This window comes from Lolium perenne, chromosome 3 (assembly GCF_019359855.2).
Source record: "Lolium perenne isolate Kyuss_39 chromosome 3, Kyuss_2.0, whole genome shotgun sequence".
Taxonomy (NCBI): Eukaryota; Viridiplantae; Streptophyta; class Magnoliopsida; order Poales; family Poaceae; genus Lolium; species Lolium perenne.
Genome location: NC_067246.2, coordinates 103851521 through 103923609, shown reverse-complemented (window position 1 = coordinate 103923609; position 72089 = coordinate 103851521). Strand labels below are relative to the sequence as shown.

General features: G+C 43.5%; 2 protein-coding genes and 2 long non-coding RNA genes across 4 annotated transcripts; 3 read left to right on the top strand and 1 right to left on the bottom strand.

The window, feature by feature from the left end:
• The first annotated feature begins 32971 nt into the window (after window positions 1-32971).
• On the top strand, window positions 32972-34815 carry LOC127342049 (uncharacterized). Its single transcript, XR_007876172.1, has 3 exons — window positions 32972-33131; window positions 33242-33947; window positions 34237-34815. It is a non-coding gene; the product is annotated as an uncharacterized lncRNA (long non-coding RNA).
• A 4294-nt stretch (window positions 34816-39109) lies between these two features.
• LOC127342048 (uncharacterized) lies at window positions 39110-39899 on the top strand. Its single transcript, XR_007876171.2, has 3 exons — window positions 39110-39145; window positions 39257-39340; window positions 39427-39899. It is a non-coding gene; the product is annotated as an uncharacterized lncRNA (long non-coding RNA).
• Window positions 39900-39912: 13 nt separating this feature from the next.
• Window positions 39913-41957, top strand: LOC139838462 (protein FAR1-RELATED SEQUENCE 5-like). Its single transcript, XM_071828082.1, has 2 exons — window positions 39913-41624; window positions 41714-41957. Exons 1-2 carry the CDS (start codon window positions 39931-39933, stop codon window positions 41751-41753), a joined length of 1734 nt encoding a protein of 577 aa, XP_071684183.1. The 5' UTR covers window positions 39913-39930; the 3' UTR covers window positions 41754-41957.
• A 1726-nt stretch (window positions 41958-43683) lies between these two features.
• On the bottom strand, window positions 43684-46821 carry LOC139837956 (uncharacterized). The gene is made up of 10 exons (XM_071827286.1): window positions 46345-46821; window positions 46118-46270; window positions 45759-46016; window positions 45483-45671; window positions 45020-45374; window positions 44837-44943; window positions 44226-44354; window positions 44038-44150; window positions 43880-43955; window positions 43684-43800 (listed from the first exon to the last, which is right to left on the bottom strand). The coding sequence occupies exons 1-10, from the start codon at window positions 46819-46821 to the stop codon at window positions 43684-43686; spliced, it is 1974 nt and encodes a 657-aa protein (XP_071683387.1).
• Window positions 46822-72089: the final 25268 nt, after the last annotated feature.

Here is a 72089-nt window from a genome sequence, read left to right as displayed (position 1 = left end):
TCAGCCAAAGGAATTATCAATGAGATATGACCTCATGTTTATTTTCTATAGGATTATTTCCTATAGGATATGTTCTCATGAATCAAACAACAAGCTGGTGTAGGAAAAAATCCCGTAGAATCAAACAACTAGCAATCAAAAATAATTTATCTCTCATTCCTCTGTCGTGCATGTGGGTACACCAATAGCATATACATGTTGGTCCCATCTTAATGCTAAGGTTCAGTTCATCATACATAGTGGGAAACTTCACAAGATAAATGGGACCCAAGTTATGGCGAAAGTTAATATTATTACTATATATATACACACATAGTTTCATTCGATTTGAATTATAGGTTTGTGAGCAAATATATATTTAGTTTGAACTAGTGCTCGAGTACATAAGAAGCTATTTAATCACAAGCTTCATAGATTTTAAAACAAGGCATCTACATATTACTGGATTTTTTCAAAATTTTCAGAATAGTTTTTTTTAGCTTCGAAATAAGAGATAGGTTGGAACGTTGGATCTCAAATGGATGGTAGATGGTGGCACATAGTCACAATGTATCTTGGAAGCATCAAGTCACTGAAGCTCTGTCCGGTTTCCAAACCAAGCTAAGAAAGGCATTGAAAATGAAGTTCTGCTCTAAAACATCTCTCATTCCATTTTGGTGCTCGCGCAGTTGCATACTGCCCACGTGTTAAGGTACGTGTCTCTGGCATGTAGAGAACTACGATTATTGGCGAAAAATATATCGAAATGGAAACTGTAAAAAAAACCCTCTCTGGTCAACCTGATGTGACGAGACATCACTGCACCAAACGTCGTCGCAAATTTATAGATGGGTGGCATGCTAGTATACCAACAGTCAAATCGGCGCCCAGTCGCAACAGCAGCCTAGAGTACTACCTAGTTTTTGCCCCTTGCATGTCTATCATCTCCTTCTTCACCCTCCCAGAATCACGCGCACGCGCATTATCTCGATCCCCACCACGCCGCATCGTTCCTTCCATAGCGCTCGCCCTCTCCTCCGAAATCCCCAAGCGCGGTTGCATCCGCCATCCACCTAAATCCATCTCCACGTGATGAATTATTCTAGGCTTTGCCGGGGCGGCGGGGAAGGCCACTGGGAGGCTCTCACCGGCGACAAAACCGACCTCATCGCTGCGCATCTGGACGTTACCTACACCGTCCGACTTGCCGCATGTTCCAGGGAGCTCTACGACCGGATCAACAAGGATGAAGGTAAGATGCACCATTGGGGTGAACCCTGCCTGCTGATGCCTCCGCCTGCTTATTGGTTCGATGAACACTGGGATTGGGCGACAGCATCTCGTCTGCATGATACCGTGTACGACCTGGTGCCCCTCGACCATCCTCGCCGTTCTGTCGCCCTGCCGTTCATGCCCGACAGAAAATGGCTTCACGCGAACGACGACTGGATCGCCGCCGCCGATCATCATGGGTACCAGTGGTGCCTCGTGAACGTCTACACCGAGCGACATATCCCCCTTCCATCCCTACCTGCTTCGAAGATCGATCATAGTAGTTTTTCATATCAACCTGCATACTCTTTTAACTGGGGTCCAGCAATTGATTTGTTGAAGATTGTAATCTGCCAAGTGCCCACAAAAGGTGGGAGGTACGCAGATTACAAGCTCGTCGCCTTGTTCGACAAAACGATTTTCTACCTTGAAGGGGGTGGCGACTGGAGAATGCTGGAGGCCCTTACACCTGCACCTGATTATCCATTACTGTGATGCCATTGAACTCGGTGGCCACGTTTTTGCGGTGGACGAAACTGACGGCTCCACGTACTTCTGGGACACCGCAAATGGTATTTTTTCAGTCCTTTTGCATTGCATGATAGACTGCCTTAACCAATGAAGTTATTAATGAACTACCTTGTTTATATTTTACCTTTCTTAAATGACTTAATGATCACACCCCCTTTTGCTGAATATGAATGAACCGTTGCTTGCAATGAATTAGTAGTACTAATTAGCCACCAACAAACATAGTATGCTCAATATGTGATTGCATTCCTGAATTAGTAACTCTACGCCAATGCAGAATATGGATGTAATTAACCAGTATCTCAAAAGATAACGTAGCACTATGAAGGCACCCTTTTTGATAACCTTTTACACCCATTGTTTCATATATAACTAATTGATTTTGCCTCCAAAAGGAGGACGAGAGACCCCCGCCATCTGCATCAGAGAGATGCATCAGGACTTTCATAAGTATATGACTTAACGATCACATCCTTTATCTGAATATGAATGAACCGTTGCTTGCAATGAATTAGTACTAGTCAGTCATCAACAAACATAGTATACTCCGTATGTGAATGCATTCCTGAATCAGTAACTCTATGCAACTGCAGAATATGGATGTAATTAACAAGTATCTCAAATGTTAACGTAGAAACAGAAAAATAGAAGAAAATCGTTTGTAATTACATGCGTAGCTTATATTTTCTAGAGATCGGGGAAAAAGCATTGATTGGATGTACCTACATGCAGATCAAACAGTTCTTTGTTTATATCGGTGAACAATCTGCAAAATGGTATAATTAATTTTGTTTTTGATACATTATTTCTCCCATTTTCTTGAATAGATTTCAGTTTCCCATAATTATCTTTGATTAGTGATTGTGACGTCCCCTCATTCAAAATAACTCAGGTTATCTTTTTCCTAATTCAGTGTTATTTAAGTTTGAGTAAGTTTACAACTAATATCTACAATCTCATATATATATAAGATTTAGCACCTGCAGGCCTAGCAAAGTTAGCTGCCTGTAGTCCCCTATATAGTTCTTTCTTTTTGCTTTCTCAGTTTTTCGTAGCCTTGCTACAACCCTGTATGCTCTAATATATAATGATGCACGACTAGGCATGTGTTCGAGAAAAGAAAATCTAAATATCTTTTGTAATATATGAACCTATATTGATGTTTTAGATGTTGGTAGTATAACTTTCGATAAACTTGAACAGACTTAAATCAGTTTAACTTAGCACAACCATATGGCGTACCTTTTTTAGAACGCGAAAATGAGGTAAATAAATACCATGTGTACCCTTTACTATCAATAGTAGAGAAGAGATTATGAACCTTCAACTCTAAAATGCAAATTCTTCTACTGAATGGATAGCTGCATCTGATACCTATTTTGCAAATGTTACCAGACTTGGGGTTAGCTATAAAAAGGCATTTCTTTCTTGTGAAGCTTAATGCACTACCAACACAACCAAAAGTCCGAACTGATCGCAAGGGCGGCAATTTTAGGATAAATTGCGAAAGCCAGGACTCGAACTCGAGACCCTGGCTCTGACACCATGTCAAGCTTCATCGACTAGCCAACGCAACCAAAAGTCCGAACTGATGGAAAGGTCTAGGCAATCCACTTATACAGTTAAACATTTCTTACCCTTCGGGTGGTCACAGGGAAGCTCTCTAATAGATCACTTAAGACAAAGGGAATTAACTACAGCACAGGACTTAAACTTAAGATGATATATATTTGTCAAAATTTGAATGTATCTATATGCTTTCACTGTCTAGATACATCTGAATTTGGACAAATCTCAGACACTTTCGGTGGGACAGAGGTAGTATATAACTGTGTATACACTAACTAGTGTCTAGTTTTTGCGAAGTTAAGACTAGTTTCGTGGAATGGATGCAGTATAACTGATATATTGGACACTCGATTTGAACACATGAATGACCAATGTCCTTAGCTTACATAGTCGTATTTATACTGTGAGCATGAACGATGAACAATGCTGCTGTTTGAATATGGTTGCCAGTAACACCCTATTCGTCTCCATTTCTAATATTGCAGAAAACCTGATGCTCCCGTTTGTAATCCCGCCACCGGTGGTGGATGATCAGCAGTACGCATGGTTCCTCGCTCCATCTGCTGATGGCAAGCGATTGATGATCATCCTTAAAATAAACAACATTGGGATTGCCAATGCTGAAGTACCTCCTGACATTCCCTATGCTGCTAATGGGCTTCAGCTACGGCAGTATCCTCCTGTTGCTACCTACGTCTTTGAGCAGGATCCCTTATCTACTGCACGTGCAGGAGACTCTCTTTGGAGGCAGGTTAACAGCCTCGGCGACCACTCTCTGTTCCTCGGACTCAATTACCCGATCATTGCCAATCTAAAGAAGCGTGAATCCAAAGCTCCTGATGGCACATTGGTTCCATTCATGAGGAAAAATTGCATCTACACAGCATACCGGAAGTTTCTTCATAATCAATACCATAAAATTTTGCGCTGCAACCTCCAGCCAGATGAAGGTGAGACTGTGGGAGTTATCAGCCTTCCCAGAGATGGTTGGGGTAGTGTCCGACAAGCGGCTATGTGGTTTAAGCCTGCTTTAAATATTGCCCGTTCGGTGTTACCTTTAAAAAAACACTAACGCACTTTTTTATTATGCTTGAAGTGTTGAGAAGTAGTACACTGTTTTTAGTACGTACTAGTTTGAATCAGTTTATTTGAACACTGCCCTGCTTTTGTATTTCGTGTTGCCTTCATATTATAACCCATGCATGGCTGTTTTAGGATTGACTTTATTTCAGCACTATAATTACAATGTGTGTACGTCCTTTATAATATAGCCACCTCTTGTTGTGCCAAAAAGAAGGCACATACCAACACATGACTTTGGTTGTGCATGTGCGGTCCGCACAATGTAGCTACCCAGTTGAAAACGTCAAATTAAGCTGGTCCGCACAATGTAGCTACCCAGTTGAAAACGTCAAAAAAATAGCCACCTCTTGTTGATCATACTCATGAGAGGACCATTCCTATTTTTTTCGCCGCTAAAGGGTAAAGTACATGCCCGGGGGCAGTGATTCTTGCTGCAGGCCACTAAACATGCATCAACTACGAGCAAGGAAGTAGATGAGCGACCTAGGTGACTGTGCGGACCCCACTTGTGGACCAAAGAAAAAACATGTCAATACGGAACAGATGTACATACGACAACTCCTATATGATATGTGTATGTACGATTGAGCATCTGGAGGTGTCTTTGCCACTGCTACCTCACACGAAGGGTTTGGATCTTGTGTTTCGTACACGGATCGGACTGAAATTGTCGTGTGCATAGCAAGGTTCATGTCAATAAGGCTGAGTTTGGCATCTAAGTCTAGGCAACAAATACTTTTGGGTTCCAACGGCCATCTACATGGTATTTGCTATTGGCCTACTTGCTCCGGCTGTCGAAGCCCAATAACTAGAAATGGGCCTTTCTGCTCATGCAATGTCGGCCCTTTTCTAAAGAACCACAGATCCTATGATTGGAAAAAAACAAAAACACGGAGATTCTACATAAAAGTTGTTTGTATTTATTTTGAATTATTGGGTTGCAATTTTTGAAACTGCTCATGGCCAATATGAAAATCCTTGATCGCTCCATACCCACATGGATCATGGTATTTTTAAAAATTCATAAAGTGGATTTGAAATTTAAAACATATCCTAATAATTCCATGATATATATATATATTCTATTAACTTGCAAGATCTTGGAGCGAAAGAGCTTGTATTAGTCTGCAAAAATAATACAGATAAACCTGTCATTAACAAGAAATGAAGGTTTATCGTCCAAAGAGGATGCCATGTGGGACCCATGAGCCAGCAGCGTCCTCAACATTTCAAATGCGGTAGGATATCCAAAAAAGAAGAAGCAAGTATCCCGAAAATAGGGGTCAAAAATAAATCATAGAAAGGAAACATTTATAGTTCAGAGAGTCTGACATGTGGGACAGATCTGCCAGCAGCATCCTCATCATTTCAAAGTCGGCAGAGGATCAAAAGAAAAAAAGGCAAATAGCTAGAAATTAGGGGTCAAAAGTAAATCCAACAAAGGAAACTTTTATTCTTCATAGAAGATGACATGTGGGACCGACCTGCCAGCATCGTCCTCATCGTTTCAAAGGCCGCATGGGATCAAAAGAAAAAAGGCAAATATACAGAAATTAGGGGTAAAAAATAAATCCAACAAAGGAAAGGTTTATTGTTCATAGAGGCTGACATGTGGGACCCATGAGCCAGCAGCCTCCTCAATTTCAAAGGCGGCATAGGATCGAAAGAAAAAGGCAAGTGACCAAAAATCAGGGGGTAAAAAAAATCCAAGAAAAGAAACTTTATTGTACATAGATGATGAAATGCGGGTCCCATGAGGCAGCTACTTACTCAACATTTCAGAGCCGGCATGAGATCGAAAGAAAAAGGAAAGTGACCAAATATCAGGAGCAAAAAATAATCCAAGAAAAGAAACTTTTATTGTACATAGAGGATGACATATGGGTCCCATTTTGCAGCAGCGGTCTCAACGTTTCAAAGGCGGCATGAGATCGAAAGAAAAATGCAAGTGCCAAAACATCAGTAGCAAAAAATAAACGAAGAAAAGAAACTTTATTGTACATAGAGTATGACATGCGGGTCCCATTTTTCAGCAGTGGTCTTAATGTTTCCAAGGGGCACGGGATCGAAAGAAAAAGGAAGTGACCAAATATCAGGAGCCAAAAATAATCCAAGAAAAGAAACTTTATTGTACATAGAGGATGACATGCGGGTCCCATTTTGCAGCAGCGGTCTCAACGTTTCCAAGGCGGCATGGGATCAAAAGAAAAAGGAAGTAACCAGAAATCAGGGGTAAAAATAATTCCAAGAAAGGAAACTTTTATTCTACATAGAGGATGACTTGCGGGACCCACGAGCCAGCAGCTTCCTCAATGTTTCAGAAGCGGCATGATACCGAAAGAAAAAGGCAAGTGACAAATATCAGGTCCCAAAAATAATCCAAGAAAAAACGTTTATTGTACATAGAGGATGACATGCGGGTCCCATTTTGCAGCAGCGTTCTCAACGTTTCAAATTTGGCATGAGATCGAAAGAAAAAGGCAAGTGACAAATATCAGGAGCCAAAAATAATCCACGAAAGAAACTTTTATTGTGCATAGAGGATGACATGCGGGTCCCATCATGCAGCAGCGGTCTCGACGTTGCCAAGGCGGCATAGGACCAAAAGAAAAAGGAAGTAGGCAGAAATTAGGGGGTCAAAAATAAACTCCAAAAAAGAAAGTTGATTGTACATAGAGGATGACATGCGGGTCCCATGAGTCAGCAGCTTACTCAACGTTTCCAAGGCAGCAGGGGATCAAAAGAAAATCAGAGGGTGAAAAAAATCCAAGAAAAGAAAGTTTTATAGTACATAGAGGATGACATGCGGGTCCCATGAGCCAGCAGGTTCCTCAACGTTTCAAAGGTGGCATGAGATCGAAAGAAAAAGGCAAGTGACCAAATATCAGGAGCCAAAAATAATAATCCAAGAAAAGTAAATTTTATTGTACATAGAGGATGACATGTGAGTCCCATTTTGCCGCAGCGGTCTCAGCGTTTCGAAGTCGGCATAAGATGGAAAGAAAAAGGCAAGTGACAAATATCAGGAGCCAAAAATAATCCAAGAAAAGAAATTATTGTACATAGAGGATGACATGCGGGTCCCATTTAGCAGTAGAGTTCTCAATGTTTCCAATGCGGCACAGGACCAAAAAAAAGGAAGTAGCCAGAAATCAGAGGGTCAAAAAAATCCAAGAAAAGAAAGGTTTCAATTGGGCTGCATCTGGCCGTCTGGGCCTTCGAACTATCCTGATGACGCCTTTGGACTCGTACAATTTCAGCCCACTCCAAAACAGGAAAGTCCTATGCTTCACAAAAACAAAAAACAAGGAGATTCAACATATAAGTTTGTTTATTTAAAAATAAAGATTTATTTTTTCCGTTTGCAATAGCTCAGAGCGAAATACACTGTTTATTGTCTGCAAAATAATCAAGATATCACATGTTTTTGTACGGGGAGGCTGACATCGGGGACCCATGAGCCAGCAGCGTCGTCAACGTTTTAAAGACGGCAGAGGATCGAAAGAAAAAATAAACCAAAAATCAGTTGGTAAAAAAAATAAAAATAAACATTTATCGTTCTGAGAGGATGACATGCGGGACCCATGAGGCAGCAGCATCCTCAACGGTTCCAAGGCGGCAGGGGATCAAAAGAAAAAAAAGGAAATATCCAGAAATTAATTAGGGGTTCAAAATAAATCCATCAAAGGAAAGTTTTATTGTTCATAGAGGATGACATGTGGGACCAACCTGCCAACAGCGTTCTCATCGTTTCAAAGGGGGCAGGAGATCAAAAGAAAAAGGCAAGTAGCCAGAAATTAGGGGTAAAAAATAACTCCAAGAAAGGAAACTTTTATTGTTCGTAGAGGATGACATGCGGGACCCATGAGCCAGCAGCTTACTTAAAGTTTCAAAGGCGGCATGAGATCGAAAGAAAAAGGCAAGTGACAAAATATCAGGAGCCAAAGATAATCCAAGAAAAGAAACTTTATTTACATAGAGGATGACATGCGGGTCCCATTTTGCAGCAGCGGTCCCAACGTTTCAAATGCGGCTTGAGATCAAAAGAAAAAGAAAGTAGCCAGAAATTAGGGGGTCAAAAAAATCCAAGAAAATAAAGTTGATGGACATAGAGGATGACATGCGGGTCCCATGAGCTAGCAGGTTCCTCAACGTTTCAAACGTGGCATGAGATCGAAAGAAAAAGGCAAGTGACCAAATATGAGGAGCCAAAAATAATTCAAGAAAAGAAACTTGATTGTACATAGAGGATGACATGCGGGTCCCATTTAGCAGCAGCGGTCTCACCGTTTGAGAGGCTGCGCGGGATCGAAAGAAAAAGGCAAGTGACCAAATATCAGGAGCCAAAAATAATCCAAGAAAAGAAATTTTGTTGTACATAGAGGATGACATGCGGGTCCCATTTTACAGCAGCGGTCTCAACATTTCCAAGGCGGCACAGGACCAAAAGAAAAATGAAGTAGCCAGAAATCAGGGGGTAAAAAAAATCCAAGAAAAGAAAGATTTCAATTGGGCTGCATCTGGACATCTGGGCCTTCGAACTATCCTGCTGGGCCTTTTGACTCGTACAATTTCAGCCCATTCCAAAACAGGAAAGTTCGGATTTTTCTAAAAAAAATAGGAAAGTCCTATGCTTCGCAAAAACACAAAACAAGGAGATTTAACATATAAGTTTGTTTATGTAAAAATAAAGATTTAATTTATCCGTTTGCAATAGCTCAGAGCGAAATACAATGTTTATTGTCTGCAAAATAATAAAGATATCACATGTTTCTTGTACAGGGAGGCTGACATCGGGGACCCATGAGCCAGCAGCGTCGTCAACGTTTTAAAGGCGGCAGGGGATGGAAAGAAAAAATAAACCAAAAATCTGTTGGTAGAAAATCCAAGAAAAGAAACATTTTCTTTTCTGAGAGGATGACATGCGGGACCCATGAGGCAGCAGCATCCTCAGCATTTATTGTTCATAGAGGTTGACATGTGGGACCCGTGAGCCAGCAGCGCCCTGAACGTTTTAAAGGCTGCAGGAGATCGAAAGAAAAAATAAGCCAAAAATCGTTTGGTCAACAAAATCCAAGAAAAGAAACATTTACCGTTTTGAGAGGATGACATGCGGGACCCATGAGGCAGCAGCATCCTCAACGATTCCAAGGCGGCAGGGGATCAAAGGGAAAAAGGAAATATCCCGAAATTAATTAGGGGTTCAAAATAAATCCATCAAAGGAAACTTTTATTGTTCACAGAGGATGACATGTGGTTCCGACCTGCCAACAGCGTCCTCATCGTTTCAAAGGGGGCAGGAGATCAAAAGAAAAAGGCAAATAGCCAGAAATTAGGGGTCAAAAATAACTCCAAGAAAAAGGAAACTTTTATTGTTCGTAGAGGATGACATGCGGGACCCATGAGCCAGCAGCTTACTCAACATTTTAAAGGCGGCATGAGATCGAAAGAAAAAGGCAAGTGACAAAATATCAGGAGCCAAAGATAATCCAAGAAAAAAACTTTATTGTACATAGAGGATGACATGCGGGTCCCAATTAGCAGCAGCGGTCTCAATGTTTCAAATGCGGCTTGAGATCAAAAGAAAAAGAAAGTTGATTGTACATAGAGGATGACATGCGGGTCCCATGAGTCAGCAGCTTACTCAACGTTTCCAAGGCGGCAGGGAATCAAAAGAAAAAGGAAATAGCCAACAATCAGAGGGTGAAAAAAAAACCCAAGAAAATAAACTTTTATAGCACATAGAGGATGACATGCGGGTCCCATGAGCCAGCAGGGTCCTCAACGTGGCATGAGATCGAAAGAAAAAGGCAAGTGACCAAATACCAGGAGCCAAAAATAATTCAAGAAAAGAAACTTCAGTGTACATAGAGGATGACATGCGGGTCCCATTTAGCAGCAGCGATATCACCGTTTGAGAGGCTGCACGGGATCGAAAGAAAAAGGCAAGTGACCAAATATCAGGAGCCAAAAATAATCCAAGAAAAGAAATTTTATTGTACATAGAGGATGACATGCGGGTCCCATGAGCCTGCAGGGTCCTCAACGTGGCATGAGATCGAAAGAAAAATGCAAGTGACAAAATATCAGGAGCCAAAAATAATTCAAGAAAAGAAACTTGATTGTACATAGAGGATGACATGCGGGTCCCATTTAGCAGCAGCGGTATCACCGTTTGAGAGGCTGCACGAGATCGAAAGAAAAAGGCAAGTGACCAAATATGAGGTTCCAAAAAAAATCGTAGAAAAGAAAGTTTTATAGTACATAGAGGATGACATGCGGGTCCCATTTAGCAGCAGCGGTCTCACCGTTTGAGAAGCGGCAGGGGATCGAAAGAAAAAGGTAAGTGACCAAATATGAGGTGCCAAAAAAATCCAAGAAAAGAAAGTTTTATAGTACATAGAGGATGACATGCGGGTCCCATTTAGCAGCAGCGGTATCACCGTTTGAGAGGTGGCAGGGGATCGAAAGAAAAAGGCAAGTGACCAAATTTGAGGTGCCAAAAAAACTCCAAGAAAAGAAAGTTGATTGCTCATAGAGGATGACATGCGGGTCGCAATTAGCAGCAGCGGTGTCAACGTTTCCAAGGCGGCAAGGGATCAAAAGAAAAAGGAAGTAGCCAGAAATCAGGGGGTCAAAAAATCCAAGAATAGAAAGAATTTTGGTTCATAGAGGATGACATGTGGGACCCATGATCCTGCATCGTAAACGGCTCGATCGGAGAGCGTTGAACGAGATGGCGCGATCGAGAAAAAAAACAATGCCAGAGAGGCTGCCATCTGGGCCCTACATCCCTCGGCGGTGCGGATTTGCGTTGACTCGGCCGGCGAACCCGAGAATTCGAGATGCACCACGTCCCGGGCCACCATAAGCAACGTTTTGGCCATTTTCGTCGGGTTAGGTGGCCTCAAAAACGAGAAAAAAATACGTTTTGACATGCACAATGGATAGACCCAAAATCGTTGGCCATGGTACACCAGCAACCACGGCGCGACTTCAACTTCGTCGGCCATGGCAACTTTTCTTGTAGTGACACTTAGCCAATTTTTGCAAATCTTCAACCAAGGCCACTTTGGCTTGTGCCATTGTTCGTAAAACACTTATATATCAATAACAAACTCAAATGCATCAAAGAAACCAGAATCAAATAAAAAATAATGCAATTTCCAACTTACATATGATAATGGTCATATGACCCTTTTATATTATCTTCACCACTTTGCACCCCTGGTTTTGACTTTTCCTAAACTAAACTTGACCAACTCTCTCCATGTCATCCAAGACCATGTCAAGGTGAACCATTTTGCTGTTGACCACCAGAGCTGACTTTGACTAGGTTGACCAGAAATGATTTGACAAGTAGAGACATTGAAACAAAGAGAAGATCAACCCCAATTTGAAAACTTGCAAATCAACACCAAATTGACCACCACCACCATTCTACCTCTCTGATTATATGAATGCTTTCCACCAAAAATCTTTCCAAAATTTGACAAAATTTCTCTTGCGGCCGTTTTCACAAGCACCTTGCAGGCAGGGTAGAATCTCATGCCCATGCTGGATTTTTGGTTGGACCAAGTCCACCTCTGGCCACTCCTGCTGCTCTGGAGCATCCCTGCACCTCTCCTCTACCTCACCATCCATTGTCACCTCAGTCAAAGCAAAGACTGGACCAGAACAACACCATGCCGGCCACCATGTCACCCACCATGCCATCACTTCCTCCTCTCACCTCAGCTGAGCCACATCATGTCCTGGAGCTTGCCCTCACCTCGCTGACCACGACCATGCACGCCATTGACCAAGATGGCAACGACACTGGCCAGTACCAGCGCGCCCAGACACGCCCAGAGACGTGCAGTACCTCGCCAGGACGCGCACGATGACGTCCCTGGACGCGACACGACGCCGCCGTGCCCCGTCACCTCACGCCTCCCCTCGCTCTCCCCATGCACCCATCGCTTCGCCGTGGATCCTGCAACCTCCCAGACAACTCCATTTGGACGCGCTCGTCCTGTAGCCGTCGTCATGGACGACGATCATCCACCACCGTACTGCCATGATGCGCTGACGTTGACGACGCGACCATTCCTTCCCCTGCCTCGCCATGACGCTCGTCAGTGCTGCCTAGACGTCGCCAACGCTCAGCGACCATCCCTTGCCCCTTCGCTACCCTGGAACGGTGATCTCGTCGACGCCCTGCCCGCTCCGCCACGGCCACCCCCTTGAACCTATAAAAGGAGACCACTCCGCGAAGGATTTCTCACGCCATTCTACTCCTCTCCTCTCTCTGATCCTCCACCGCTCCTCTCCCAACCACATCGTCGCCGGCAGCCGCCCAATTGCGAGCTGAAGACCCGCAGCACCGCCACCAAGCAAGCCGTCGATTGCGGCCACCATCCGAGCCGCCGTCTGCTCCATCTACTTCCCCTGCCTCAACAACGTCACCGCCGCACTTTACCACCCCTCGCCGGAGCTCTGGTAGGCCGCCGACCCCCTACCTCCACCGCTCCAACAAGCTCTTCCCCCCGACGAAGATGACGCCTCTTCACCGCTCGATCCCCTTCTGATCCAACGGCTCGCGTTGCAACATACCATTTTGGGTGAGTTAAGTCACTGACCCGTGGGACCCTTTGTCAGCTGGCCCGCGTCGTTAGTTGGGCTGGCCATTTTGAGATTCAAATCTTTCGGCCCAATAGTTTTCCCGCCTAGCCCATCTGCTTTAATTCAAATATTTTGTTTCAGCAAATTTCAATACTGGTCCCCTATTAAAAATTGAATAGTTTAAAATCTACAAACCCAAATTTAGCAAATCGAAAAATGTTCCAGAATCCCTATGAAATCCTCTAACTCATTCCACTGGATTCAACCCCATAGTTTTTGTAGATTTTGAATGGTAAAAATAACAAGACAGATACTTTTCAGTATTCAAATAAATCTAGAAAATCAACCTATTTGAATTTTTAAGTGAATCCAATTGCTATAGTTCACATTTCACAAACTCTAATTTACTATGTAAAAATATGATATGGGTTCTGTACATTCTCATGGCCTAGTTTAATTAAAGGACTATATGGCTATTTCTAGTAAATGATATTGTCCAAAACTATTTAAAATTCACATGGGAGTTTCTCTCTCATTTAAATCTTGTCATGAACATTTCAAAATGAGATAGAGACCCTGGTCTATAGGTTCTCATATGATTTGTTGGATGATATTAAATCATTACCATGTTAGGATTAAATTGTATGAGGTGCTTCACCCCATTTAAATCTTTTTATTAAATGATAAGTATGAAGAGGTTGACTTTGGTCAACCTAGGTCATATATTATTCATGAGAGAAATTAAATCTTAATAAGATAATGAGAGGAAATTATTTTCTCTAAGTAATTAAAAGTAACACCTAAGTTAGTATGAGAGGAAATTATTTTTCTTAAATAAGAAAAAACACCTCCACCAACTTAATAAGTAGTGTGTGATGCTAGCTTAAGTTGTGTGATTCATGTGTGTGCTTAGTCTAGTACTTAAGTGTGGTATGATGATGGTATACCTCGTATTCGTATTTTAGACGCTAGTACCAAGGAGTATCCAGAGGAGGAGGAGGCCTACAACCAAGGAGAAGAAGACCACTTTGAACAATTCCCCAACCAAGGCAAGATAATACTCTTGCAAAGTGCAAAGCTCACCATGAGCAAGGCATCACCCCTTTTTTATGTTCATGATCCTACTTCCCAGTTTTACTTTACAAGCTTTAATTACCTTTGTTTTATCAAAGTACTTTTTTGATTTATGATTCACTTGGTTAGTATTGGATTAGTACAAGAGTATAAATGTTAGCCTTGAAGCAAGCAAATTACTTAGCACCCCTCATACTTAGATGCTAGTGCTAAATTAAAATGACTACTCTAGTTGGGAACTTGTGAAATGAAATGACTTTGAAAACTTTGGAATGATGAGTCATTCTATTGAAAGATTTTGAAGGTGGATATGACTGGTGAATGAATTGGTGAATTTTACCAAAACTGATGGTTGGGTTCGGATGCGATACCATTCCAATTTTACAAGTACCCCCACAATACCTGAATTTGGGTAAGGCTTAGCTGGAAACTTATGTATTTTATTATGGGTTCCCTCTGAACAAGCGTCATCGGGGTTATGCCGAGGCTGCCTCCATCGAAAGTGAATTGACGTGAAATGAGGTGAATGTCCTACCCAAGCCCTGTGCAGTTCCCGGGTTGACGGTTTGTTTTCACCGGGAGGCCAAGCTCATAGGGAGAGGTGCCTATACTAGAGTATGTAAATGAAAGGTTAGGATTGGTAGTTCGCGTACTGCGTACGATAAATCAGGGCCAGTTACCCCTGACGAACTATTGCAATTGTTGTGGCACAAGTGTACAACCTCTGCAGAGTTTAACCTATTCGAATAGCCGCGTCCGTGGCCATGGACAGTTGGAAAAGGCCATACTGTTCCGTCATCGGAACCTTGCTAAAAATATGAATGGTGACTTGTGGATTTGAATTTGAAAGGTGACTTTGACTTTGAATCACAACAGAGTTGTGGGAATGACACTAATGTTCCCACTTGAGTTAGTTAGCACTTGGATAAGTCTTTTCTCAAATACTTGTGAACTAAAATTGGCTTTATGCAAAATAAACTAGAGCTTAGCACCCCTTAATAGCAATGTTAGTACTTACATTAGTATTAGTTTGCGAGTACTTTAAAGTACTCACGGCTGTGTCCCTGGCTATTCAAATGGCCAGACTATGAAGAGGAGCAGAACTATCAAGATGACGACCAGCAGGACGCCTACGACAACTAGGGAATCTTCTGACGTCAGACGTTGGCCTGTGGACTAGAGAGTCCCTTCTATCTTACGCTTCCGCTATGAACTTGTGTTTGTTCGTTGATCGATAGATCAACTATTTGTGTAATATGGATCAGGTGATCTGAATTTGTAAGACGACTATGGTATGTAATGAATGATGACTTATGATATTCAACTGTTATGTCTTGCAACAACAATATTCCTGGGATTGCGATGTATGACATAACAGGCATCTGGACTTAAAAATCCGGGTGTTGATAAGTTGGTATCAGAGCCATTGTTTGACCTTAGGAGACCCTAGTTAGAATGGATGTCTGCAAAAATTAGTTTCAAAACCAAAGAAGTGAATATTTGTGAAAAACATATTCTCACTCTTATCCTGGAGATCTTTTTCAAAATGAGAAATTCATGCCCTACTTTTCCTTGCCATTCCTACATAAAATTCTGCACACTGGACTACTTCTCTAACTTACTCCTCCTCTTTGTTCTTAGATGGAGTACAAATGGGAGTGCTATCAGCTAGGTCACGGATGAGAACTGATGTTCGAAAGGGATTTGAAGCAACTAGTGGAATATCTAGGACGCCCGTATCCCGAGTTCTTCGGAACACCCCTCAAAAATCAGTTGGGAGGACCACTTCGGTGGGAAGTTTCGGCAGATCTACGAAGAAATCTTGGAGCCCCAATATGGGAAACCATATGGTTTTCTGTAACGGGAAACACCTGGAAAGAAGGACTAGTCAGAGCCATGCAAGAAGTAATTGCCCGTCTGTGTGGACAGAATATGAACAAGCTCAGGAATACCCGCTTCACTTACTACCCAAGACATGATCCCATGGGAAGACCAATAACCATGCCCCCGCACCCGGAGATGAACCATTATGTAGCACACCTGGACTACATGCTTTACAAGACCCGCAAGGAGTTGGACAACGCCCTCGCCTTTCGCCAAGCACATTACCCGTGAAGATGAAGAATTCCCCCCGGAAGAGTAGTATCATTTAAGCACTTTCGTAGGTGTGAGTTGTATCAGGATTCCCCTTGTATCGTAGAGCGAATGAATGGTTCTTCAAACCAACGGTGTGTTAGATTTGTAATATGTGATGCTTGGTATGAATGAAAAAGTGTTGTTGGTTTTTACCCCCGCAGCACTACTCAATTTTTTTTAAGTTATGAACTTTTTAAAACTTTAACAAAACAAACCCTAGAAATTTCCCTCTTATCTTATCATCTACCTCACTGTTCAGATGGCCCCTCCCACTCGTAACGCAAGTCAAGAGGCCATGATGCAGATGTTGCAAACCATGCTGGAAGATAGGGAAGTTGAACGAGCTGAGCGCCAAGCCAACATCGCTGCACTACAGCAGATCGCTCAGAACAACAATCAGGGCCATCATGATCACCCAGGATCAAAGCTAAAGAACTTTCAGAACACGAACCCACCTATTTTCAACAAGACTGAAGAGCCCCTCGATGCTGATGACTGGCTCCAGACAATGGAGAACAACCTCGAAGTTGCGGGAGTTGAAGCCGCAGAGAAAGTGCTGTTTGCCACGCACTACTTAGCAGGACCAGCAAGAGCTTGGTGGACCAGCACCCGCACCATGAATGCAGGACAGATGATGACCTGGGAAGACTTCAAGCTGAAGTTTAGCAAGTACCATGTGCCCCAAGGACTGATCAAGAAGATGAGAGACGAGTTCCGCGAACTCAAGCAAGGAAGAATGTCCGTGGTGGAATACCGCGACAGGTTTCTTACTCTGTCAAGGTACGCCCCGGATGAGACCGACACCAACGAGGAAAGGAAGGAGAGATTTCTGAACGAATTGCATGATGAAATGCAAACTGTGTTAGTGAACATTCCGTTCGCTGACCTCGAAGCCCTGGTGGACTCAGCCATCCAGATGGAAGGGAAGCTGCACCAATCCAACGAGAACCGCAAGAGAAGAATGATGAACTAGAATGGACCCAACAACGCCCAAAAGTACCGCAACAACTCAACTAGAGGATTTGCCTCAAGATACAACAAGCCCCCAACTCAGATTTACCGCCCAAGCAACAACAACAAAAACAACCGCAACACCAACAACAACCGCAGCAACAACAACAACAACAACACCAACCACAACAACAACAACCACCCCAATGGCAACAACAACCACCCCAATACTGCCCCCGTGACTGGGAGTAACGCTGTTCCCGTCAACCCCAAAGACAAGTCCACCGTCAACTGCTATGAATGTGGAGTTCTGGGTCACTACTCCAATGAGTGCCCCAAGAAGCTTGCCAAGATTGCCGCCAATACCGCTGCACCTACTCAGCAACAACGCTGCTTTGCAGGAAGAAGGAACCGGAACAACAACAACGGCCGTTTCTACCATATGAATGCCACTGAAGCCCAGGAAGCCCCTCAGGCCATGCCAAGTATGTTCCCCTGTAAATCTCACTGCTCAATCTTTCTTAGGAACCTAACTTTTCTTAAAATCTCGGGACGAGATTTGTTTAAGGGGGAAGGGTTTGTAACATCCCAAAAATTTCAAAACAAACAAAATGAATTTCCCTAGTTCCAAATTTTGGAACCAACAAAAACTTTTATTAAATTAAGTTTGATACATAGAGATCTTGTTTAATTCTTGTGCTATTGCCATGATTGCTTGTTTAATTAGTATTTGAAATACTCTTAAACCCTAAACCTCACATTCCCTTTTTACCATCCAAGTTAAAATAAAATAAAAAGAATTTAAATAAGAAAAGGCATATGTGCCTATGGCTATTCTTATAAAACTTTACCCTAGGCCTTTCCACTTTATTTAGAGGATTGGAAAACCTTCATAAACCTTATCTAGTACTTCTCAAACCCAATCCAAGTTGAAACAAAAGAAAATAAAAAGAAACTAAAAATGCCATAGAGGCATATGAGAGTAAAATAGCAAATTTGTGAAATTGAGGATCTTGACCCTAAGACTTGTGGTGAATGGTTGGATCAGTCCTATATACCATTTCAACACTCAACAACATCAAATGGGCCAAGAACAATCAAATTAGAAATCAAATGCAACATATGCATAGAGGCATATGTGACACATAGCCATAATACCCAATTCTTGTCCTATGCCTTTATACCTTGACCAAATAGTGTGAAACCATATCTAAACCTAACCTAACACTAATGTGACCCTCAACCTTGCCCAAGTAAAGCAAGGGGAGCAAATTACAAGAATAAGAAAATTTGACATGTCACCTCTTATGTGTTATGGCCATTTTTGCAAATCTTTGAGCTAGACCTTTTGGAATGGTTTCAATGGTTTGGAAATGTTCCTAAACTAATAAGAATCACTTTGGAGTCAAGAAAAATTAAATCAAAAAGAGAGAAATCAAATAGGGAGAAAATCCCATTTTTCACTCACATACACACTTAGCCAATTTTTGCAAATCTTCAACCAAGGCCACTTTGGCTTGTGCCATTCTTTGTAAAACACTTATATATCAATAACAAACACAAATGCATCAAAGAAACCAGAATCAAATCAAAGAAAAATGCAATTTCCATCTTACATATGATAATGGTCGTATGACCCTTTTATATTATCTTCACCACTTTGCACCCCTGGTTTTGACTTTTCCTAAACTAAACTTGACCAACTCTCTCCATGTCATCCAAGACCATGTCAAGGTGAACCATTTTGCTGTTGACCACCAGAGCTGACTTTGAACAGGTTGACCAGAAATGATTTGACAAGTAGAGACATTGAAACAAGGAGAAGATCAACCCCAATTTGAAAACTTGCAAATCAACACCAAATTGACCACCACCACCACCACCATTCTACCTCTCTGATTATATGAATGCTTTCCACCAAAAATCTTTCCAAAATTTGACAAAATTTCTCTTGCGGCCATTTTCACAAGCACCTTGCAGGCAGGGTAGAATCTCATGCCCATGCTGGATTTTTGGTTGGACCAAGTCCACCTCTGGCCACTCCTGCTGCTCTGGAGCATCCCTGCACCTCTCCTCTACCTCACCATCCATTGTCACCTCAGTCAAAGCAAAGACTTGACCAGAACAACACCATGCCGGCCACCATGTCACCCACCATGCCATCACTTCCTCCTCTCACCTCAGCTGAGCCACATCATGTCCTGGAGCTTGCCCTCACCTCACTGACCATGACCATGGACGCCATTGACCGAGATGACGATGACACTGGCCAGTACCAGCGCGCCCAGACACGCCCAGAGACGTCCAGTACCTCGCCAGGACACGCACGATGACGTCCCTGGACGCGACTGGACGCCACCGTGCCCCGTCGCCTCACGCCTCCCCTCGCTCTCCCCATGCACCCATCGCTTCGCCGTGGATCCTGCAACCTCCCAGACAACTCCATTTGGACGCGCTCGCCCTGTAGCCATCGTCACGGATGACGATCATCCGCCACCGTACTGCCATGATGCGCTGACGTTGACGACGCGACCATTCCTTCCCCTGCCTCGCCATGACGCTCGTCAGCGCTGCCTGGACGTCGCCAACGCTCAGCGACCATCCCTTGCCCCTTCGCTACCCTGCAACGGCGATCTCGTCGATGCCCTGCCCGCTCCGCCACGGCCACCCCCTTGAACCTATAAAAGGAGACCCCTCCGCGAAGGATTTCTCACGCCATTCTACTCCTCTCCTCTCTCTGATCCTCCACCGCTCCTCTCCCAACCACATCGTCGCTGGCAGCCGCCCAATTGCGAGCTGAAGACCCGCAGCACCGCCACCAAGCAAGCCGTCGATTGCGGCCACCATCCGAGCCGCCGTCTGCTCCATCTACTTCCCCTGCCTCGACAACGTCGCCGCCGCACTTCGCCACCCCTCGCCGGAGCTCCGGTAGGCCGCCGACCCCCTACCTCCGCCGCTCCAGCAAGCTCTTCCCCCGACGAAGACGACGCCTCTGCACCGCTCGATCCCCTTCTGATCCAACGGCTCGCGTTGCAACATACCGTTTCGGGTGAGTTAAGTCACTGACCCGTGGGACCCTTTGTCAGTTGGCCCGCGTCGTTAGTTGGGCTGGCCATTCAGAGATTCAAATCTTTCGGCCCAATAGTTTTCCCGCCTAGCCCATCTGCTTTAATTCAAATATTTTGTTTCAGCAAATTTCAATACTGGTCCCCTATTAAAAATTGAATAGTTTAAAATCTACAAACCCAAATTTAGCAAATCAAAATGTTCCAGAATCCTTATGAAATCCTCTAACTCATCACACTGGATTCAAACCCATAGTTTTTGTAGATTTTGAATGGTAAAAATAACAAGACAGATACTTTTCAGTATTCAAATAAATCTAGAAAATCAACCTATTTGAATTTTTAAGTGAATCCAATTGCTATAATTCACATTTCACAAACTCTAATTTACTATGTAAAAATATGATATGGGTTCTGTACATTCTCATGGCCTAGTTTAATTAAAGGACTATATGGCTATTTCTAGTAAATGATATTGTCCAAAACTATTTAAAATTCACATGGGAGTTTCTCTCTCATTTAAATCTTGTCATGAACATTTCAAAGTGAGATAGAGACCCTGGTCTATAGGTTCTCATATGATTTGTTGGATGATATTAAATCATTACCATGTTAGGATTAAATTGTATGAGGTGCTTCACCCCATTTAAATCTTTTTCTTAAATGATAAGTATGAAGAGGTTGACTTTGGTCAACCTAGGTCATATATTATTCATGAGAGAAATTAAATCTTAATAAGATAATGAGAGGAAATTATTTTCTCTAAGTAATTAAAAGTAACACCTAAGTTAGTATGAGAGGAAATTATTTTTCTTAAATAAGAAAAAAACACCTCCACCAACTTAATAAGTAGTGTGTGATGCTAGCTTAAGTTGTGTGATTCATGTGTGTGCTTAGTCTTGTACTTAAGTGTGGTATGATGATGGTATACCTCGTATTCGTATTTTAGACGCTAATACCAAGGAGTATCCAGAGGAGGAGGAGGCCTACTTCCAAGGAGAAGAAGACCACTTTGACCAATTCCCCAACCAAGGAAAGATAATACTCTTGCAAAGTGCAAAGCTCACCATGAGCAAGGCATCACCCCTTTTTTATGTTCATGATCCTACTTCCCAGTTTTACTTTACAAGCTTTAATTACCTTTGTTTTATCAAAGTACTTTTTTGATTTATGATTCACTTGGTTAGTATTGGATTAGTACAAGAGTATCAATGTTAGCCTTGAAGCAAGCAAATTACTTAGCACCCCTCATACTTAGATGCTAGTGCTAAATTAAAAATGACTACTCTAGTCGGGAACTTGTGAAATGAAATGACTTTGAAAACTTTGGAATGATAAGTCATTCTATTGAAAGATTTTGAAGGTGAATATGACTGGTGAATGAATTGGTGAATTTTACCAAAACTGATGGTTGGGTTCGGATGCGATACCATTCCTGAACTTGGGTAAGGCTTAGCTGGAAACTCAAGTACCCCCACAATACCTGAACTTGGGTAAGGCTTAGCTGGAAACTTATGTATTTTAGTATGGGTTCCCTCTGAACAAGCGTCATCGGGGTTATGCCGAGGCTACCTCCATCGAAAGTGAATTGACGTGAAATGAGGTGAATGTCCTACCCAAGCCCTGTGCAGTTCCCGGGTTGACGGTTTGTTTTCACCGGGAGGCCAAGCTCATAGGGAGAGGTGCCTATACTAGAGTATGTAAATGAAAGGTTAGGATTGGTAGTTCGCGTACTGCGTACGATAAATCAGGGCCAGTTACCCCTGACGAACTATTGCAATTGTTGTGGCACAAGTGTACAATCTCTGGAGAGTTTAACCTATTCGAATAGCCGCGTCCGCGGTCATGGACAGTTGGAAAAGGCCATACTGTTCCGTCATCAGAACCTTGCTAAAAATATGAATGGTGACTTGTGGATTTGAATTTGAAAGGTGACTTTGATTTTGAATCACAACAGAGTTGTGGGAATGACACTAATGTTCCCACTTGAGTTAGTTAGCACTTGGATAAGTCTTTTCTCAAATACTTGTGAACTAAAATTGGCTTTATGCAAAATAAACTAGAGCTTAGCACCCCTTAATAGCAATGTTAGTACTTACATTAGTATTAGTTTGCGAGTACTTTAAAGTACTCACGGCTGTGTCCCTGGCTATTCAAATGGCCAGACTATGAAGAGGAGCAGAACTATCAAGATGACGACCAGCAGGACGCCTACGACAACTAGGGAATCTTCTGACGTCAGACGTTGGCCTGTGGACTAGAGAGTCCCTTCTATCTTACGCTTCCGCTATGAACTTGTGTTTGTTCGTTGATCGATAGATCAAATATTTGTGTAATATGGATCAGGTGATCTGAATTTGTAAGACGACTATGGTATGTAATGAATGATGACTTATGATATTCAACTGTTAGGTCTCGCAACAACAATATTCCTGGGATTGCGATGTATGACATAACAGGCATCTGGACTTAAAAATCCGGGTGTTGACATTCATCCTAACATCATCGTGTCTAATTGATGCTTTTAATCGGGTGCTGGGGTTTTTTGGTTCTGTCTGAATATTTCTGTACCCTAGGATTAAATGAAACTAAAAGCTGAAAATTGCTATGATTAAACAATTTACCTTAGTTGTTAGAGTTGGCTTGCTTCTATGCATTTCAACCATCAATCTAATGGTTACATATTTCTCCCATACATGTAAAGAAGCGCCCCTCACCGAGATAGAGAAGGACAGGGCTAGGAAAATGATGCGGAACAACCGTGTCTTGCAGTCCCTGGGTATTCCTGCCGTAGTGTCAATATTTAGGAAGTCACGTGGTGGTCGAGGTGGAGGTGGTTCCACACTTTCAAATGATGAGTCATCTGCAATAACACAAGGCGAGAGCTCAGATTATCATCCGAGCAATGACCAATTGGTTGACCAGGAGGATGGGGAGGTTGAAGGGAGTATAGGGGAGCACATTGAGAAGGTGCATTCTGCTTATCATCTTTGGAGGGATGGCATTACTTGTATCTGTTTTCTTATTTCTGTCTTGCTATAACCTGTGATGTAATGCCATTTTTGTTTTGCTATTTTTGCGAGGCATTGAAGGATCCCAAGAGTAGAAAGAAAAAGGCATCTGTTGGAAAGACAAGCCCAGGGAGGAGGAGTAAGAGGTTGCAAAAGGAACAAAGTTCAATGCCTCCTGGTAGAGTGTTTGCTGATGCTCCAGGAGGGAGAAAGAGGCATCTGGAACCTGTTGCTGAGGCTCCTTCCAAAAGAGTCACCAGGATGACATCAAGTGAAGCGTCTGCAACCAACAATGAAGATACTCCGCCCTGCAACAATCGCAGTAGCTCACCGCAGATTGATGAAAGGATCAATGAAGGAAGCACTGTTCGCAGGGACACAGGTCCTACTGCATCTGATGTCATGGACCATCAGCACTTTGATTCTGATGGTTTTCTTGATCCTGAGGATGATGAAGGCAAGTTTTTGTTGGACAGCTGTCCTCACTATCTACTGCCTTTTTTGTTTATCTTTATAAAGTCTTTTGGATGTGGGTGCTCCTTTCTGACATGATCTTTGTATGTATGCTATTCAGGTGGAACCACTGCTGCAGGTGGCCGTAAAAGGAAGGGCACCGGGCTGGAGCATATTTGCAAGGGGATGGGAGTCAAGCTTACCATTGAGATTCCTCCAGGGCTGAAACGTCCTGAGAAGCCTTTGCCTGCTGCCAAGTTTGCATCGGAGGGTGGAATGCTTGCAAGAGGCCAGATGCCACTCCTTCCGCATTTCAAGTTGTACAAGAGGGATGAGAATTTGTTGGCCGACTTCGTTGGAAAGATGGGGGTAATCTTCTTCATCACCAGTTCATTAGTTAGATGATAGGAGTGCTTGCTTGATTGTTCATAGTTCATGATAACTAACCTCGTCCTTGCCCTTGTTTGCTTTGTAGGCAAATTTCAACATGGACACAGAGTCGGAAGACATCCAGAAGGCTTGCTATGACGTACTGCGGAAAGTGTCGAAGAACAGGCGCTACATCCTGAAAAGGGACTACTTCGACAAAGTACCAAAGAATGAAGTCAGCATCAAGTCCCCTGTTAAGGATGTCTCAGATGAAGAATGGGAAGCTCTAACTGCTCTGTGGGTAACCCCAAGACACAGGGTATGTTTTTTGCTTCAGTTGCAGTCATTAGTGCTTGCATGGTAGACATGATGCTCATCGTTATAGTGTGCACATTGCTGAATATCATGATTGTGCCCTTCTGCAGAACACATGTACCAAGAACAAGGACAGTCGTCTTTGCGGTCAAATTTGGCCAAAAGATCGGCTCTCGTAGCTATGCTGCTCATCTCGTATGCAACTGTAAGAACACTCTTACAGAATTTCCTTTTGCATCTTACTCTTGTCTCCACAAGCTTTATGTTCTGATTCTTGGTGAACATCATTTCCAGAGGGAGGAGCGCAGAGGTGAAGAGCTAGATGCAGTCGACATCTTTAAGGCGACCCATCACAGCAAGAAGGATGGTTTCTCTGAGGAAGCTCTAGCTGCAATAGTAAGTGCTTGTTCATTTCACTTTTGTGAACCATTCTTGGACCTGTGCTTTTCCTGAATTGATGAATCTTTTGGAAACGGATCTCCAGGCTGATATGGAAGCTGAGATGGCTATTCCTGTGCCAGAAGGTGCACCACCAAGGTCTGCAGTCGCTGTTGTTGCAAAGGTTCTTAGCAAGTAAGCCAAGCACAACACTTTCCTGAAGAATGCTGGACTTCAGCCCAGTTCCACTGTCAAGCTCAACAAGCCCACCGCAGCTACTGTATCGGCGCATGTTCATGACCTGGAAGCACAGCTGAAGAGGTCCCAGGAGGAAGCTGAACAGATGAAGCAGCAGTTTGCTGCCATCATGGAAGAAGCAGCTGCCCAGAAGGAGAAGCAAGCGGCAAATGAAGCGGCACAAGCTCAGCGTGACAAGGACTACATGGAGCTCCTCAAGCGTACTGAGGAAAGTGATAGGAGGCTTGCTCACATGATGTCCATCTTCGGAGCTTCTGCGAATTAGCTCCTGCTGCTGGTCGTATCCCTTTTTTGTGTCCCGCCATGGAACTTGGTCACATCCTGGCAGCGTGACAATAACTTGGTCATATTTGTGAACTTCTTATTGCGAAGTGGTTGATCTTATAGTGAATCTGTGAACTTTCTTGACATGTTGGTGAATCTGTAAACCTGGTCATTTTGCTGCTGTGACTCTGCTGTGAAATTTGCAGATTTGAAATGCTGTCTTTTATATTTTGCTGTTGAATTTCCTAATTTAATATATGCACTGTTGGGCTATTGTGGGCTCTTAAAAGGCCAAGGCCCAAAGTAGCCTAGAAATATATGGGTTCTTGAAAGGCTACATCCCAACAAATAATTGACCCTAAATAGGCTGAGGCCCAAAACCTTTGTGGACCCTAAAAAGGCCTAGGCCCAAAATCTTCATGGACCCTAAAAGGCCAAGGCCCAAAACCATAATGGACCCTAAAAAGGCCGAGGCCCAAAAGTGTAACGGACACTAAAAAGGCCACGGCCCAAAACTGTAATGGGTCCTAAAAAAGGCCACGGCCCAAAACTGTAATGGGTCCTAAAAAGGCCACGACCCAAAACTGTAATGGGTCCTAAAAAGGCCACGGCCCAAAACTGTAATGGGTCCTAAAAGGCCACGGCCCAAGACTTTAAATAGGCTAGGCCCAATGAAAATTGGCCCATGCCCAGTAAGTACAACAGCTAAAAAGGCTGTTGAAAAAAAAAGCTAAAAAGGCCGAGGTAATAAGCTAAAAAAAAACTAAAAAGGCCAAGGCCCAACAAAGCCGAAAAAAATAATCAGTACTAATGGGCTCAGCCCACATAAGGAGATGAATGGACCGGGCTGAATTCAGATAATGACGTTTCTAATTCGTCACAATTTTGCCATGTCGGATTGCCACGCTGGACTCGGGGGCAGGTGCCCATGACGTTTTGGGAACGTCATGCCGTCAGTGACGTTTGCAAATGTCACAAAGATCTACGACGTTTTCAAGTGGAACGTCGTAAGCAGTCACTGCTGACTCCCAACTTTTGACGTTTTGAAAAGCGTCACCGTAACGTCACAAGTAACCGTCAGTGACACCTTTTTTTTGTCAACTTATGGCAGATTTCTTGTAGTGCGTAGACGTGTGTGGGCCGGTTGATCAGACCGACGGCGGCGCTACACGTGCCCTGGCGTGGACTACGCGTCGTAGATAGGAGTCGTTGGCGACGTTGTCGGTGATGTCCTGGGCGATGACGGTGAAGACGAACCGGCGATGGAGACCGTGCGAGCAAGAACAGCCTGCTACGATGCACGTAGGGGCGTCCCGTGTGCGGTGCGTGAGGCTGTGCCGTGTGGTTGATGGCCGGTGCAGGTCGATGCCGTTATCGGAGTAGAGGCGCAAGTGGACGACGGCGATGGGCGACTCAATCCGATCTATGATCGGTAAACCAAAAAAGAAAAACGCCGGTCGAGCGACCGACGAAGCAAAAAGAAAACCAATCTATGGATTGGAAAAAAAAGACTCGAAGGCAGCGGATCAACGGATCGGCGGACGAACCCTCATACGGTTTGCGCGGCCCCCGTAGTAGATCATGGAGATCGATCTCCCCAGGGGTGGCGCGGTGCGGAAGTGCGGCGGCGGCTAGGTCAAGATCGGCGCCGCTCTGATACCATGTTGAAGGATAGAGAGATATTGGCGGAATATGATGGATGTATTATTGAGCCTCATGGGCGAGTATATATAGGCGTACAGGGATCATCTTGGAGTGCAAGACAAGACACGAGATTTATCTCTATCCTAGATTACCTAAACCGTACGTATACTCTAACACCATGGAGGTTTTAATTTTTGGCTATACGAAGATCTTGATTTTTGGATAATTTTTAGTATATGTTTTACTTTCAAAATACAAGAAACTTTAAATTTGCTATGTACCACTGAAAAATATTTTTCAATCTTAATTAATCTACATAGAAAGGACAAACATGATTTTTTAAGAAAGAGATCTCTTCTTGATTTCCCTTAATAGGACAATTGCCACTGTGTCCCCACCAACAGCAAACCCCGTTAAAAGTTTTACAGACCCATACAACACCATCTCACGCGAAAGGAGGAGGCATCCAATATAACTACTATATTAAACCTTAACAAGCATCTTTTTTCTCCTAATCTTGGATTTTTTTTTAGATTAATGTTGGGCTGACACGTATGGTTTAGATAGTTTTATTACTGCAGGTGTTTTCCTGTGTGTACCTTTTGTGCTCTGTACCATTTTTAAAGAGGGTGATAAACAATTTTCCTCATCCTTCCGTGCGTGCCTCTAGCCTTTCTGGAGTAGTCAAAGCGGTTGCATCAGTTCCCCAGCGAACCAACCGTTTGTCTCTCATTTTCTCATTTTCTCCTTTCTCCTTTCCCCTTCGGTGGCCTGCTCCCCTCCCTCCCCTGGCCACAGCCAACGTTGCTGCACACCGAGCCGCACCCTCCTCCTCTCTATTCCCCAACACTAGGCGGCGGCGCCATGGCATCGGGGCGGGGCGGCGCCGATCGACGTGCGACGTGTCCTTGGGAGGCAGTTGGGTGGCGACGACATCGTCGCTGTGGAGGTGGTCCAGCAAGCAGGGAGAGGGGCACGCCTTCTCTATTCCCCATCAGCAGGTGGCTGCGCCATGGCATCGGGTGGGGCGCACGCCGATCTGCATGCGGCGCGACCTCGGGAGGCAGCTGGGTGGCGGAGACGCCTCCGGCGCGGAGGCGGGCCGGCAAGCAGGGAGAGTGAGAGGTCGGATACAGCCACCTCGACCACGAGTTCATCGGGCAGGTATGGCGCTGTGACCGCGCCTTCCTCTGAATCCTCTGCACCCCCTTTCTTTCTCCAGCCTCACTTCCTCTCTCTCTCTCTCTCTGTGTGTCAATGAGCGTAGTGGCTGGGCAGGGGAGGGTTCCGACCTTCGTTCGCGCATCATCGGCTACACGGCTACCTCTGGTCGTCGGCATGTCGCTGCTAGCTTCGGGCGGTACAAGGAGCGACGGGAGTCCAGGTGACAAGAACAGCATTGCGTAGGATAACCACAGGCATCCAGTCCCGATGAGGAAAAAGGTAAGTCAGTTCTCACAGCTGAATTTTCGTTTCCTAATTTCCTTCAGGGTTTGTATCATTGGGCACTAAGCCGGTGCTGCTGCATGTTTTCCTCCTGTCTTCCTCCTCCGCCTCTCCCTCCCTCTCTCCCCTCTATCTCTAGATCTCGACCCCCAAGTAGGGAGGAGTCCATGGTAGCAGGAGAGTTTTTATTTGGTCAGAAATCATCTACGACTAGGAGAGGATTAGGTGTTTGCTCTGAAATTTTCGTTTATGTTCCATTTTTATTTCAGCTGTGAGTGTTGGGATTATGAGGCTGTTGGTTGTTGCTGATCCAGGCACAAAAAAATCTTGAAGAACCAGAAGAGACAAATATGCAAAGGTATATTTCTTCCTTGACTCATTTTCTTGCCATAAGCAATACGGTGTGATAAGTTCTCTGATCTTTTGGTTGCATAACACCTTGTTTTTTATACAGGATAGGTAGATTTTGCAAGGAAAAGGAATGGGCACAGATCCCGTATGTTGTCTCCTTCCTCTGGACTAGCAACATATCTTACTCCTTTGTGTATGTTCCTTGGTTTTGTTCCAACGAGGAGAGCAATATCATGGCAATGAGGGGGGCTTGAAGTTTCAGCTACGGAGTCACATGTATGTCTTCTTCCTTTCAATTTTGTTACTTGGATTGCAGTCTGTTTTTATGCTTGCAATTCATTTCTTGGGCTGAGGTCTCTGCGTATAATATGTTTCTTTTTGATCGAGAGCAGAGTGGTGACAGCCCGATTGCGAGACGCTCTCTGTCAAAACAACGACTCCTGCAATGGAGATGGTGGTGCCCGCCACCGGATACCAATTTGTGCTTAGTATGCAGGCTTCAGCTGGCATTGGTATGCCTGGTACCAGTGAAGCACCGCTGCCTCTGCCTGCCCTACCGCTCCAAACCTTCGGGCAGGCCACTCGACGAGTTCTACAATGCCCCTGCACCATGCGCTGTTGATCCGACGAAGAAGATTCAAGTTTATAGCGCCACTGGCCGTCCATTTGCAGAATGAGGAGTTGAGTAATTTGCCCTTACGCCACATCAACAATTTTCATAATACACACAATGGCTATTGCATTAGGTGATGAGACCTACATCTGTCTGTGAAGAAATCTAAAGCATGACACGCCGACAAATACAATAGCCTGCATATTCAAGAAATAAACATCTTAGCTCGAAGGAGAAATTTATTTTGTATTATGATTTAACATAGATGTATAATAGATTAATAGTTATGTTAAGATAACAAATAACTAAATCATACTTTGCATCAGCTTAAAAAAATGAGGAAGACATCTTTGAAATGCAGCCTGGATATGGATAGTCAGTAAACACATGGAGCCATGATAATCAGTGTGAAGACTGAACTCCACGTACCAAAAACCGATGGCAATGTGTTCCGCCCCTCCAGATTCGTTTTTGGAAACCTCATCCACGCTCACAAATGAAATGCTCTTGTATAGTAGAACTGCAAAACAATAGAAATATTTTATCAAGTTAATGATATTATAATTTTGGAGACCTGAGATATATTAAAGTAGTATAACTGAGAAAGCATCCTATGAGAAGCAGTAAGGCATTTTGCTCACTGGTCACTGTTGCGAGCAACATATATATTAATAGAAATTATACCCAAAACGTGTTGCATAATTAAAGATGGTGACCAATAATTAGTTATGACCAGGCTGTTACAAGGGGAAAACTTTGAATACCTCATGAATAAATTAGAAAAGAAACATAAAGAATCAAAACATGTATGAACTGGGCACTCAAATAGCGAAAATATGGAATCATTCAACAACCATTTATTGTTCGTGAACCCGCACCATACAAATGACTAACGTGTAGAAAAATATGGAATCAATTTTCTGGATAGAACAATTGGCAGCCCACACCAAGAGCTCCTTTCTGGATCAAATAGCTTGCAAGCATCACAAATCTAATCAAATAAAAAAAACAGATATGTAACCTGTGGGAATTAAATAGAGGAAAATGACATAAATATTTATGAGAGGGATATGATTAATAATGTGGAGACCACGTCCTTAAGTCTTGCTGGCCATGCTCGAGCTGTTTCATTCTCGAAAAAAAAATGCTCGAGCACGACCTCGTGATTAGGAAATGTAGTTCTGTATTTCCCCTTGCAGAGCACTATCATCATATACAAATTGAATCATCTCATCCCTCTCTGAGAACAAATAAGTTACCAGGCCTGAACCCTACACACCAATAGGGAAGGAGAACAGGTTCTAGCCTACCCTACAACCCAAGCCGAAACAACAATTACTCGGTGGAAACAAACTTTTTCTCCCCCTCCCCCCTTCCCTATTCCCTCTACCTGTTGAACTGTCCGATTACTGATTCAAGAGAAATAAAAATCTTCACAGGAATAATACGTGGAAGTGTATGGAGCTGAACATAAACCTGCTGACAGTAATTGTGGTTAGAGACTATATTAATAGATGACTAACCATCATCAGTCATCAGCTAAGGGGCATTGGTGTGTCTATTTCTTGGTCTAGTGTGTATCGTGCCTATTTATGTAAAATCTGCGGTTAATTGATTGTAGAAGTCACATGGCTGAAGAACACTGCAACGTAAAGAGCTATTTTCTGCACCGTAATCACATAACAAAACCAAGAACAAATCACCTGTAGACAGTGTGTATTGCTAATCACCTCTAGACAGTATGATATTAGAAGCCCTCACATGATGTTAGAAATCCTCCTTGGCCAAAAACTAATATAAAGTAGAACTTTTGTTACTCCCTCTCCTTCTACAGGTGCCTCGTTGGGGAATAGATATTTGTTGAATGGATTAACCAGGTGTGATTTGTTAATCTGAAGACAGGTTCAAGCACACACGTTTTTTTGCAGGATTGGAAGATACAGGGGAGAGTAGGACGGGGCTCACCACGGGAAGAATCGAATAGCAGGAGATACGAAGCAGCCACCAGCACCAGACGCGGCAATCCCAGCACACGGACGACCTGCGAAGAGAGGGGGAAAAGAGTACAGTAAAGGGCACAGAAAGCGAGCAAGAAGAACCAGAAGAACGAAGGAGGAACAGGGCAGCAGCACGGCCACCGTCGAGCCGCGGGCCGGCGTCAGCCAAGGCCGACGACAGAGCACGGCCGCGGCACGGAGAAGATCGAAGAACAAGGGGGAAGAAAACATGGAACAACCAACCGGCAACTGACCCGCATCAGTGAAGCAGGGGCTCACCTTAACCGAATCCCTGGCAGATCGGCGCCATGAGGCAAGGCCGGCCACCGGTGACGGCACGGGACGCGGCGGACGGCACCTCCACAACGAGCTTTGCCTCCTCATCCATGGCGCCATGGTTGTCCCTTTGCCTATCCAGCCATGGAGAAGGCCAATGGAGGAGAAGGGGTGCAGAGGAGCTGGAGGGGATTGGGGGAGAGATGGAGGAGAGGATTGGGCAAGAGATGGAGGTGGGGATTGGGAAGAAATGGGGGCAGCTGATTGGGGGTGGGTGCGGGCGTGAGGGGCAGAAGATGATGGAGGCTAGGGTTTTCTAGTGAGAGGCTCATTTTTATATGGAGGCAGTGAAAAAAATGACGGTCAAGATTAACCATTTGACAAAATCCAACGATCACGAAGCGCTGAGCGCTGTGAAGCCCCCTATGGGGCATCGTTTATACCTTTAGATACCGCCGGTAGTTGAGTCACTCCTGCATGTTTTGAAGCCTTCTGAGAAACCTCAGCATACTATGGCACCAGAGCTTCCATTGATTTTACTACTTTTCCTATCTGGTAAAGTCAGTGTTATGCATGTCCTGCTGAATGATGCTTCCGTGTGTTATTTCAGTTTGCCAGCTACTTTCATTAAGCCATGGAGAACAAGTAAGTGCGAGCTACTAGGAGCATCAACGGGGCTAACCACGTGGCAATTTTTACTGTACCAAGAGAGTGAGGAAAAAGAGAGAAATGGCTTTATGGTGGCTCTTCTGACTACATCGAGCCCCGCGTCCAGGTCCCATCTCCTCTTCCTACCAAAGCACGTCTCCTCCTTGGCTCTTCCGATCTCTCCTCGTCTTCTATTTCTTTTTCTGGTCCACATGAACCGACGATGCTCGGTGGTGAAGCCTCGCCTGAAGTAGCGATGGGACGCGAGTCCCATTGGGCCTCAATCAGCAGGGGGCGGGGGCAGGGCTCTCTGCTCTCTTTCTTCTCGCGGATGAGGGCGCGGCTACATGGAACCGAGTAGGGGATCTTGTGATCCCAGGAGAAGGACTGCTGCCGCCGTCACAGTCCCGAGGTCGACACCTCTCGCCTCTACGCAACCACGATGCGTCTGCCTCTTGCGGCCAGGTTATCCCCTCATCTAGCTCGTGCAACCCCAAAATCGGCATACTCCCACCTAGGTCCGCCCTTTTGTACCTGGGGGCGCGATCTGGAGGAGTAGGGTATCAGCCACTTGCAGGGAACGAGAGGAGCTGTGAGGAGGAAGGTATGCACAAAAAGGCGACAAGGAGAAAGGTGGAGTTATCGCCGTCCATGGCCACTAACAGAGTGAGTTTTTTCTTTGTTGCCGTTTTGACTTCTGAATTCGTGACTCATTGTTCTTCTTCTGTGGTAACTTAATTGAGTCCTCATTCATCCCCGTCTCTGATTTTTGGAAGCCATTGACTCTCTGCGGGGACTGAAACAGATGAAGGATGAAGACCAGCTGAAAAGGATTGGTACAAAGGTTGCTTTTTCACGAGGCTATTCGTCATCTCATAAACACTTCATTGTCTGTGCGTGCTTCTGTAAGTTGTCTTGTGGATCTGCTCATTATGTTTTTTTTTTATCTTGCAGCCGCTCCCACTTCAGGTAGATGCCTCCCACGGGCACCTGCATATCCAAGGTGGTCTGGCTGCTGCCGGCTCGCCGGAGGATGCCTCGGCTGCCGAAGTAATCTGTCAGAGTGGCCGCTCAGATGATCCCCCTTCACATCCCACCCAGTAATCTAAAATCCGCTTCTTGCATATTAGTAAAAACAGAACTGATTTATCTGGTTAGAACTACAGTCTTAATAATTCAGACATTCGAATTTTGATTGAGATTGGACATTTCAAAGGAAAATGAAAGTGCTAGCCGCTTGAATTCGACATCAATTGAGAAATTGGTGAATTAAATATCCCTCAAGATACTCGTAGGCATTCATATTGTCACCATCTAAAGTTAGAGAATCCAAATGAGGGCAATGCCTTACTCTGATATGATGTCTCGACCACTCTGCGTCTGGAGATGAAACCCTGGAGATGAAACCCTTCTTTCTACCCTTACAAATTTGGGAAATCAATCAACTTGTCATCTTGTAGCGGCTGAATGCACCAAGGTGTGCCACTGCCTATAGATAGTAACATGCTAACCTAGGGTTATGTTGTGCAGGTGAGCTGAGTCTTGGTGCACCCATGGTTCATTGAGGTGTCCTTGGGCGCATTGCTGAGGCGGACGACCATCTTGTCGGCGCCCTCAGATTCCATCAGTTCTTCGAGGCCTCGGAGGTTGCATTGTTCAGGTATAATAACACAAATTCACTTGCAGCCGTGAGCAACAACCTGCTGTTGATTTTTCTTGGCCTACAGTGACGATATTGTAGATTTTGTCCGCTTTTCAGAAGAAACCATTGTACACATAGCAATCATAGCTAGAAGTAGGTCTCCATAAGTTCATAAGATGGTTTTGATATTGACATTTTTTTATTTCTTTTTTGCATCAAACTCCATCATGTGATGTACATATTACTTTGATTGAAGTAGGTCTCCATCATGTAATGTTGCTTAAATCTCTGTTTTTGCTGCTTACAGGGAGAACCTATATGCACGTCCTATTCTCTTTATGGCATCTACAATTTTGATCCCTATTACAAATTCGACCATCTAATCAGAATTGTTATGTATGGCCTTGTCACGTGGGAACTGCTCGCCATAAGCTAGGACATGTGCCAAAACGTTCAGAAGTATGGCTTCAATGGCTTAGGAGGGTCCGACAGGATTACCACCGCTGACATTCAGTCAAGTGAAATACGAACTACCAGAGAGGTATCCTAAGCCATCCTCGATGTTATGTTCATACCGCCATTCATTCTCAAATCAGAGTAATTATCCAGAAAAAAAAATTCAGGAGCTGGTGGTGTACAGGACTTGCCCTTCCACCTCACCTTTCAGCTTGGTCCAATCAAGTTCTTGCTGATCCGATCAAAATACTGTGAACTGTTCATTTAGTTTTAACTGTAAACTTGGCCTGATTGGCGTGTGTGATTGTTCTGATGATAATCGCCAAAGATTTTTGTTGTGCATATGTCGAGATACATGTATAAGAGTCATCCGGTCCAGACCATAGTGCCCCAACCTAATGCAATATCACTGAAGTTTTGAAGGTACAAAGTGTTCTGGCTTTTGTGACCCCTAACTTTTGTATAGTTTTGATGATATAGGGCTCAAGCTGGCATCTGGCTACAGCTCGTCGGAGTTAGAGCCAATTTTTTTCAACCAGTCTAATGACTAATGCAAGAGTATATCTGGGGGTGCACTAAACTGAGTTAGAAGAAGTAAGAAATGCTCTACACTGATTTAAGGTCAGTTGGTACAAGAGTAGTCTGCTAATTTCACCCGGTTTTGATCACATGCAGTCTCCTGGATTCTCTGATTCAGTAGAAAAAAAATGGTATTCACAAATAAGATTGCTGAACTGCCTGAAATTGTTTACAACTCGAAACAACGGAGTTGGATCCAACATTCTGGGATTCCGGGGTCTATGGTGCTCACTGCTCAGGAGCGAACACATGCAGCATTCCCCCTTGCTGGGTGCCCTGCTACCGGCCGCACCATGCGGCTGGCAACAGCCGCTGATTAAGGAAAGCGCCACTGGGGACTGGGCACCGTTGCTCAACAACAACCGGAGTAGCTTATATGGATAGAAGGCCGTGAGCAATGACGACCTAAACAGAACATAACTTCATTTGCGAAGTTAATCTACGATTTGGATTTTGGACGGGATTGGTCAGCAGCTGACCGGTGAGGAGGCGCCCCAAGGGGCGCCCCAACCACTAGTTCTAGCAATGGCGTTGTTAGTAGTAGTAGCCCACAGCCACCAGAAATATGGAAAGTAGATTTAGTATTCATTTACAGCCAAACTAATGACAAATTGTGGAGACACATGATTGTATCTCGACATAGTGTTACGGGTAATGATAAGCTATGTGCAATTTCGATTTATCAACTCATGGGTAGTATATTTTGGACCCTGCTATGCAAAAATGAGCTCACATACATGTCTGAAAAGAAGGCACGCTAGAAAGTATTTCTATCTTTTAGATCGAATTATTATTGTCTTGGCCTGACGCCCGATAAGCTCTGTGCAGGACTTCTGTTTTTTCCATTCATGGGTAGTAATATATTAGACCCTGTTCTACCAAAGTGAGCTCTTGGTTTTCGATTTTATTAAAATTTAATGGTGCTTACCTTCATGTTGGTAATTTTTGGGCAAGCAAATTCTCACTCACACCTGTTGGATGTTGATTCAATTCGAGTTTTTTCAGCTTGACCTTACCTGTGCATATCTCAAACAAGTTAGTCAAGACTCTCATATATGAAATTGTGCGCTTGTGTGGCTGATTATATTCATCGGAATGTAAAATTTAGGTTTTTAATCTCAGCTATACAGTATTGTGCATGTTAAGCGCCATGCCAAATGGTTCTCATATATCTATTGTTGTGCATCCGACTAACTAATAATGTTATATTTTTTATTTTTAGGATACATCTCGCACGGAGGAGATCAAAAGGTCCAGGTCATTGTTTTGCTATGTATCTGTGGCTTATGCTGAAACTTTTTCTCATAACGATTGTTGGGGGTTTGAACTTATTACTGGTTTATGTTGGAAGCTAGCGACACTAGCGATAATTAAGCTGTAGATGCAACGATGTTTTACCATTCAGGTTTACAAAGTTGAACCTATAAAAAACTAGAGTAATGATATGTACCGATGAGCTCCACCTGAAGTGCTCACGGATAAAGAGTCTAAATATTCAGAAAGTCATCTTTTCCTTCATTTCATTGTCTTTGGATTTATTTTTTTAAGTAGTATTGAATTTGAGAGTTTTACTCTTAATAGTTACACATAATCTCAAAGTGCTAAACTTCTTGTGCAGTCAGAGGAAACAACAACAGGTTGTCCAAACAAGTAATTAGTCAAGGATCTCAAGTCTAGAGGAAAATAGAGAATCAACCTGTGGTTGGGCGGTTAGGAGGGCAGTGACACCCCCAGCCCACCAGAGTTTAAACCCCAGGTTTGACATTTTGGTATCTCATTAAAAAGACGGAATATTCTTCTATGGGAGGCGACGTTCCCGTCGACAGCAATGCGTCTATGGTGACTTCGTCAATCTTAAGACCCGTCGGATGAAGGGATGAAGTTTCTTGGACGCATTCTCTCGGAGGTGCTCATAGGGGTAGGGTGTGCGTGTGTTCATAGGGGTGAGTGTATGTGCGTATATGTGAGCGTGTACGTCTGTACTGTGTTTCGCAAAAAAAGTCTAGAGAAAAATAACTTTAGGATTTTGCCATAATATCTTGCCAAAGTTGATCACGTGTATATTAGATATTCCCAACAAGAGTGCACCATATATGAGGAAAATGTTTAACTATAGATGGCAGGAGTGTTGAACCGGGATTTAGTAACATGTTGTCATTTCCAGTCAGGCAACTATGGGCTTCACTCCTTTGTTTGTAAACTTTACAGGTCATATATGCTAAGATAGTAAGGATGGAAGCTATAGCTTCAGGCACACGATGGAAGATCATGGCGGAGAGGTTGATAATTTGTTTTTTTGCATTTGTACATTTAGTACCCACAAAACTTATTACTTTTTTGTCACCATTATTATGATATTATGATTGGGGATAAAATACCATCTAATCTAGAGCAGAGTAACAGAGTTTGGAGAGAAAATATATGGATGCAATCCTATATAGCGAGTATATGACGTTTGGAAACAAATAATTAGCCCCATCTGTATCAAGTCGTTAACCAATGGTGGTCAATTTGCATTTTGTAATATAACTTGATGGTCTCCTTTTTTCCCTCAGAAGAACTATGAGCCAGTTCTTGTTTATGTTGTTGATGGTGAAATGGTGTTCGAGCCTTAATTTCTTTGGGTTATAGAGCCATTGCCAACACATGGGTCATTGATGTCATTGATCGAGCCAGAACTTAGAAGCTTACCGCGGCAAATGAGTGCTGGCTTCACTGGCGGTGACAAATGTTGAGCATCTGATAAAGGAAACAACAGTCCTCGCAGTTATTCTGGTGGCAGTCATGGCCATAGAGTAACATGTCATTAATTCATTGGATAGTTGACTCCAAAGCATGCATACAATTGATAGCCTATACTAAGGCTTTTTAAAGAGATATGGGTGATTGCTTCACGGGGTGTGCTTCGGTGTCCCCCCCCTGGTGAACGACGTTCAGGTGGGATACCCGTTGGAGACGGTGGGGCCGTATTAGTCGCGTATAATTATACTCCACGTCATTTTCCACATAGATGATCGGATGCCACGTAGATATTGTACGTATCTTAGGTGAAGACGGTTTCCGCCGGCCCCACGTCATTAGAATCGGAGTTGGACCCGAAAATTACGTCGATCAGGTGGAGTTGATGCCGGCGATAGGCGGTGGTTACGGGGAAAATATTTGAATCCTTGCGTGTGCGCCATTGCTGGTTCTCCTTAGGGTTTGAAAGGTTCTATCGGGAGGGAGACGGCAGGGACGACGACGTTGGGAACGGCAAGGCGTGGCGGTTTCGTTCGTGTGCACCATAGCTCGTCCTCGTTAGGGTTTGGAAGGTTCTGTCCATCGGGAGGGAGACGGCAGGGAGGACGACGTTGGGGCGGCAAGGCGTAGCGCACGGCGACGAGGAGTCTGGGCAAGGTCGGACGTGGAGGCGGGAGGCGGATCCGGCGACGAGGAGTCTGGGGCAAGGTCGGACGTGGAGGCGGGAAGCGGATCCTGCGACGAGGAGGCTGTGCAAGGTCGGACGTGGAGGCGGGAGGTGGATCCGGCGACGAGGAGGCTGGGCAAGGATCGCACGCGGGTTGTTCCTGCTGCTAGAGGCGGCGTTAGGGTTTGGCGGATCATTGTTGGTTCGTGGTAGGTAATTGATTGTACAAAGTAATTGCATGTTCATGATTTGGTTGATGTTAGGGTTTGGGTTTGGAGCTCCTTTTTTGAGATGTACTTATTTTGGTTGTTACTTTGAACAGGCGATGGACGTTTCAGATTTGAGTGCAAGTTCAATGGAGTACGAAAGCGGAAATACAGATGAAGAGGAATTCAATATTTCGTCTGCCAACTATAATGCACCTCGTGAAGATGAACAAAGTTGGGGAGACGATGATGTCGACGAAAGTGTGAGTGAAACGGAAGTACTAGTTTTATTTAGTACTTGCATGTAAGTAGTTAAATACTGATTGTGCTTATTTTTGCTAATAGATGGATGCAGATGGTGTTGATGTAGAAGATGATAATGTAGAGCAAGAAGAAGATGTTGACACTGATAATGTGAGTTTGTAGTAATAATTGTGTGATTGCATAAAATATGGAATGTCTGATAATGTGAATTGATGTTGACATGGTTTAAAATGAATTAGATTCAGAGTGATGTTCTGGAGGAGGCAAGTGATGACGAGAGATTGGACTGTGGTTTTGTTGATGAGGTATGCATTTTAATTTTATTAGGTGATATGTATGTTTAATTTATATTTAATAACTCAACAATGCATTTTATATAGTCGTGACATGGCCGTTAATATTTCTTGTTTGGTCAGGTCTTAGTTGGCGATAATTCTTCTTACGACTATTACGGTGATTCAGACTTGGAGACTATAGAAGAACCTGTTAGAAGAAGACATGTAAGATTTATGAATTCATTCGTTGTATGACTCGTGGCCATGGCGTTAAAAAAATTGTTTTAAATGTTATCCAATTGTGCATGCAGGTGAAATCAGTTGGTAAGAAAAAGAATGGATCAGAGGATGAAGATGAGAGTGATACAGAAGATAAGAGAAAGTTTTACTGGGAAGTAATGGAGAAGACCTTTGTGTCTGAGGCAACTGCTTATACTTTTTATAATGGATATGCTCGACAAGAGGGATTCAGTGTAAGAAAGTTCAAGTTCAAAGAGACTAAGGGTGCTAACAAAATAGTTCGCAGAAGGCGGTTTGTGTGTTCTCGGGAAGGAAAACGTAACAGCAAGTTTCTGACTATGGACAACCGCACTCGTAGGTTGAGACCTTTGTCACGTTGCAATTGTAAAGCGGAGTTGGATGTGAAGCTTGATAGAGGTTCGGGGGTTTGGCGAGTTGCAAAATTTGTTTACAAGCACAGTCATAAGTGTGCAGAACCGAGCGAGAGCCCATTTTTATGGTCACATAGGAGGATAAAAGATTTCCAGAAAGCGGAGATATTAGCATTGGCGGCTGGGGTTAGGAAGCATGTGATCATGGATACCTTCCTCAGCAAGTATGGTCGGTACACCACTGTTGGGTTTACGAGGAAGGACTTGTACAACATGTGCTGCAGGGAGAAGAGAAAGTTACTTGCAGGTGGTGATGCTAGCTCAGCCATTGCCATGATGGAGAACCGGAGGAAGAAGTTTGCTGATTTTTTTTTTGAGTACGACGTTGATAGTAAAGGTCGTTTGAAAAGCTTGTTCTGGTGTGATGCTCAGTCCCGGCAGGATTACAATGATTATGGAGACGTACTTGTGTTCGATAGTACATATAAGATGAACCGATATGGTATGCCATTTGTTCCGTTTGTTGGAATTAACAATCACCGGAGGACGACAGTTTTTGCGTGTGCCATCTTATCAGATGAGAAGGAAAGCACGTATGTATGGTTACTGAAGACTTTTTTGAAAGCTATGTTGCAGCAGAAACCCAAGTCAATAATCACCGATGCCGATAGTGCGATGATTAGAGCTATTCGAAGTGTGTTTCCGGAGCAGTCGCACCGTATTTGTTCATGGCACATTGAAAAGAACATGGCTCGGCACCTAAGTTTCAAGTCGTTGAGTGAGTTTCGGGCTCTGTTGTATTACACGACCACATCGGATATATTCGAGGAAAGATGGCACGCTTTTATCCAGAAATGGCAGACGGAGAAAACACAGACGTGGCTGAAAAGAATGTACAAGAAGAGGAGATTATGGGCAGCGGCGTACCTATCTGAGGGGTTCTGGCTTGGTATGAAAAGCAATCAGCGAAGTGAAAGTCTTAACTCATGTCTTCACCTACACCTAGACTACGGTATGACACTAGTGGATTTGATTTTGCACTACGAGAATGCTATAGTGCGCATTAGAGAGACGGAGGCAAAAGATGACTGCATCAGTTCACAGACATCACCTGTACCAGTAACCAATTTGAGGAGAATTGAGAGAGCTGCTGCAAAGGTATTCACTCCGGCAAACTTTTATATATTGCAGCAAGAGATATATAAAATAGAAGGCATTGAGGTTATAGATCAGTATAAGGGAACAGAAGGTGAGATGCAGTTTGTTGTTGCTTGGAAAAAGAGAAAGCATGCAAAGTTTTATGTTGACTATAAACCGGCCAACTCGGATAAATTAGTAGAGTGCAGCTGTCGAAGGATGATCCGGAGGGGACTTCCTTGCAAGCATATTCTGCATGTACTTGATGTGCTGGATTTGGATGAAATACCGGGTTGTTTAGTTCTTCTGCGATTCTCTAAACAAGCTAGGGGTGGCTTGCCAGCGAGGCGCACGAGCGATCTACATGATTGGGGTTTTCCCGTAGCGGAGGAGCGACAAAGATTTACGGAGTTGAATGTGTTACAAGCTGAAGCATTGCAAGTTGCATACAAAGATCCACTGTTGTTCGAGCGGACCAAGGCATTTTATGCTGACATTATTTCAAACAAGATGGAGTATGATAATGTACCCAACCGTCCCACAAACTCGCTGAATACTAATGTAAATGAATTGGGTGACCCTGCTCAAGTTGCTGCTCGAGGTGCGCCTAAGAAACGAAAGCGTAGAGATGATGGACAAGGACCCGTGACAATGAATGGAAGGCCATTATCGTATGACGAGCGGGGTAGGGGGATTCGATGTACCAGATGCAAAAAGGCTGGACACACCAAACGTAGCTTGAAGTGTGACCTGAATCCTAGGTGAGTATAAATTTTTCCTGGCGATCAATTATTTATGCATCCTTTTAAACTTTAGTTATTTACTTTATCATCTGTTTTTTTAATTGCAGGCATGTTGCGCATATGTTAGGAGGTCAGGATGATGAATGACTTATTTTGAAGGACGAACTTGGCACGACATTATGAAGCTTCAGTTGGCATGCCGATATGTTTTATGTAGTCATTGGCTATATGAAGCTGTAGTCATTGCTCATTATGTGTTGTATTTGAAATTTTTTGATGATACTGATATTTTGATGGTGCTATTACTACATTAATTGATGCTGATGATATTTCACAATTTTGATGCATACAAATTGTTGGCAGACCATCGTTTTAAAGTTTTGTTATTTAAAGATCTATTATATGAAGGTGGAGTTGGAATGGTGACATGGGTTTTAAAGGAGATAATTACAAAAACCCACCACAATTGCGGCTAGGGTTTAAAAAAAGCACCGCCTTTCATATTTTTGACAGAAAACCAACAATTTGATCTAACAGCGTGACAGATACCCACCACTTCGCGAAATGAGCTCGGTTTAGCGGGTTAAGCATCAAACTGACAGGTGGGGTCCATAGTCAAGCTGACGTGGCAACGGAGACAGGTCAAAACGACCCGGCCGGCCCGTGCGTTGGGTCATTCTGTTCTTTTCTCCCCTTCTCCCGTCCGCCGCCGTCGCACGTCCGCCGCCGCAGGAACGCCGCCGCCGCCATGCCGTCGTGGAACGACGATGAGAGCAGCAGCCAAGACAGTCTGCTCTCTGAGTTCGCACATGGGGCCGATCTGAGCCCAACGTCTCGGGTACGTGTTGAGCTAGGGTTAGGGTTTGGTAAAATTTGGGAATTAGTTGATTTACTCTGTTGTATTCGAATTGGTTGCATTTTATCTTGTGATTTAGGTCCCAGAGACCATGTATGACCCGGATTACGCTGGTGTTCATGTTGGGCCGGAGCGCTGCCACCATCACTTGCCGTGCCACAAGTATGTGGCATTCGAGGGGACGAACACGGGCCGGAGGTTCTTGGGCTGTGGATGCAAGGTAGGAACATCTCTTCAATATTTGTGAGAGTTCTTGTGCATTTAGAAATCCTTGTGCATTTAGAAAATGTTGTGACAGTTCTTGTGTTGTGGATGGATGTAGCAATAGAAAACCTTGTGTCATATTTAGCACCATATTTTTGAGCCACATTGGTTTATGAAAACTTGTACTAAATTTTGGAATAAAAATAATTTTCAGGAAAATATTTGTGAGACAGTATTTTGGGTGGATCAGGAGTGGCCACAATCTCTGAAACATGCATTGCTCCAGTTGTGGCATTCATTTGAGGAGGAAAAGGAAACCAGAATCTCTGGTAATGTAGAGTATACTACTGCCAATTACCAGCTAGTGCTTGAGAAGAGGGAGTTGGAAAAGAAAAACCTTGAACTGCATAAACAACTTGGTAACCTGAGTAGTGAGCAAGAAGCAATGGTTCCGAAATCTGCTGCTGAACTTGAGAAGGTTATGAAGGAGAAGGCAGAGCTGCAGATTGCCACTCTAAAGGAGGAGAAGAAGAAGCTGGAGTATTACGTTGCAGATCTCTTCAATATTAGAGATAGAAACCTGAAGAAGATGAAGGCCATACAAGAGATTTGTGCAAGTTGGGAGTGAAGCATGCCACTATGTTGATGTAATAAATGTAGTAGATGTTCTATGTCTGATATTTGTGTAACTGAACCAGTACTATGTATGTTCTATCACTGTGTGGAGAGATGTACTGTGTGGACCAAGTACTAAGTGTTGTTCATATAAGTGCTGTTGAAATTTTGGTAACATACTTTTTTGTGTCACACTAGTAGCTTAATATATAGATCAATCACACTAGTAGATCAATCACACTAGTAGCTTAATATATAGATGAATACTTAAAATCACACAATCACAGTACTTGCCAACCGTATTTAAATGTCATACATATAGACTCACAGAAGCCGAGATTGACACAAGCTGGGAAACCTTCTACGGGACTAAAACCCAACCTATGATGACTGCAGCTTTATCTACTTAGTAAATCTCTTGGAGATCCGGACAACCTTCGTTTTCACCGTCTCTAACAGATTTGAAGTTGCTAGAACTATCTGTGCGTTAATGAGGTTCCTTGATCCGTTTATCATCTCCTGCAAACAATAGGCATCGGTTATTCATTTTATGTACCACGGAACAAAGGTGTTTGGTCACCATGTAGAATATCAGTACCTGTGATATTTCTTTATTCCATTTATCTCCATCCCAATGTTCCATGCATTGAAGAACAAATAAGCCACATGAATTGCTGCACAATTAATTCGGTTCATTGAGTTATTACATGCAATAGTAGCGTAATATGTATTTAGTTGTAGTTTGCATGTACTGACCCATCTTTTTGCTGCGGCATATCGTATGATTTTATATTCCAAGATATCACATCAGGGAAAAATCCAGATGTAGATTTGTTGTACTCTTGGATGTCAGCAGAAATTTGTTGTCTCTATACAAATATAGATAATTAGATGTTTCTGTACGCATGCAATTTGAAGACAATATGTAGTACAAGAAACAGTACCAGAGCCCTGACAGTGTCTATGGTCACACTTAATGGAAATAATGAGTCAAGAACTTGGAATTCTTGCTTGGGTGTGTGCATGATCACGGTAGTCCAGTGATTGTTTGATATGTTAACTGGAAAATATGCCTGTGTCACAGGAAAAATTGTGAGTACATGCAATGTAAATTAGTATTACTACTAAATTTTGTCATATTGATGGAATACTTTACCTTCTCCCGCCTAAAATATTCGTCGATAACTCGTTGAATGGTTCCAGTTCTTACAGCTAGGTGATCATTGTTCTTATTTTTTTTTTGTTTTGTGGCCCTTGCGATGTGCTTCTAGCAGGAATGATGACCTCCACGCTGCACATAAGTACCGATCCTCCCCAACACGACGAGACAAATCTCCAATGTAAGCATCGATAACCTGAAAAACAAAGGTTTCGTCTAGTTAACACACAAACATACATGTGCATAATTCATACATTACAAGTATGTGCACAGTTGAATCGTCAGCAATATACTTACATCATCTGTACACCATTTATGGTCTAGAACCACTTTAAGGCGTTGTGATGTCAACGTGACGCCAATATCATTTTTGTAGATAATTTTTTTCCCATTTACCTCACTCTTGCAACATAGTTGAACAAAAAGCTCTGCTGCTGCAATGTGTTCCGCTGTTAAGGCAGTAGAGTCTTGCGGAATTTCAACATCATTGCTCGACGGAGTAGCTGTACACAAAAAATGCATTGTGTTTAGTATCACATTAGTAATCAAATATTTAAGTGCATATCTTCCGTTGCGTACCTATTGCGGGAGTTGGCTTTTTTCGAGGTTGTCGTTTCGTTCGATTCTCAATGATATAAGGATACTGCAGTTTAAGAGGGAGCTTTCGCTTCCTCTTTCCATTTACATCTTCATTCTTGCCGGTTGCACTGTTGACGCTTTTTGATCCTTCTGAGGCAGCCTCTTTGTGTTCGTCTTCTTTGTTCATATTTTTGAGGGCAGGTTCAAAAATATTTGATGGCACCTCCGATGAAGAGGCCTCCTTAAAATCTTCAGCAACTTGCCATGGATTGTCTGGCGTGCCATCCCCTAAGAAGTCACACTTGGTCCTTGCAGGTGTTATGTAATCCTCTTCTTTATTGTCCTCTTTCGACACCTACGGAAAGGAAACATACAAGCACGTGACGCAGGTGAAAGCATGTTAATCTGCATTATTCACAATAGTGGAAGCATGTTAATCTGCATTATTTGTTGTGAAACTAACCTTGTCAACATCTTCTTTAGGTAATGACACACTCCGGGTGTCACTTTTTTTGTCGTAAACAAATTCTTTCCGTTCAGGTACTCCGTTGAGGTAAGATCCGCAGCCTTCGTCATAACAGTACTGATCTGAAAGTGTTTCCGCGGATGGCTTGTACCTAACACCTGATTTGTTTAATAATTTGACAACATCCTGCAACAAGGAAACAAATTTTAGGATGTCAATAATAATTAAATACATGGTGAACTTTGTTGTTCATAATTATTTCGGCCTAATCACCTTCGCGCATCTCTCTGGTAGTTCTTCCATCATATCCCTCTTAAAATCCTGCATCATCCTCTTCATGGTGGTTTCCATCTTTATTTCCCACGACGGGCCGGGTTTTCTCGAGCTACTAGCCTTCCCAGTGCTCCTTCCATTGCCCTTTCCATTGCTCCTTCCAGTACCCGGTTTTTTAATTTCTGCACCCATGTTTTTGTTTCCATCTGTTTTCTTCCCATACTGTCGCCTATATTCCTCTGTGATGTTATCTTCAATCTAAAATTAACAAATTTAATATGTCAGTACGATATTTGACAGTACATAGTTATATGCAAAACAACTATAATAAATGAAATGGCCTGTATATGTATGCTTACCTTAAGGATACCTTTGCCCCGGCCATTATCTTGATCATAGCTATCTCTCAAGGCTACAGCAGCTTCTGTCCAGTTGATCATAAGTGGGCGTGAAGAGATGCGAGCATATAGTGCTATCTCATCAAGAGGTTGCACTTTCTCCCAATACAAGTACTACATGTAAAAAAAATATAAAGGATAGTTAGTATATGTTGCAACAAATAAAAAAAACATTAAAGGACATGTACCTCTAAAATTGCAACATTGCCTTTCGGCCACTGCCTAACATATATTCCTCTCCGGCAAGGGCTGATCTGGTCCATGACATATGCAAGTGTGAATTGGTTCCAATTCAAGTTGTGTAACTTGTACATTGTTTCCACAAATGCATAGAACGGCTTGTAAACCGTAGCTGTCGAAGTAGGAGCTAGAACAAGCCCTATAAGAATTAAGACAGCTCTTCGAAGGAAGTCGTCATTTGTGGCTTTTGATGTAATGATTTCATCAATCATATCTTTCATGACTAAATTGCCAGTTTTTTTACTAAGAAATCTAGTAGGTATGTTTGTTTTCCATTCTTCTCCTTCCTCTTCCAAAATATCAGCAGACGACAAGCCTTCATCCTGTAATCCTAGCAAGCATTCCACATCCTCATTTGTTGCCGATATTTCACCCACCCTAGGTTCAATGATGAACCTACCCTTTTCCTCGTCATAAACCTGCATCATGTATTTGACCAATAGTGGCCGTATCTTTCTGGATGGAATTTGGATCATGCATCGGCCAACAGCACAAGTGCGTAATTTGTCTCGTTGCTCGTCTGTCATTGCTGCTACGACTTTCTGCCACCTAATTATGTCACAGAAAATCTCCCCATCCGGGTCTTGCATCCTGCAGACCAATTGAACAACATGAAATTAATACGAGGTAGGAAATAAAATTGTACAACTGCATCACATGAAACTAATACACTATACACTCGGGTTTAATTACGTCATAACAGATTTCAACATCATGTGACAGCAGATTCGAACTTCACGTGATAACAGATTTGAACTTCATGTCATATCATATATGAACTTCCTGTGAAAACACATCTGTACTTCGTCTGCTAACATGTCTGAACTTCATGTGATAACAATGAAGTATTCCGTCTGCTAACATATATGAAGTGCAAGCTAGCAATATGAATCAAGTCGTAAGTACCTGAGGCTGGGTAAATACAAATAAATTAACGACTCAGTTACATAGACAAACATGCATGATTTCCTGGAGATACATGACTAACGGGATCGTTCATTTGTGTTGCATGTGATGAGGACTATCTATACCGCATGTGGTGAGGAAATTAGGGTTGAGGGAGGAGGATGCGACCGTGAGAGAGAGTATGGTCGCGTCACAGATGATGGTGGCCGCGGCGTACCTGCGTTTGTCGAGGCAGAGACGGTGGCCGCCCTAGATACGAGGATGTACGCGGCAGAGACGATGAAGGCCGCAGCAGAGATCCACGGTGGCCACGGGAGAGATCTTGTTCTCGATGCACATACGACGGTGGCCGCCACAGAGATGTGCGTCCGACGGTCGGTGATGTGCGGGGTGCCGGACGGTGGTTCGGCTCGGGGGCGGCGGACGGTGGTTCAGGTGGGGGGCGGCGGACGTGGGAAGATGGAGGTTGAGAACTAGGTCAACGAGTCCACGACCTGCACTATTTCTACCCAATCACCCCGCACTACTCGCACGTAATGTACCAGTCAACGCATTCATTAATCATTAAATGGGCCGAAAGCCCATTAAGTTGTCCCAACTCATAATAATGCAATTTAAGTCCCATATTTGTAATTATTATTTTCAATGCAAAGTTTCAAATTGCATTCTGGTTGTTACAAATAATAATTTCCTAATTGTACTTCATGCACATTACATCTATGTCTGTAAACTAAGATCTATCATGTATGAAGAAAGTTACAATTTTATTGTTTCATACAAATTATGAAAAATATTATGAATTTTTTTTGCTGCATCCCTTAAATTTTGTGCAAACAATAGTTCACATCACAAGTTTCACATCACAAGGTTCACAAGTGTGCCAAATCTTGGCCCATTCCATGGTGGTTTGGTCATTTTTCATGAATTTCCCCCTCTTTTCGTCCGGAAACCCCTGTCTCGACACATCTACACCATGGGCCCACCATGGAGCCAACTCCAGAATGGGAAAACACTGAGCAACCAAGGTGTCACATCACAAGGTTCACAAGTGTGCCAAATCTTGGCCCATTCCATGGTGGTTTGGTCATTTTTCATGAATTTCCCCCTCTTTTCGTCCGAAAACCCCTGTCTCGACACATCTACACCATGGGGCCACCATGGAGCCAACTCCAGAATGGGAAAACACTGAGCAACCAAGGTTTCACATCACAAGGTTCACAAGTGTGCCAAATCTTGGCCCATTCCATGGTGGTTTGGTCATTTTTCATGAATTTCCCCCTCTTTTCGTCCGAAAACCCCTCTCTCGACACATCTACACCATGGGCCCACCATGGAGCCAACTCCAGAATGGGAAAACACTGAGCAACCAAGGTGTCACATCACAAGGTTCACAAGTGTGCCAAATCTTGGCCCATTCCATGGTGGTTTGGTCATTTTTCATGAATTTCCCCCTCTTTTCGTCCGAAAACCCCTCTCTCGACACATCTACACCATGGGCCCACCATGGAGCCAACTCCAGAAAGGGAAAACACTGAGCAACCAAGGTGTCACATCACAAGGTTCACAAGTGTGCCAAATCTTGGCCCATTCCATGGTGGTTTGGTCATTTTTCATGAATTTCCCCCTCTTTTCGTCCGAAAACCCCTCTCTCGACACATCTACACCATGGGGCCACCATGGTGCCAACTCCAGAATGGGAAAACACTGACCAACCAAGGTGTCACATCACAAGGTTCACAAGTGTGCCAAATCTTGGCCCATTCCATGGTGGTTTGGTCATTTTTCATGAATTTCCCCCTCTTTTCGTCCGAAAACCCCTGTCTCGACACATCTACACCATGGGGCCACCATGGTGCCAACTCCAGAATGGGAAAACACTGAGCAACCAAGGTTTCACATCACAAGGTTCACAAGTGTGCCAAATCTTGGCCCATTCCATGGTGGTTTGGTCATTTTTCATGAATTTCCCCCTCTTTTCGTCCGGAAACCCCTCTCTCGACACATCTACAACATGGGCCCACCATGGTGCCAACTCCAGAATGGGAAAACACTGAGCAACCAAGGTGTCACATCACAAGGTTCACAAGTGTGCCAAATCTTGGCCCATTCCATGGTGGTTTGGTCATTTTTCATGAATTTCCCCCTCTTTTCGTCCGAAAACCCCTCTCTCGACACATCTACACCATGGGGCCACCATGGTGCCAACTCCAGAATGGGAAAACACTGAGCAACCAAGGTGTCACATCACAAGGTTCACAAGTGTGCCAAATCTTGGCCCATTCCATGGTGGTTTGGTCATTTTTCATGAATTTCCCCCTCTTTTCGTCCGAAAACCCCTCTCTCGACACATCTACACCATGGGGCCACCATGGAGCCAACTCCAGAATGGGAAAACACTGAGCAACCAAGGTTTCACATCACAAGGTTCACAAGTGTGCCAAATCTTGGCCCATTCCATGGTGGTTTGGTCATTTTTCATGAATTTCCCCCTCTTTTCGTCCGAAAACCCACTCTCGACACATCTACACCATGGGGCCACCATGGAGCCAACTCCAGAATGGGAAAACACTGAGCAACCAAGGTGTCACATCACAAGGTTCACAAGTGTGCCAAATCTTGGCCCATTCCATGGTGGTTTGGTCATTTTTCATGAATTTCCCCCTCTTTTCGTCCGAAAACCCCTGTCTCGACACATCTACACCATGGGGCCACCATGGTGCCAACTCCAGAATGGGAAAACACTGAGCAACCAAGGTTTCACATCACAAGGTTCACAAGTGTGCCAAATCTTGGCCCATTCCATGGTGGTTTGGTCATTTTTCATGAATTTCCCCCTCTTTTCGTCCGAAAACCCCTCTCTCGACACATCTATACCATGGGCCCACCATGGAGCCAACTCCAGAATGGGAAAACACTGAGCAACCAAGGTGTCACATCACAAGGTTCACAAGTGTGCCAAATCTTGGCCCATTCCATGGTGGTTTGGTCATTTTTCATGAATTTCCCCCTCTTTTCGTCCGAAAACCCCTCTCTCGACACATCTACACCATGGGGCCACCATGGTGCCAACTCCAGAATGGGAAAACACTGAGCAACCAAGGTGTCACATCACAAGGTTCACAAGTGTGCCAAATCTTGGCCCATTCCATGGTGGTTTGGTCATTTTTCATGAATTTCCCCCTCTTTTCGTCCGAAAACCCCTGTCTCGACACATCTACACCATGGGGCCACCATGGTGCCAACTCCAGAATGGGAAAACACTGAGCAACCAAGGTTTCACATCACAAGGTTCACAAGTGTGCCAAATCTTGGCCCATTCCATGGTGGTTTGGTCATTTTTCATGAATTTCCCCCTCTTTTCGTCCGGAAACCCCTCTCTCGACACATCTACAACATGGGCCCACCATGGTGCCAACTCCAGAATGGGAAAACACTGAGCAACCAAGGTGTCACATCACAAGGTTCACAAGTGTGCCAAATCTTGGCCCATTCCATGGTGGTTTGGTCATTTTTCATGAATTTCCCCCTCTTTTCGTCCGAAAACCCCTCTCTCGACACATCTACACCATGGGGCCACCATGGTGCCAACTCCAGAATGGGAAAACACTGAGCAACCAAGGTGTCACATCACAAGGTTCACAAGTGTGCCAAATCTTGGCCCATTCCATGGTGGTTTGGTCATTTTTCATGAATTTCCCCCTCTTTTCGTCCGAAAACCCCTCTCTCGACACATCTACACCCTGGGGCCACCATGGAGCCAACTCCAGAATGGGAAAACACTGAGCAACCAAGGTTTCACATCACAAGGTTCACAAGTGTGCCAAATCTTGGCCCATTCCATGGTGGTTTGGTCATTTTTCATGAATTTCCCCCTCTTTTCGTCCGAAAACCCCTGTCTCGACACATCTACACCATGGGGCCACCATGGAGCCAACTCCAGAATGGGAAAACACTGAGCAACCAAGGTGTCACATCACAAGGTTCACAAGTGTGCCAAATCTTGGCCCATTCCATGGTGGTTTGGTCATTTTTCATGAATTTCCCCCTCTTTTCGTCCGAAAACCCCTATCTCGACACATCTACACCATGGGGCCACCATGGTGCCAACTCCAGAATGGGAAAACACTGAGCAACCAAGGTGTCACATCACAAGGTTCACAAGTGTGCCAAATCTTGGCCCATTCCATGGTGGTTTGGTCATTTTTCATGAATTTCCCCCTCTTTTCGTCCGAAAACCCCTCTCTCGACACATCTACACCATGGGGCCACCATGGTGCCAACTCCAGAATGGGAAAACACTGACCAACCAAGGTGTCACATCACAAGGTTCACAAGTGTGCCAAATCTTGGCCCATTCCATGGTGGTTTGGTCATTTTTCATGAATTTCCCCCTCTTTTCGTCCGAAAACCCCTGTCTCGACACATATACACCATGGGGCTTGATACGTCTCCGACGTATCGATAATTTCTTATGTTCCATGCCACATTATTGATGTTATCTACATGTTTTATGCACACTTTATGTCATATTCGTGCATTTTCTGGAACTAACCTATTAACAAGATGCCGAAGTGCCGATTCTTTGTCAAGTCTGTTTTTGGTTTCAGAAATCCTAGTAAGGAAATATTCTCGGAATTGGACGAAATCAAAGCCCAGGGGCCTATTTTTCCACGGAGCTTCCAGAAGACCGAAGAACACACGAAGTGGGGCCACGAGGTGGCGACACCACGTGGCGGCGCGGCCCAGGGGGGGCCCGCGCCGCCCTATGGTGTGGCCCCCTCGTCTGGCTCCCGACTCTGCCCTTCCGCCTACAAATAGCCTCCGTGACGAAAACCCCAGTACCGAGAACCACGATCCGGAAAACCTTCCAGAGACGCCGCCGCCGCCGATCCCATCTCGGGGGATCCAGGAGATCGCCTCCGGCACCCTGCCGGAGAGGGGAATCATCTCCCGGAGGACTCTACGCCGCCATGGTCGCCTCCGGTGTGATGTGTGAGTAGTCTACCCCTGGACTATGGGTCCATAGCAGTAGCTAGATGGTTGTCTTCTCCCCATTGTGCTATCATTGTCGGATCTTGTGAGCTGCCTAACATGATCAAGATCATCTATCTGTAATTCTATATGTTGCGTTTGTTGGGATCCGATGAATAGAGAATACTTGTTATGTTGATTATCAAAGTTATGCTTATGTGTTGTTTATGATCTTGCATGCTCTCCGTTACTAGTAGATGCTCTGGCCAAGTAGATGCTTGTAACTCCAAGAGGGAGTACTTATGCTCGATAGTGGGTTCATGCCTGCATTTACACCTGGGACAGTGATGAAAGTTCTAAGGTTGTGTTGTGCTGTTGCCACTAGGGATAAAACATTGATGCTATGTCTAAGGATGTAGTTGTTGATTACATTACGCACCATACTTAATGCAATTGTCTGTTGCTTGCAACTTAATACTGGAGGGGGTTCGGATGATAACCTGAAGGTGGACTTTTTAGGCATAGATGCAGTTGGATGGCGGTCTATGTACTTTGTCGTAATGCCCAATTAAATCTCACTATACTCATCATGATATGTATGTGCATTGTCATGCTCTCTTTATTTGTCAATTGCCCAACTGTAATTTGTTCACCCAACATGCTGTTCGTCTTATGGGAGAGACACCTCTAGTGAACTGTGGACCCCGGTCCAATTCTCTTTACTGAAATACAATCTACTGCAATACTGTTCTACTGTTTTCTGCAAACAATCATCTTCCACACAATACGGTTAACTCTTTGTTACAGCAAGCCGGTGAGATTGACAACCTCACTGTTTCGTTGGGGCAAAGTACTTTGGTTGTGTTGTGCAGGTTCCACGTTGGCGCCGGAATCCCTGGTGTTGCGCCGCACTACATCTCGCCGCCATCAACCTTCAACGTGCTTCTTGGCTCCTCCTGGTTCGATAAACCTTGGTTTCTTTCTGAGGGAAAACTTGCTGCTGTGCGCATCATACCTTCCTCTTGGGGTTGCCCAACGAACGTGTGAAATACACGCCATCAAGCTCTTTTTCTGGCGCCGTTGCCGGGGACCTGAAGAAAAGTTAAACCACAGAGATCTCTAACTCCCACGTCAACTTTGCGCCAGCAGCTCTTTTTCTGGCGCCGTTGCCGGGGAGATCAAGACACGCTGCAAGGGGAGTCTCCACTTCTCAATCTCTTTACTTTGTTTTTGTCTTGCTTAGTTTTATTTACTACTTTGTTTGCTGCACTAAATCAAAATACAAAAAAATTAGTTGCTAGTTTTACTTTATTTGCTATCTTGTTTGCTATATCAAAAACACAAAAAAATTAGTTACTTGCATTTACTTTATCTAGTTTGCTTTATTTACTGTTGCTAAAATGGCCAACGCTGAAAATACTAAGTTGTGTGACTTCACAACCACAAATAATAATGATTTCTTATGCACACCTATTGCTCCACCTGCTACTACAGCAGAATTCTTTGAAATTAAACCTGCTTTACTTAATCTTGTTATGAACAATCAATTTTCTGGTGTTAGTTCTGATGATGCTGCTACCCATCTCAATAATTTTGTTGAACTATGTGAAATGCAAAAATATAAAGATGTAGATGGTGATATTATTAAACTAAAATTGTTCCCTTTCTCATTAAGAGGAAGAGCTAAAGATTGGTTGCTATCTCTGCCTAAGAATAGTATTGATTCATGGACTAAATGCAAGGATGCTTTTATTGGTAGATATTATCCCCTGCTAAAATTATATCTTTGAGGAGTAGCATAATGAATTTTAAACAATTAGATACTGAACATGTTGCTCAAGCTTGGGAAAGAATGAAATCTCTGGTTAAAAATTGCCCAACCCATGGACTGACTACTTGGATGATCATCCAAACCTTCTATGCAGGACTAAATTTTTCTTCACGGAATTTATTGGATTCAGCTGCTGGAGGTACCTTTATGTCCATCACTCTTGGTGAAGCAACAAAGCTTCTTGATAATATGATGATCAACTACTCTGAATGGCACACGGAGAGAGCTCCACAAGGTAAGAAGGTAAATTCTGTCGAAGAAACCTCTTCCTTGAGTGATAAGATTGATGCTATTATGTCTATGCTTGTGAATGATAGGACTAATATTGATCCTAATAATGTTCCATTAGCTTCATTGGTTGCACAAGAAGAACATGTTGATGTAAACTTCATTAAAAATAATAATTTCAACAACAATGCTTACCGGAACAATTCTAGTAACAACTATAGGCCATATCCTTATAATAATGGCAACGGCTATGGTAATTCTTATGGAAATTCTTACAACAATAATAGGAGTTCACCCCTGGACTTGAAGCCATGCTTAAAGAATTTATTAGTACACAAACTGCTTTTAACAAATCTGTTGAAGAAAAGCTTGGGAAAATTGATATACTTGCTTCTAAAGTCGATAGTCTTGTTGCTGATGTTGATCTTTTGAAATCAAAAGTTTTGCCTAATGAGAATCATCATAATAAAATTACTACTACAGCAAATGCCATTCAAGTTAGAATTAATGAGAATATAAGATTAATGGCTGAACTGCGTGCTAGGTGGGATAGAGAAGAAAATGAAAAACTAGCTAAAGAGAAGAATATAGCTAAAGTTTGGACTATTACCACCACTAGTAATGCTAATGCTACACATGTTGCTGCACCTTCTACTCATACTAATAAAAGAATTGGTGTTAGCAATGTTTCCACTTCTAATGCAAAGCGCGAAAAACTGCTGAAATCGCTAAAATCATTAAAACCGCTCGTGATAAAGCTGCTGAAATTTTTTCCAACATTGGGGATGATGATCCCATTGCTTTAGATTATAATGGTTTGAATTTTGATGATTGCCACATCTCTGAAGTTATAAAGTTCTTGCAAAAACTTGCTAAAAGTCCTAATGCTAGTGCTATAAATTTGGCTTTCACGCATCATATTACAAATGCTCTCATAAAAGCTAGAGAAGAGAAACTAGAGCGCGAAGCCTCTATTCCTAAAAAGCTAGAGGATGGTTGGGAGCCCATCATTAAGATGAAAGTTAAAGATTTTGATTGTAATGCTTTATGTGATCTTGGTGCAAGTATTTCTGTTATGCCTAAGAAAATTTATAATATGCTTGACTTGCCACCGCTGAAAAATTGTTATTTGGATGTTAATCTTGCTGATCATTCTACAAAGAAACCTTTGGGTAAAGTTGATAATGTTCGCATTACCGTTAACAATAACCTGGTTCCCGTTGATTTTGTTGTCTTGGATATTGAATGCAATGCATCTTGTCCCATTATATTGGGAAGACCTTTTCTTCGAACTGTTGGTGCTACCATTGATATGAAGGAAGGTAATATAAAATATCAATTTCCTCTCAAGAAAGGTATGGAACACTTCCCTAGAAAGAGAATGAAGGTACCTTTTGATTCTATTATGAGAACAAATTATGATGTTGACACTTCATCTCTTGATAATACTTGATGCACACTTTCTGCGCCTAGCTGAAAGGCGTTAAAGAAAAGCGCTTATGGGAGACAACCCATGTTTTTACCTACAGTACTTTGTTTTTATTTTGTGTCTTGGAAGTTGTTTACTACTGTAGCAACCTCTCCTTATCTTAGTTTTGTGTTTTGTTGTGCCAAGTTAAGCCGTTGATAGAAAAGTAAGTACTAGATTTGGATTACTGCACAGTTCCAGATTTCTTTGCTGTCACGAATCTGGGTCCACCTCCCTGTAGGTAACTCAGAAAATTAAGCCAATTTACGTGCATGATCCTCAGATATGTATGCAACTTTCATTCAATTTGAGCATTTTCATTTGAGCAAGTCTGGTGCCATTTTAAAATTCGTCAATACGAACTGTTCTGTTTTGACAGATTCTGCCTTTTATTTCGCATTGCCTCTTTCGCTATGTTGGATGAATTTCTTTGATCCACTAATGTCCAGTAGCATTATGCAATGTCCAGAAGTGTTAAGAATGATTGTGTCACCTCTGAATATGTCAATTTATAATGTGCACTAACCCTCTAATGAGTTGTTTCGAGTTTGGTGTGGAGGAAGTTTTCAAGGATCAAGAGAGGAGTATGATGCAACATGATCAAGGAGAGTGAAAGCTCTAAGCTTGGGGATGCCCCGGTGGTTCACCCCTGCATATATCAAGAAGACTCAAGCGTCTAAGCTTGGGGATGCCCAAGGCATCCCCTTCTTCATCGACAATATTATCAGGTTCCTCCCCTGAAACTATATTTTTATTCCATCACATCTTATGTGCTTTGCTTGGAGCGTCGGTTTGTTTTTGTTTTTGTTTTGTTTGAATAAAATGGATCCTAGCATTCACTTTATGGGAGAGAGACACGCTCCGCTGTAGCATATGGACAAGTATGTCCTTGGTTCCTACTCATAGTATTCATGGCGAAGTTTCTTCTTCGTTAAATTGTTATATGGTTGGAATTGGAAAATGATACATGTAGTAATTGCTATTAATGTCTTGGGTAATGTGATACTTGGCAATTGTTGTGCTCATGATTAAGCTCTTGCATCATATACTTTGCACCCATTAATGAAGAAATACATAGAGCATGCTAAAATTGGTTTGCATATTTGGTTTCTCTAAGGTCTAGATAATTTCTAGTATTGAGTTTGAACAACAAGGAAGATGGTGTGGAGTCTTATAATGTTTTCAATATGTCTTTTATGTGAGTTTTGCTGCACCGGTTCATCCTTGTGTTTGTTTCAAATAAGCCTTGCTAGCCTAAACCTTGTATCGAGAGGGAATACTTCTCATGCATCCAAAATACTTGAGCCAACCACTATGCCATTTGTGTCCACCATACCTACCTACTACATGGTATTTTCCGCCATTCCAAAGTAAATTGCTTGAGTGCTACCTTTAAAATTCCATCATTCACCTTTGCAATATATAGCTCATGGGACAAATAGCTTAAAAACTATTGTGGTATTGAATATGTAATTATGCACTTTATCTCTTATTAAGTTGCTTGTTGTGCGATAACCATGTTCACTGGGGACGCCATCAACTACTCTTTGTTGAATTTCATGTGAGTTGCTATGCATGTCTGTCTTGTCTGAAGTAAGGGAGATCTACCACCTTATGGTTAAGCATGCATATTGTTAGAGAAGAACATTGGGCCGCTAACTAAAGCCATGATCCATGGTGGAAGTTTCAGTTTTGGACATATATCCTCAATCTCAAATGAGAAAATTATTAATTGTTGTTACATGCTTATGCATAAAAGAGGAGTCCATTATCTGTTGTCTATGTTGTCCCGGTATGGATGTCTAAGTTGAAGAATAATCAATAGCGAGAAATCCAATGCGAGCTTTCTCCTTAGACTTTTGTACATGCGGCATAGAGGTACCCCTTTGTGACACTTGGTAAAAACATGTGCATTGTGATGATCCGGTAGTCCAAGCTAATTAGGACAAGGTGCGGGCACTATTAGTACACTATGCATGAGGCTTGCAACTTGTAAGATATAATTTACATGATACATATGCTTTATTACTACCGTTGACAAAATTGTTTCATGTTTTCAAAATCAAAGCTCTAGCACAAATATAGCAATCGATGCTTTTCCTCTATGGAGGACCATTCTTTTACTTTCAATGTTGAGTCAGTTCACCTATTTCTCTCCACCTCAAGAAGCAAACACTTGTGTGAACTGTGCATTGATTCCTACATACTTGCTTATTGCACTTATTATATTACTCTATGTTGACAATATCCATGAGATATACATGTTACAAGTTGAAAGCAACCGCTGAAACTTAATCTTCTTTTGTGTTGCTTCAATGCCTTTACTTTGAATTATTGCTTTATGAGTTAACTTTTATGCAAGACTTATTGATGCTTGTCTTGAAGTACTATTCATGAAAAGTCTTTGCTTTATGATTCACTTGTTTACTCATGTCATACACATTGTTTTGATCGCTGCATTCACTACATATGCTTTACAAATAGTATGATCAAGATTATGATGGCATGTCACTCCGTAAATTATCTCGTGTTATCGTTTTACCTCGCTCGGGACGAGCAGAACTAAGCTTGGGGATGCTGATACGTCTCCGACGTATCGATAATTTCTTATGTTCCATGCCACATTATTGATGTTATCTACATGTTTTATGCACACTTTATGTCATATTCGTGCATTTTCTGGAACTAACCTATTAACAAGATGCCGAAGTGCCAGTTGCTGTTTTCTGCTGTTTTTGGTTTCAGAAATCCTAGTAAGGAAATATTCTCGGAATTGGACGAAATCAAAGCCCAGGGGCCTATTTTTCCACGGAGCTTCCAGAAGACCGAAGAACACACGAAGTGGGGCCACGAGGTGGTGACACCACGTGGCGGCGCGGCCCAGGGGGGGCCCGCGCCGCCCGATGGTGTGGCCCCTCGTCGGCTCCCGACTCGCCCCTTCCGCCTACAAATAGCCTCCGTGACGAAACCCCGCATCTGAGAACCACGATACGGAAAACCTTCCAGAGACGCCGCCGCCGCCGATCCCCTCTCGGGGGATCCAGGAGATCGCCTCCGGCACCCTGCCGGAGAGGGGAATCATCTCCCGGAGGACTCTACGCCGCCATGGTCGCCTCCGGTGTGATGTGTGAGTAGTCTACCCCTGGACTATGGGTCCATAGCAGTAGCTAGATGGTTGTCTTCTCCCCATTGTGCTATCATTGTCGGATCTTGTGAGCTGCCTAACATGATCAAGATCATCTATCTGTAATTCTATATGTTGCGTTTGTTGGGATCCGATGAATAGAGAATACTTGTTATGTTGATTATCAAAGTTATGCTTATGTGTTGTTTATGATCTTGCATGCTCTCCGTTACTAGTAGATGCTCTGGCCAAGTAGATGCTTGTAACTCCAAGAGGGAGTACTTATGCTCGATAGTGGGTTCATGCCTCGCATTGACACTGGGACAAAGGATGTAAAGTTCTAAGGTTGTGTTGTGCTGTTGCCACTAGGGATAAAACATTGATGCTATGTCTAAGGATGTAGTTGTTGATTACATTACACACCATACTTAATGCAATTGTCTGTTGCTTGCAACTTAATACTGGAGGGGGTTCGGATGATAACCTGAAGGTGGACTTTTTAGGCATAGATGCAGTTGGATGGCGGTCTATGTACTTTGTCGTAATGCCCAATTAAATCTCACTATACTCATCATGATATGTATGTGCATTGTCATGCTCTCTTTATTTGTCAATTGCCCAACTGTAATTTGTTCACCCAACATGCTGTTCGTCTTATGGGAGAGACACCTCTAGTGAACTGTGGACCCCGGTCCAATTCTCTTTACTGAAATACAATCTACTGCAATACTGTTCTACTGTTTTCTGCAAACAATCATCTTCCACACAATACGGTTAACTCTTTGTTACAGCAAGCCGGTGAGATTGACAACCTCACTGTTTCGTTGGGGCAAAGTACTTTGGTTGTGTTGTGCAGGTTCCACGTTGGCGCCGGAATCCCTGGTGTTGCGCCGCACTACATCTCGCCGCCATCAACCTTCAACGTGCTTCTTGGCTCCTCCTGGTTCGATAAACCTTGGTTTCTTTCTGAGGGAAAACTTGCTGCTGTGCGCATCATACCTTCCTCTTGGGGTTGCCCAACGAACGTGTGAAATACACGCCATCAGGGCCACCATGGTGCCAACTCCAGAATGGGAAAACACTGAGCAACCAAGGTTTCACATCACAAGGTTCACAAGTGTGCCAAATCTTGGCCCATTCCATGGTGGTTTGGTCATTTTTCATGAATTTCCCCCTCTTTTCGTCCGGAAACCCCTCTCTCGACACATCTACAACATGGGCCCACCATGGTGCCAACTCCAGAATGGGAAAACACTGAGCAACCAAGGTGTCACATCACAAGGTTCACAAGTGTGCCAAATCTTGGCCCATTCCATGGTGGTTTGGTCATTTTTCATGAATTTCCCCCTCTTTTCGTCCGAAAACCCCTCTCTCGACACATCTACACCATGGGGCCACCATGGTGCCAACTCCAGAATGGGAAAACACTGAGCAACCAAGGTGTCACATCACAAGGTTCACAAGTGTGCCAAATCTTGGCCCATTCCATGGTGGTTTGGTCATTTTTCATGAATTTCCCCCTCTTTTCGTCCGGAAACCCCTCTCTCGACACATCTACACCATGGGGCCACCATGGAGCCAACTCCAGAATGGGAAAACACTGAGCAACCAAGGTTTCACATCACAAGGTTCACAAGTGTGCCAAATCTTGGCCCATTCCATGGTGGTTTGGTCATTTTTCATGAATTTCCCCCTCTTTTCGTCCGAAAACCCCTGTCTCGACACATCTACACCATGGGGCCACCATGGAGCCAACTCCAGAATGGGAAAACACTGAGCAACCAAGGTGTCACATCACAAGGTTCACAAGTGTGCCAAATCTTGGCCCATTCCATGGTGGTTTGGTCATTTTTCATGAATTTCCCCCTCTTTTCGTCGGTAAACCCCTGTCTCGACACATCTACACCATGGGGCCACCATGGTGCCAACTCCAGAATGGGAAAACACTGAGCAACCAAGGTTTCACATCACAAGGTTCACAAGTGTGCCAAATCTTGGCCCATTCCATGGTGGTTTGGTCATTTTTCATGAATTTCCCCCTCTTTTCGTCCGAAAACCCCTCTCTCGACACATCTATACCATGGGCCCACCATGGAGCCAACTCCAGAATGGGAAAACACTGAGCAACCAAGGTGTCACATCACAAGGTTCACAAGTGTGCCAAATCTTGGCCCATTCCATGGTGGTTTGGTCATTTTTCATGAATTTCCCCCTCTTTTCGTCCGAAACCCCTCTCTCGACACATCTACACCATGGGGCCACCATGGTGCCAACTCCAGAATGGGAAAACACTGAGCAACCAAGGTGTCACATCACAAGGTTCACAAGTGTGCCAAATCTTGGCCCATTCCATGGTGGTTTGGTCATTTTTCATGAATTTCCCCCTCTTTTCGTCCGAAAACCCCTGTCTCGACACATCTACACCATGGGGCCACCATGGTGCCAACTCCAGAATGGGAAAACACTGAGCAACCAAGGTTTCACATCACAAGGTTCACAAGTGTGCCAAATCTTGGCCCATTCCATGGTGGTTTGGTCATTTTTCATGAATTTCCCCCTCTTTTCGTCCGGAAACCCCTCTCTCGACACATCTACAACATGGGCCCACCATGGTGCCAACTCCAGAATGGGAAAACACTGAGCAACCAAGGTGTCACATCACAAGGTTCACAAGTGTGCCAAATCTTGGCCCATTCCATGGTGGTTTGGTCATTTTTCATGAATTTCCCCCTCTTTTCGTCCGAAAACCCCTCTCTCGACACATCTACACCATGGGGCCACCATGGTGCCAACTCCAGAATGGGAAAACACTGAGCAACCAAGGTGTCACATCACAAGGTTCACAAGTGTGCCAAATCTTGGCCCATTCCATGGTGGTTTGGTCATTTTTCATGAATTTCCCCCTCTTTTCGTCCGAAAACCCCTCTCTCGACACATCTACACCATGGGGCCACCATGGAGCCAACTCCAGAATGGGAAAACACTGAGCAACCAAGGTTTCACATCACAAGGTTCACAAGTGTGCCAAATCTTGGCCCATTCCATGGTGGTTTGGTCATTTTTCATGAACTTCCCCCTCTTTTCGTCCGAAAACCCCTGTCTCGACACATCTACACCATGGGGCCACCATGGAGCCAACTCCAGAATGGGAAAACACTGAGCAACCAAGGTGTCACATCACAAGGTTCACAAGTGTGCCAAATCTTGGCCCATTCCATGGTGGTTTGGTCATTTTTCATGAATTTCCCCCTCTTTTCGTCCGAAAACCCCTATCTCGACATATCTACACCATGGGGCCACCATGGTGCCAACTCCAGAATGGGAAAACACTGAGCAACCAAGGTTTCACATCACAAGGTTCACAAGTGTGCCAAATCTTGGCCCATTCCATGGTGGTTTGGTCATTTTTCATGAATTTCCCCCTCTTTTCGTCCGAAAACCCCTCTCTCGACACATCTACACCATGGGGCCACCATGGTGCCAACTCCAGAATGGGAAAACACTGAGCAACCAAGGTTTCACATGACAAGGTTCACAAGTGTGCCAAATCTTGGCCCATTCCATGGTGGTTTGGTCATTTTTTGGACATTCCCCCTCTTTTCGTCCGAAAACCCCTCCGTCCAAACACTTCCCTTTGCTCTACTATATTTACAGGCAAGGACTGTTGCTGATCTGCTCTAATATTTGGATGATTTGTTGTTGATGTGCTCCAATATTTCAATGATTTGTTGTAATATTTAACTTGGATTAAATTTAAATTTGCATTACTCATAGTGTGCTAGCATATCAGTAAATCCACAGCCATGTTACCTAACCATCTATATGCAAATTTGTCAGTAGTAATACACTAGGATTCAGGAAACGCCCTCATCATGTTAATGAAAGACATGCATATTTTTGTTTTCAATTATGGATTACGTTTTTTTGTTTATGTTTCAAACTTGTGCTAAACTTGAGCTGTGCTTCCATTCACAAATTAATGCAACATGCAACCACCATCATTCCAAATGAAACACAGAGCTAAGCATCATAACCTACATAATAATTCAACATACAACATAGATCCACACAGATTCAGTAATTAAGACCATCACTATAGTAGATGGTCTGACAACTCAGTTCAAAAGCAAACCAAACATTGTTCAACACAACATGCAGCAGTAGTTCCAACATCATAAACCAAAAGCATATCTACAAAAGCAACCAGAGCAACCACCATCCACAGGAGCTAGGCTTCAAGCATCCTCCATAGCAAGCACCAAGAGAAGCCCATGATGCTCTGCCCTAATCTGCTTGGAGGTGCCAGTCTGGGCTAGCTCCTCGCAGTGCTGCCTCAGGCTATTAAGCTTCCCATCCCTGGGCTTCACCTTGTGCCATGGACAGAAGTACTTCCCCCTCTTCTTGAAAGGGAAGGCCCCAGCATCCAGCTTCTGCAGCAGCTTGGTCTTGAAGGATCCAATGTTCCTGCTGTCCATGGACTCGGCTGAATCCTGGGAGTCATACTGCACAACAACAAAATGTACAAGTTATGATTAAAGATACAAACCAAACACAATGAAATACATGCAATGGTACAGAACAACTTGTATAGCTCACCTCCAGGGAGCCATCTGAATCCTGCAACTCCTCATATGGAGCAGGGACAGGTGGAGCAGTAATCGTGGAGCAGCAGGTGGAGCAGGCACTGGTGGAGCAGGGACAGGTGGAGCAGGCACTGGTGGAGCTGGCACTGGTGGAGCTGGCACAGGTTCTTCCTCCTCCTGGATTGGAGGAGGGACAGGCTCTAGCTCCTGGATTGGAGGAGGCACATGCTGCTCCTCCTCGCGCTTCCGCTTCCTGGAACCTTCACCAGCCTGCATGGAAATAAGATAAGTCACCACAGTAATCACCTTAAGGAAAATAACATCCAAATACTATGCATACCAAATAGATCATCTTAATTATTCTTTCATTATATCTTATGTATACTCCAAACTACCTGATCATGCATATAAGGGAATTATATTTATAGTTACATTATGCTAGCACCTAGCCTGATCATGCTTTGACAAGGGAATTATATTGTCTGCCTGATCATGCAAAGTTATCATTGACAAGGGAATTATATTGTCTGCTCTGTTAAGCAATGCATCAGAACTACCTGATCATGCAAAGTTACATTATACTCCAAACTACATGATCATGCAAAGTTATCATTGACAAGGGAATTATATTGTCTGCTCTGTTAAGCAATGCATCACAACTGCAATAAGTCAACAAGCTTCATTTTGCTAATTGGTAGTGCCCCATCAGTGCTAAAATTTCCCTTGTCAAATAAGAAAGGAAGAACAAAATTCATTTTGTTCTTATTGGTAGTGGCCCATCAGTGCTAAAATTTGCTACAGAGTTGCATCACTTTGTCAATGATAACTTTGCAAACATGTATGCTCATACAAGCAAGTTATCTATCACTATTTTTTCTAATTTCAAGCTATTTGTACCAGGCAACATATGAATATCAAGCTTTAAAATGTAATTAATGATATCTTAATCTAGATATGAGTTGACAAAGCATTGAATAGATCAATTTAATATTTCTGTCTCAATAATTGTGAGTCTACTAAAATTTAAGTTAATTCTTATGTCACCAAATGTTACTTGTAACCCACATTGCAACTCATAACTAGCATAAATCAGGAAACAAATCAACAATACTGGTTTTTTTCTCACTTACAACCCATATTGCAATTCATATCCACCATCAATCACGAATCAATACAACGGGCTAGGTTATTTATTGCATTCACAACCCAATATAAACCTACAAAAATCTCTGTTGCAACAAAAATCCGATGATAGGTACCAACTATTTCTTTCTTACATATTAACCGGCATAGCAAGATATCTCTACAGCAAAATGACTACGCCCAAGATCCATCGATGTCCAGCATTTAAAAAACATACAAAAATCAAACGTTCTTCCTAGTTCATTCTCATCTCCAAGGCACTCCCCCCATGCATGTGTAGACCCGCTTAATCGAAAGCAAAAACAAGGGACAGAGAACTTACCTCACTGACGTCGCCGGCAGCCGGCGCAGCCACCAGATCCGCCACCGTCTTCACCGCCGCGGAGGATGAAGCCTCCTCCACAAGATCCGACGCCACCTTCACGGCTGCGGCAGCATCTCCGCCCGCATCCACATCGGCCGTTGCCGCCACCACAGTGCCGACGACCACCGACCCGATGATGGAGGACTCCACGGCGGTGGTCCTCGCAGCGACCGCCGACCCTCCAGCACCGCTTTCCCCTCCAACCGCCTGCGCCGATGGATCAACTTCCACCACCGCCACCGTCTTCACATCCTCCGCCGTAGCTCCCCCAGCATCCATCGCGTACGGATCTACTGGATCGCCGACGATCTAATACCTAATCTACCGGCGGGCGGAGTGAGGGAGAGGGAGGCGGGTTTTTTGGCGGAGTGAGCGAGAGGGAGAAGATGGGGAACGGGGGGAAATGGCAGCGGGCGTGCCAGACGGAAGGCTTTTATATTCCCCGACGATTACGCTCCCTAGCCACGTCTGACTACACGTCACCGACGCCTCCTCTTCCTTGCCACGTTGCTGGCCACGTCGCAAACCGTATACGTACAGAATACCGTACAAATGCATCCGCGCGCCCCGCTATACACAACGCCGAAGGGGTATCGGGTAATCTTGACCGTCAATGTGTTTTTCACCCCAACGTCGTTCGCCAGGGGGGGGACACCGGAGCACAGGCGTTGCTTCACTAGGTTTACTTATATGTGCAGCCTACTAGATTATGCGGTCTGTTTTAGATAGACTGGCTGAATCATATATCATATAAGCCTTAAAAGTATAGGACCGCCCGAGCATGTGTTATTTTGTGTGGGATAAGCCGCATTAACTGCTTAAATATCTACCACTGAACTATAAATTCTGACTTATAGTTGTGTGCACCAGATATAGATTGACGAAATTTCAGTACATAGTTAATGTCACATATGCATTAAACCGCCAATGGTCTCTCACTGGCGCGGCGTGCCGCCGCGCCCTCTCTTGCTAGTAGATTTTAAAAGGAAAACTGAAAAGATATATAAGAAGGCGAACAGGGAGGATAGAGTCGAGAAGAAGGAAGACAATAGGGTGAATGTGTGGAAGAAAAGAAGTGGAGATGGCATGGAGCTTGATGACCCAGCTATACATATAAGAAGGCACGTGAGATTGAAACACATAGCAACAAAAATAAATACATGGAGCTGCCCGGACAGCTCTGCAAATCCGAATGATCATAGTGGGATGGAACGCCGGGGGATGGGGAATGGCCAAGACTGTTAATGGACTTCTAGATCTTCAGAAGCGGATGGGCCCTGGTGTCATTTTTCCGTCGGAAAAAAAGATGGAGAAAGGAAGGCTAGATTGGCTAAGTTGGAAATTTGGGATGCCTCACATGTTGGAAAAACCTTGTGTGCGAAAGAGTGGAGGGCTGGCAATGTTTTAGAAAAGAGGTATAAATATGAAATTTATAGGCTTCATGTCAAAGTATCATATTGATATTGAAATCACATAGGAGGATGGCTTTGTGTGGGGGTTTACCGGCATATACGGTGAACCGAAGGAGGGGAAGAGCAAAACGTGGCAACTGATGAGCATCAAAGCGATAAACCTTGTCTGTGTGTGGGAGATTCCAACGAGATCTTACACGCTTGGAAAAAAGAAGGGGAGGGGGGAGTTCCGAGAGCTCATGCATGCATGGATAGGTTCAAGGAAGCAATTGGAGGACTGTCAGCTTGATGATCTTGGGTTCATAGGAGATGCTTTCACGTGCTGGAATCATACTCATGATGAAAATAAATACATAAAAGAGCGGTTGGATAGAGCGGTGGCAAACAAAGCATGGAGGAGTCCGTCCCCTGCATTCAAAGTGACAAATGGAGACCCACACTGATGGGGATACACCCAAGGGGGTCCACCATTAGTCTCACTCGCCGCAGGGGAGAAGGCCCAAAAGGGGTCCAATCGGCAGGGCGAATGGGCCTAAAACCTTGTGCGACTGGGCCAAAACCCTGCAGAACGGTGACTGGCCTAGAGGTCCATGCGAGTAAAGCTGTTGATGACTTGGGCGCGGGACAAAGGATCTCGGCCTTATAGCGATCGGTATGGATATGATCTTATCTCCACGTAACCCTTGACCGGGGGTGCCTATATAAACCCCCGGGCTAAACCCTAGAAGGAATCCAATCTCACTTTCCCTCACCTCCATAGTTTTCGGTTGCCACGCAGACTGAGACACCCCATTGTAATTCGATGTGAGCAATAGATCTAGCAGGATGTAAGTCTTTTACTCTCGGGAGGGGCTGAACCTCGGTAAAACCCTGTGTCTTGTAGATGGCTACGCCACCTTACCCCCGCATCGATGAAGTGTTACGCCCCGTAGTACCTGTCATGGTCGTATCCACGACAGTGGCTCCTGATACGTCTCCAACGTATCTATAATTTCTGATGTTCCATGCTTGTTTTATGACAATACCTACATGTTTTATACACACTTTATGTCATATTTATACATTTTCCAGAACTAACCCATTGACGAGATGCCGAAGTGCCAGTTCCTGTTTTCTGCTGTTTTTGGTTTCAGAAATCCTAGTAAGGAAATATTCTCGGAATTGGACGAAATCAACGCCCAGAACCTTATTTTTCCCGGAAGCTTCCAGAGAGCCAGAGTGGGACCAGAGGGGAGCCCTGGGGGCCCCACACGTGGTGGCGGCGTGGCCAAGGGGGGGCGCCCCTGGTGTGTGGTTGCCCCGTGGCCCTTCCGACTCCGACTCTTCGCCTATATAAGCCTCCCTGACCTAAATCTTCGAGACGAATAAGCCATGGTACGAGAAACCTTCCAGAGCCGCCGCCATCGCGAAGCCAAGATTCGGGGGACAGAAGTCTCTGTTCCGGCACGCCGCCGGGACGGGGAAGTGCCCCCGGAAGGCATCTCCATCGACACCACCGCCATCTTCATCACCGCTGCTGTCTCCCATGAGGAGGGAGTAGTTCTCCATTGAGGCTAAGGGCTGTACCGGTAGCTATGTGGTTAATCTCTCTCTCATGTACTTCAATACAATGATCTCATGAGCTGCCTTAGATGATTGAGATCCATATGATGAGCTTTGTAATCTAGATGTTGTTATGTTGTTCAAGTGGATTTTACTTATGTGATCTCCGGAGACTCCTTGTCCCACGTGTGTAAAGGTGACAGTGTGTGCACCGTGTGGGTCTCTTAGGCTATATTTCACAGAATACTTATTCACTGAGTTATGATTTGAGTTGGATGTCTCTATGAAATTGTGGTGTGTTAGTACCTCCTATGAATGCTCACAGTGACAGCATGGGGTGTTTATTAGTACTTGGGAATACATCTTTAAGGCTTGCCTACATGATGAATTAGTGTTTGTTATCTTGCCAGAGAGTAATTCGGAATAGCATAGTGAAGTGCTTATTTATATTCCTTTATGATTGCAATGTTGAGAGTGTCCACTAGTGAAAGTATGATCCCTAGGCCTTGTTTCTAAGCATTGAAACACCGTTTATTTACTGTTCTACTGCATGTTTACTCGCTGCCATATTTATTTCAGATTGCTATTGCCACTCATATTCATCCATATTACTTGTATTTCATTATCTATTCGCCAAACTAGTGCACCTATACATCTGACAGGTGTATTAGGTGTGTTGGGGACACAAGAGACTTCTTGTATCGTGATTGCAGGGTTGCTTGAGAGGGATATCTTTGACCTCTTCCTCCCTGAGTTCGATAAAACCTTGGGTGATCCACTTAAGGGAAAACTTGCTGCTGTTCTACAAACCTCTGCTCTTGGAGGCCCAACACAGTCTACAGGAAAAGAAGCCAACAGTAGACAGCAAGCTATTTTTTGGCGCTATTGCCGGGGAGGAAAGGTAAAAGGCACTCACACTCCGGTCCCAGGCAACTAAGCTATTTTCTGGCGCCTTTGTAAGTGCTCGAAGCTATTTCATTTAGATCCTGCAATTGCATCTTTTTGTTTCTTGTTTTTATTTCACTAGTTAGGCATAATGGAAAGCAACTATGAGCTTTTTAATCTATTTCCTGAGTTAAGACATAGATTGTTTGCTGCGAAAATTAAAAAACCTATGGAATCTTATTTGCATGCTAGTAGGAATGATATTAGTATGAACGTTTTGAACACCATTGTTGCTAATGATATGGAAAATTCTAAGCTTGGGGAATCTGGTTTTGATGAGCATGATATTTTTAGTCCCCCAAGCATTGAGGAGAAAATTTTCTTTGATGATACTTTGCCTCCTATTTATGATGATTATAATGATAGTGGTCTTTTGGTGCCACCTACTATGGAGGATAAATTTTATTATGATTGTGCTATGCCTCCTACACTTGATGAGAATAATAATGATAGCTACTTTGTTGAATTTGCTCCCACTACAATTAATAAGAATGACTATGCTTATGTTGGGAGTAGTAATTATTTTATGCATGAGACTCATGATAAGAATGTTTCATTTGATAGTTATATTGTTGAGTTTGTTCATGATGCTACTGAAAATCTTTATGAGAGAGGAAAATATGGTTGTACAAATTTTCATGTTACTAAAACACCTCTCTATGTGCTTAAAATCTTGAAGTTGCGCTTGTTTTATCTTTCTATGCTTGTTGCATTATGCTTCGTGAACTTGTTTATTTACAAGATTCCTTTTCATAGGAAGTGGGTTAGACTTAATTTGTTCCATACTTGCTTTTTGATGCTCTCTTTTGCTTCAACTCTTATTTCTTGGGAGTGCATCATTAAAATTACTGAGCCCATCTTAATGGCTATAAAGAAAGCACTTCTTGGGAGATAACCCATGTTTTTATTTCACTACAGCAATTTTGTTTTATATTTGAGTCTTGAAAGTTGTTACTACTGTAGCAACCTCTCCTTATCTTTATTTTATTGCATTGTTGTGCCAAGTGAAGTCTTTGATAGCAAGGTTGATGCTAGATTTGGATTACTGCGCAGAAACAGATTTCTGTCTGTCACGAATTTGGGCAGGGTTCTCTGTAGGTAACTCAGAAAAATCTGCCAATTTAAGTGCGTGATCCTCAGATATGTACGCAACTTTCATTGAATTTGAGCATTTTCATCTGAGCAAGTCCAGTGCCTCTAAAAAAATTCGTCTTTACGGACTGTTTTGTTTTGACAGATTCTGCCTTTTATCTCGCATTGCCTCTTTTGCTGTGTTGAATGGATTTCTTTGTTCCATTAACTTCCAGGCTTTGTGCAATGTCCAGAAGTGTTAAGAATGATTGTGTCATCTCTGAACATGTGAATTTTTGATTATGCACTAACCCTCTAATGAGTTTGTTTTTAGTTTGGTGTGGAGGAAGTTTTCAAGGATCAAGAGAGCAGGATGATATATGATCAAGAAGAGTGAAAAGTGTAAGCTTGGGGATGCCCCCGTGGTTCATCCCTGCATATTTCAAGAAGACTCAAGCATCTAAGCTTGGGGATGCCCAAGGCATCCCCTTCTTCATCAACAAATTATCAGGTTTCTTCTATTGAAACTATATTTTTATTCCGTCACATCTTATGTACTTTACTTGGAGCGTCTGTGTGCTTTTATTTTCGTTTTGTTATTTTCATTCTCTGAATAAATACTTGTGTGGGAGAGAGACACGCTCCGCTGGTTCATATGAACACATGTGTTCTTAGCTTTTAATGTTCATGGCGAAGGTTGAAACTGCTTCGTTCATTGTTATTTTGTCGGTTCAGAAAATGTTGCATGTGGTAGTGGTATAATGAAACACTTGCATAATCTTGTAGATCATTGAGCTTTGATAACTTGATTCTTTGCAAACGTTTTGAGGTATTTAGATGGTAAGGCTTGTTGTTTAAATAAGTTAAAATTAGTAGTGGATTGTTGTCTTTAAGCTTGTGCCGTACTACAAACTCTACTTAAATGGTTGAAGGTGTAGTTGGACTTGATAGCTTTCCATGTCTGAGAGTTCATCGTAATAACTAAGTTGTGCTGAAGGTCGAGGGAGCTAGCGGGGTACTTGTGCCACCGTGAACGGCCCTCCTTGGAGTAAATTTTAATCATGCTCTTAATGATGAACCTGCTAGTTGTTTGCAATAAGCTTGTGAGTTCTTTTTGACTAATGTTAAGCTACGGTTTTTAGCACTTCCACCATCCAAATTTGCTAGCCTCTTCGGTACTGTGCATTGCCTTTTTCTCACATTGATAATTGTGCATACTTCGCCAGTACATCCAAACCCGTGGGAGGACTTTCTCTTGTCCTCCTACACATAAGCCATACATCTTCCTCAAAACAGCCACCATACCTACCTACCACAGCATTTCCATAGCTGTTCCGAGATATATTGCCATGCAACTTCCATTTTACATTACATGTTGTCATTTATTATTTATATATTGCTTTGCATGATTCTATACAGCTGATGTGTGGTTTACCCATGTTACGCTAGATCATTGCACATCCTGCTACACTGGCAGAGGCATACAGTTTTATACATCATGTTTCATTCATTATGAGTTATTTGTACCAAAAAGTGTGTTGTCATATTAGGATGTTGCCCCTAAAAGTGAAAAGAGCCATGGAGGCCATCAAAAAGAGAAATAGAAAAAGAAAAAAGAAAAAAAATAGAAAAAAAGAATAAGAAAGAAAAAAAATAAAGAAAAAGGGGGCAGCATTACTATCTTTTATCCACACTTGTGCTCATATTTTAGCACCTGCAGTATTCATAGTCATCATTTGTGCTCATGTTTAGCACCTATACTCCATATGAGAGAGTTTTCATGTTTTACTAGTATAACTATGTGGGGAATTTACACTATAGGACTTTGGTTGTATATTCCAATGATGAGCTTCCTCAAAAGTGCTCTAGGTCTTCATGAGCAACCAAGTTGGATGCACCCCCACTAGTTCCATTGGAGAGCTTTCATACACATATAGCTCTATGTGCATCCGTTGCATGGCAACCACTACTCCTTGCATAGCTTCGATTATAAGACTTCCTCTTGTCTAATAATCACTTATAGCTTTGTAAGACTTTCTTCCATTTGGCCTTCCAAACCCCCATTAACGTTTTTTATGCCATAACATCCTGGTGCTAATACCAAA

Excerpts from the sequence above, each read along its gene's own strand:
- LOC139838462 (XM_071828082.1), top strand. The coding sequence starts at position 39,931 with ATGGATACCTTCCTCAGCAAGTATGGTCGGTACACCACTGTTGGGTTT. Across the intron at positions 41,625-41,713 it reads AAGTGTGACCTGAATCCTAG|GCATGTTGCGCATATGTTAG; the intron begins GTGAGTATAAAT and ends TTTTAATTGCAG.
- LOC139837956 (XM_071827286.1), bottom strand. The coding sequence starts at position 46,821 with ATGCAGGTTTATGACGAGGAAAAGGGTAGGTTCATCATTGAACCTAGG. Across the intron at positions 45,672-45,758 it reads TACCAGAGAGATGCGCGAAG|GATGTTGTCAAATTATTAAA; the intron begins GTGATTAGGCCG and ends TCCTTGTTGCAG. Across the intron at positions 44,151-44,225 it reads TAGACACTGTCAGGGCTCTG|AGACAACAAATTTCTGCTGA; the intron begins GTACTGTTTCTT and ends ATATTTGTATAG.